This window comes from Arvicola amphibius, chromosome 14, assembly GCF_903992535.2.
Source record: "Arvicola amphibius chromosome 14, mArvAmp1.2, whole genome shotgun sequence".
NCBI classification, from domain to species: domain Eukaryota; kingdom Metazoa; phylum Chordata; class Mammalia; order Rodentia; family Cricetidae; genus Arvicola; species Arvicola amphibius.
Genome location: NC_052060.1, coordinates 30,205,569 through 30,266,516, shown reverse-complemented (window position 1 = coordinate 30,266,516; position 60,948 = coordinate 30,205,569). Strand labels below are relative to the sequence as shown.

General features: G+C 43.2%; 1 protein-coding gene across 6 annotated transcripts; it reads left to right on the top strand.

Annotated features, from left to right (window-relative positions):
* Nucleotides 1–4,145: 4,145 nt before the first annotated feature.
* Nucleotides 4,146–58,868, top strand: LOC119800796 (TLC domain-containing protein 4). 6 transcript variants are annotated; one of them, XM_038311075.1, is made up of 7 exons: nucleotides 4,146–4,272; nucleotides 28,337–28,502; nucleotides 31,344–31,433; nucleotides 33,573–33,631; nucleotides 35,810–35,904; nucleotides 53,128–53,201; nucleotides 53,466–58,868. In XM_038311075.1, exons 2-7 carry the CDS (start codon nucleotides 28,348–28,350, stop codon nucleotides 53,782–53,784), a joined length of 792 nt encoding a protein of 263 aa, XP_038167003.1. In that variant the 5' UTR covers nucleotides 4,146–4,272; nucleotides 28,337–28,347; the 3' UTR covers nucleotides 53,785–58,868. The 6 variants fall into 6 exon arrangements, with proteins under 6 accessions (XP_038167003.1, XP_038167005.1, XP_038167007.1 ...); XM_038311077.1 differs by having other exon boundaries at nucleotides 4,191–4,329; XM_038311079.1 differs by lacking the exon at nucleotides 4,146–4,272 and adding an exon at nucleotides 4,312–4,329 and having other exon boundaries at nucleotides 28,334–28,502.
* The last annotated feature ends 2,080 nt before the right edge of the window (nucleotides 58,869–60,948 follow it).

Below are 60,948 nucleotides of genomic sequence, written 5' to 3'. Positions count from 1 at the left end.
TGTGTGTGTGTGCGTGTGTGTGCTTGCTATCTCTGTGTGTAGGTGTGCTCACCTATGCACATGCAAATGGAATCAGAAGTCAGGTCAAGCTAGGTGTCTTTCCTCTACTGCTCTCTGCCTCACTTTTTTGAGACACGGTCTCTTACTGAAGCAGGAGCTTGTCATTTTGCTAAGATAGATGGCCAGTAGTCCTCTGGGATCCGCCTGCCTCCCCTCACTCCCGAGGTTGCTGGTGTGCCAGCACACCTAGCTTTTTGAGCGCTGGATTCAGAATCAGATGAGAGAGCAATACATTTAGGGAATAAAATAATCATGCAACTCCTACCCAGAATTCACTACTACAACTAAGAACTTCAAGGACATGAAAAATTGTAGGTCAGATGGAAACCCTTAGTGTTCAATGTAATAAATGAGGAAAAAGACCCATTGTAAATTAAATACATTATTGGGACATTTCAGACTTTCAAGCATAATGGGAAAGTCTAGGAAGAAAAAGTCAAAGAGGCATAGGAACTGTGGAGGCACCAGCTGTTTCAACACCCCTGGGAGAACAGGAGAAAGATGGTGTTATTCCAACTGTGTTGTTTCCTGAGTACACCTTCGAAGACGGCACTGAGTCAGTGCCTCAGCAAAATGAGAGTCGAGTCAAACTGACATGATTGGGTGTTGGAAGACATTACCAATGGGTATTTGATGGAAACGTTAAAACATGTGGATAGCATTTAAGTTAGTTACACTTTCTACAAAGCAAAAAAAAAAAAAAAAAGCAAGGCCAGTTATTGGATCCAGAGGGGGAACACTGAAGACAAATGTTAACACGCACGCTTCTTGGCTTAGCAATACCTTCTCTTCACCAGGTCAGGATTACGTAAACCTTAATTACTGTTTATGGATCATGATGAGGCTAATTTAGGAGCAAGGGCAGGGCAGGTGTGGGGGCATGTGGTGGCAATGGTGTTTGTGGGAAGGTGCTAGATCCTCAAATACTGTGACGAGATGTCAGTTGATGATGTCTAGAACTGCAGATCAAGAAGCTGCATGGGAATAGTAATAGAAAATAGGAAACGCACAGCAGGGTTTGGAGAATGGCTGAAGATCGGTGAGAAGTGGGCAGCCATGGTTTTTACTTGAAGCTTTAAAAATTTCATTTATACATGTATATTAATTTTGTTAGAATTAAACTGTAAACAAAAGCAATATACATGTATCCAGGGAGAAAAACACATAATGTAAGCAAAAAGAACCCAAAAGTTATCCAGAATGTCACCCCCAATAGGGATAACATTTCTTAATATCTTCAAATCATTTCTTCCTAAAACACAATTGAAAGCACTTTTTAAAAAAAAAAAGATTTATTTATTATGTATACAGTGTTTTGTCTTCATGTATGCTTGTAGGCCAGAAGAGGACACCAGATCTCATTACAGATGGTTGTGAGCCACCATATGGCTGCTGAGAATTGAACTTAGGACTTCTGGAAGAGCAGGCAGTGCTCTTAACTGCTGAGCCATCTCTCCAGCCCCTGAAAGTACTTTTAAATACTCATAATATCTAGCAAAAAAGTCTTGATATACTAAAAATTCTAAAGCAGTTACTCATTTTTATTACTAACTGTACCCCCACCCCCTCTCATCATTCCCCCTTCCTCCCTCCACCTCCACTGCTGCAGATGAACCCAGGGCCTTGTACATACCAGGCAAGAGCTCTGCCCCTGAGCCATATTCCCAGCTCCAGCCAAAACTTTCTGGTCATTTAGCCTCCATCTCTCTCATAGTCAGAGGAGAACTGAGGCAGATTTTGGATAGCTTTTCCTGAACTACCTTGTTATTCTAAAAGCAGTCATTTCCAGCCTCAATTTACAATCAGCTCTATTTAGAAGTATAAGGACTTTTTTGGAAACTAATTCATCAGGGAAATTTACATCATTTAAGGGAATATATATATTCTTTTTAAGAGTATAATGATAAATATTTTTATTTCTCTTGAGCCATTTTGTTTTTTTTTTTTTTTTTTCCGAGACAGGGTTTCCCAGTTTCTAGAGCCTGTCCTGGAACTAGCTCTTGTAGACCAGGCTGGCCTCTAACTCAGAGATCCGCCTGCCTCTGCCTCCCGAGTGCTGGGATTAAAGGCATGCGCCACCACCGCCCGGCCACTCTTGAGCCATTTTTATGATCAAAAAGTATAAGAAGTGCAACTTAGCCTTGAGGCAACACATTAAAAATGTAGAAGGACTTCCTATAGTAAACAGATTTTTTTTTATTGTTTATATCGAGGTATACATTTTTCTCGGCTCCCCTCCTTTCCTCCCCTCCCCTCCTCCACCCTCTCCCATGACCCCCATGCTCCCAATTTACTCAGATCTTGTCTTTTTCACCTTCCCATGTAGATCCATGTTTGTCTCTCTTAGGGTCCTCTTTGTTAAACACAGAATGTTGAAGTTTCATTAAGAGTAACTAGGATTTAAAGGAGAATAAAGGAAATGAACTGTTTAAAGAAATTAAATTGCATAAAATTTTAGAAAATATACAGTTGATATTCTCTCCTAAAGTCACTGTTTTAATTAATTTAAAAGTTTTAGCATTCAAGCTGGGAGTGTATTTCAGTGGATCTTGTATGAATTAGATGCTAGCCTGGGCTACCTGAGACTCTGTCTCAGGGGAGAGAGGGAGAAAAATAAGTTTTGAGATCCAACTAGTATTTTCTGAACTCTTTTCAGATCTCAGTCTTTGTCCTTAATATAGTCACCTAGTCTGTGTAATCTCAATGCATTCTTACAGTTTGGTGATGCATTTATAGAGGCCTAATATGAAGGAATAGTAGGGCATCAAGTATAGTGTATTCCTGTGGGTTTGCTTGACTTGCTTGGTTATTACTGTTTGAGTCAAAGAATTATAGATGTCAAAGGTAATGATGGTGCATTTATCAGGGCAGAACACGGCAACTGACGACCAGCAGTGATAAACTAGGAGGGGGCCTGTGGATGACGGAGCCCTGAGATAGCACTGTGAAATTTGTCCTATCTGGACCGACCCTACAGATAGCTGCCTGTAACCATCACAAGCCCACGGAGTTATGATATAGCCACATGAATACACGAAGCAGCTATGGAGCAAAGCAAAAACAGTCCAGGGCCACGCAGACTGTGAAGTATCTGTGATGAAACAGGTGTGGGCACAGCGCGGCTGCCCTGGAATGCTCTGAGAGCCTTGGGCAGAAGGTGGCGAATATCTTGCCTGGTCTTTTCCTGGTTGCGTTTCTGACCCTGTAGCCGAGAGAGGTTTCCCTCTGTGGGTCTGCCAAGACTGGGGGCTTTCAGAAATAACTGAATTTCAGTTCCATTTATATAGATGAAGAAATTGAGCTTTGGTGAGGCCAATTAGCTGAAAACAGCCCCACGAAAAAGAATTCTAGGATGTAATAAATAGGATTTCAGTTCTATTACTTTTCTGTTGCATCTAAATACAGATGTGGTGTGAGAATATTGTGCATGTTCTGTCGCTGTGTGAGTACATATTAGGTCAAATGTGTAAGCTTTATTGGTAGGTCTTCCTCACAAACTGCCCTACGTCATTAGTGGTGGACTTTCCAAATGGTTCTATTTATTTAGAACTTACTTCTTTCCAAAAAATAGGACTTGTGACTGTTTTTTTTTTTTTTTTCCAAATTAGGCAGCTTATATGTACTTCTTTGTTATTTTTTTTTCTAGGCAGTTCTGTCTGGTTGATACAGCAGATCAGAAAGCTCAGATTATGAACTTGGCAACTTGGGATACTCAGCCTGTATAAAAAAAGTCCAGTTTTACTTAAACACCCTGACTGCAGAGGGGTCCCGGATGTAAGTGGATTGCTATTGTATCCATTTTTGTTACAAGGAAATCGAATCCAGGGCCTTGGGCTTGCTAGGCAGGCACTATACTCTTTAGACTTCTTGCGGTCCTTCAAGGGTGTTCTCCAGGGGTTTGGAAAGAGGCTGCTCAGAGACAACACGCCTCTTCCACACACGTGCCTCCTACCCGCTTTGGCACTCACCTGCAGTCTCAAACCAGAACGGGGCGGGGCTCGACTTTGGCCGTGTCAGACGTGGCAGAAAAAAAAAAAAAAATCAGCAATTGCCCTTTCATCCCCTTCCCGATAAGCAAACCATGCCGAACATTTGCCCAGTATTTGGGCATATAAAGCAGAATTCATCATTGGAAAAGGGTTTTGGTTACGTGGCGAGCCGAAGCGCTGACCGCCGCGGGGGCGGACTCACATACTTCTCCCCACTTGTGAGGTCTGTGACTTGCTAGGAAAGCCCGCGAAAGGCACACTCACTGCACCCGGGCCGAGGGTGAGCTCTCGGGATCCCATCGCAGCCCACCGCCGCAACTCTCGTTTCCGAGCCCCCGCCACATTTAAGTTCCAGCGCAGAGAGGTGGGCCCCACGCGCGGCCTCCGGGCCCCGCCCACTCTGGCCTGGGGTCGGAGCCGAGGCGAGCGTCTGCAGAGTCCGAGTGGCCGCGGCCCCTTTAAGGAGCCGCTCTGCGGTAACCCGAGCCCGCAGTCCGGGCGGGCGCGGCGGCAGCGGCGGCGCGAGCCTCGGCGACTGCTCCTCCAGGCGTCCCCGGCTCCCGCGAGCATCTCGCGCGTGGCTCCGGCCGGCGCAGTCCTCCGGCCCGGCCGGATGACCAGGCGCCTGTAAGCCCCGCTGCGCTCTCTCGGCTCCGCGCAGCCGCCGCCCGCGCGACTCATCCCGGGACCCGGCACAGGTGACGCCGTTTGGACGGGATCCGGGAGGAGGGCGGCCTCACCCAGCGCTGCTTTCGGGCACGGCGCCGCGTCGCACCGGCCTAGCGCGGCCGAGCTCGGGCGCTCGAGGCGGGTGGGAGCGCGCGGGAGGCTTTCGCAGGTGTGCGGCGGCGCAGCATCCTTCCTGTCACCAGCCCCGCGCCGCTTGGCTTGGAGCAGATGGTGTCCCAGGTCCGCGGCCCCCGCGCCTCCCCGAGACCCACTCGGCTCTGCCGTGCTGCTCGGTCCGGTCCTGGCTTTCCTACTTGGCTAGCGGCGCCTAAGGGGTCTGAGCCCAAAACGGGTGGGTGCAATCGCTGGGCCTGCAGGGGACGCTTTCTTGCCAGAGATCAGCTCACAGTCGGACGCAGCAAGTGGCATCCCCCATTCTCCCCAGCCTCTTTCTAAAACAAGTAGCTTTTATTTACCCCCGCGACTGTCAAGGGAGTGGGGAGGGTCTCATATTTAGCCACCCCCAGTGTTGAAGTCTAGTGGAGGGGAAATTGGTTTCTCCTTCCAGCCATATAACCCCTGGCAAATTGATTAAACTAAGTGCCTTCGTTTACCCTGTTAGGAAATGAAGTCTAATGCCAGTATTTATTTTCCCACCTTTCCAAGGTGTTAGGGAAGCCTGTGTGAAAGTAGTTTTGAGTTGTTTAAGTTCACTTAAGGGTCTCTTGCTGGCCTGTGGATTTTTGTTTGTTCCTTTTTAATTTTATTTGCGAGTCAATGGGAACGGGTATGTAAAATTACAAAATATTAAAAAGTGATCTTTGTGTGGACGAGTTTGGTGGATGGTGAGACACAAGTCTGTCATTTTATTCAGGAAAGCCTTTACATAGTCAAGAAGTTGAAAAAAGAAAGGCTCTTGGATGGGGGTGTTTTGTGAAATGCCTCTGTATGAACATGTGGTGCCGGGTGGAGCATTGCCTTACCTTGTCAGTAGCTCCTAAGTCAATAAATTCAGGAGTACCACTTCCCTATTTTAAGTAATCTATTAGATTCAAGATCTTTTCTCTTGTATTTTCCTTAAATTGTGTGGATAAAACTAAGTTAGAAATGCTTACATACAATGTCAAACTTGAAAGGCTGGCTTGCTGGAGTTTCCCCTCTCCTATGCCCAGAGAATTTATTTTGAAGGGACTTCTTATCCTCCTCCTGAATCCCAGCAACTCCTCTCTTTCACCACGCTGCCTCTGTCCAGTGTTTGGCTCTTTACTGTGTCATCTTGCCTGCGTTTTATCTGTCTGGGCTGAATGCCTTTGACCCAGTTGCTTAGTCATTATTATTAGCTTTGTGTTTCTGTTCCTTCCAAGTAAAAGCCTTCATCACTTGGGGAAAAGAATTATGGATCTCACCACCAAAGTCCTGGATTCGCTTGGAAGGGATGAGGGCTGACAGTTGTCAGAGGGTTGAAACATGGGTCACCAGAGAAGATGGTCCTTTGCTAAGGGTTTTCTGACTAGACCCACAGAGTAAAGAAGCCAGAGTTTCCCTGTCCTGTATCATCTTCTGAAATCTCCACTGGAGAGAGTCCATTGGTTTACCAACAGAGGCCCTGGGAGCCCTGAGTTCTCAGAGGTCCCACTGAGTGCTCAGCTAGGTAAGAGCACTCCCTGCCAAGGAGTGGGAAGGTGGAAGTAGTTCTGTTGGCAGGGATGGCCACCTTCCTGGAGTAACTAACATAACTAATGGGGCAAAAGAGCCTGGATTTCTAAAGGGATGTGGGAGGCTCCGTGGTGCAAAGAGGGAGTGGAGTAGGCTTGAGGTTGCGTTACCATTCTTTGAGGATTTATTGTCCCTCACCATCAAGGGCCGCTGCTTTATAGCCATCAGACTGGTCCACTCCCCTCCCTTGGTGCTCCAAAAGAGACCTTGCGTGTCTGCATGCTTCTCAAAGCCCGACATTTATTAGAGGACACCACACAGTTTAGTTCATAAGAACCCCTTCAGACCTCAAATCACCTGCTTCCAAGTTAATATTCTCTGTCTCACAGATTAAAGAGTCATTTGAGCTTTAGTATGGTGTGGGAGGTTAAGAAGCCTGGGCTGTCTACACTGAGATACGGAAAACTGCCGTTCTCTTGAGGACTGTAGTGGCCCAATTTGAGTAGTGGGCATATGTATAGGGAGGGAAACCTGGTGGGTAAAGTCAGGAGAGTTAAGTTGGATGCTTGTGCCATCGTCCTTAAGCAAGGAAGGTGTCCCACCAAGTGCAGTTTCCTGATGCTTGCCCCATGAGGGGAAATGAGAGAGCAGTGTGGAGGCAGAGTAACCATGTGTTTGTCCTTGGGATGGCAAACAGACTTGAACTGGGTGGTCGGGACAGCTATATTCACCTGACACTGGCCACGGTACTATTTGTGTGAACACATCACGTCAGGAAAGCTAGGTGATTTTTATAAGGAAGCCTGAGGTACTTTGGCAGTGTTTCTCTTTAAAGGACGAAAGGCGGCTGGCTCACTGAGAAACGGAGCCCTGCAGCTCTGAGGCCTGCTGTTCCTTGGAAGGCCTTGGACATTCAGCCAGTGGATCCCAGACCAGAGAAGCTAGGATAAAACAGAAATAGAAAAGGGGATTCTTTGTTCAGATAACACGGGTGTACTGAGGAAAAGGTACACAGGATACGACAACAGCGCTTGAGATACTTCGGCCATGTAATGAAAATCAATGATGGCAGATACCCGAAGATAGCACTGCTTGGAGGAGTGCACGGGAGAAAGTGAACAGCAAGGCCCAAAAAGCGCTGGATAGACAGCATAAAGGAAGACTGTGGAACCTTGGGTTTGACAATAATACAAGCATCTGGGACTGCCCAGGACAGGAACAACTGGAGAACCATAAACGGGCTGCCCGTGCATGCTTAAGCATTGCGGGGGCATAAATGACGAAATGATGGTGAATCCTGTAGATACATAAGGAGTTTGTAAAGCAGTGTGTGAGGCCAGTGTTCTTGAAGATAGGCCCTGGAGAAGATAGCTGCACATCTGATCAGAGCTTGAGTCACGTGGGAGAAAGAAGCTGTTAAACAATGGGACCAATGTCCCAGGCCTGTTTGAAGCAGTGTTCCAAACTTTTGGGGCTAGGACGTCAGGGAGTGCTGTTCAACTTTGAGACCCAGAACATGGCTAGGCAGATGAGTATCTGAAACAAGCTTATTGTCTTATTCTGTTTCCAGTCTGCATTTCAGGGAACCCCTCACCTCCAGTTCTCTATTTGTTTAAACAGTGGAAAGCTGGGTTTATCAGGGGTCAGCGTGGGTTGGGGGTGCAGATGCCGGAGGAGTTGTCTGGATCTGTCAGTGGGGACAGAAGGGAGTGTGGGAACTCATCTGGTCTGTGAGATGTATGAGATTCATATAGATAAAAAGGCAGCTGGATGGGCAGATGCAGACAGGGACTTTCTGCTTGTTCCCTTTCACCATTGCTTTTGAAGGGCTGGGAGGAAGACAAGTGGAAAGGAAGTTGCATTTGGATTTCAAAGCTTTCTCTCTGTAGGGTAAGTGGGGGAACCAATGCCGAGAACAAGTAGCTGATGGATTTAGGTCAGGTCCACTTCTGTGGACCACCTAGCGGGGCACAGGGGCTTGGATGTGGGAAGGATGAGTAGGAGGCTCCTACTTTCTGGCTTTGAGGAGTTCTGAGCAGAGCTCAGGGAGTGTTGTGTTGTTTCTAAGCCTCACTTGCCCACTGAACTCAGTAAGAAGTTGGCTGCTCGCCTCACCAAGAATTGGAACAGTATTCTCATTCTCTTTTGTTACCCAGCCAGGCGACCAAGACTCCCTCAGAGGTCTAGTTCATGATCCATGGTCAAATTCAGGTTTCTGCCCTACCCAGTGTCAGGCAGCTAGTTCTGCTGTGTGCCCTGGAGTTGGCTAAGAGCTGAAACTGTTCTTCGGGTTCTCGATTTTCTTTTTCATAACTGTTAACATCTGACTCCCAACACCTAACCCCTGAACACTTCTACCAGGTGGTAAAACAAAACCTACCGAAATGAAGTACACCGGCATCAGCGTCCACCCTAGCCTGTTGCTTGGTGACCGCTTGCTTTTGTCATTGACTTTCGACCTAGTGGGGCTCTCCCTTTGGGACCATCTGGATTCCTTATGTGCCTTTCTTACCGCGGGTGATGTTTTTAGGTGTTTGACTTCATCCTTTTTTTATCTGCCTGGCATTTGTCCAAGGCTTTCAATTCTGGTTTCACTACTGTTATCTCTCACATCCCCCAGCTTTGGGTATCTGTCCAACAACTCTTGTGAGCCCAATTTTGGATCCTGTATTCTAGAAACAACTGTACGCCAATGAGGTATCTATCTTGGTTCTCATTTAACTTTCAGTTTCGGGGGGAATAAGGAGAAACTATTTGGTCAAGTTCATTTTACTTCATTTTCTCCATTGAATCCATAGAGAGATATATTTGGGGGCTGGGAAGGAACTCAGAAGAGGGAGACGGCCCTGTAAGCCTCTCCATGTAGCCCCCAGCCCTACAAAGGAAAAGAAAAGGAAAGTGCATTTGACAGTATTGAGAATGCCTTCCATATTGGTATCAATTTACTTATTGGAATGGCAGCAAAAAAAGGAATTTTAATTGATGACTTTTTAAATGAAATCTAAAAACGCCCTAGACAGAGTGTTGCATTTAGGGACACAGTTTTTAAAACTAGTCTTGGATTGATTAACATGCTTGTTCTAATACATGTAAAAGTATCGGTACCCATGAATTTAATAAAATTTTATAATCTATTAATGCTTTCTAAAGATTTACTTTGGGTGGTGGTGGCACACGCCTTTAATCCCAGCACTCTAGTAGCAGAGACAGGCAGACCTCTGTGAGTTCAAGGTCAGCCTGGTCTACAGAGTGAGTTTCAGGGCAGGCTTCAAAGCTACAGGGAAACCCTGTCTTGAAAAATACTACTACTACTACTACTACTAATAATAATCATAATTTATTTTATGCGCATTGGTGTGAGGGTATCAGATCCTCTAGAACTGGAGTTATAGTTGTGAGCTACCATGTGGGTGCTGGGAATTGAACCCAGGTCCTCTGGAAGAACAGCCAGTGCTCTTAACTGGAGGGTCATCTCTCCAGCCCCTGTTAATGCTTTTTAAAAGACTCATAAAAATTACAGCTTTGCTCAGATTAAGCAATATTCTTTGCCTTTTTTTATTTGTTGTGTATGTATGTGTAGGGGTGTGTGTGTGTGTATGTGTGTGTGTGTGTGTGTGTGTGTGTAAGCCAGGAATCCACATCCGTGTCTTTCCCAGTCACTCTCTACCTTGTTTGTATAAAACAGGGTCTCACTCTGTAGCCCTGGCTGTCCTGAAACTCATTATGTAGATCAGGATAGCCTCAGATTCATGGAGATCCACCTACCTCTGCAGACTGAGATTTAAAGGTATGCCTCTCCCCACCCCCCCGCCCCGGTTTTAAAGACATTACCCTAAGAAACTGGAGCTCAGTACTGGCCAGTCTAGCTGGCCAGAGAGCCTCCTGTCTCTGCAGGTGGGAGCCACCACACAGTGGGAGGCTGGAGACCCTAACTCACTCTGGTCTTCAGGACTGCACAGCAGGCCCTTTACCAGCTGAGCTGACTCTCCAGGTTTACTCTTCATGTTCTTGAAAGCCCGTGTTACCAGAAAGATTTCTTACATGTTTTGTAGAAAAATGAGGTGCTGTAGGGCAAGATAAAGGTTGGGCTGGGAGGCCAGGAGGGAAGGCGGATCCCTGAAGCAAAGGCAACTCCAAGATTCACATCTCAGAAACAAACCCTGAGACTCTGTGGATTTGGAGGGCTTGATCATGGCCTCTATGGCCTACCATAACCAGTGTTTTCCCAACCGTTTGTGGTGGATTCTTGTTAGGTGCTTAGGAGTCTGAGGCGAGAGGACTCCAAGTTTGAAGCAACTTGGCAACTTAGTAAGACCGGTGTCACAAAATAAAAGCGGGTGAGGAGGAAAGCAGCTGCGACACACGCCCATAATCATAGCACGTGGAAAGCCGCGGCAGGAAGTCAGGATTCAGGAGCAGCCTCTGCTGCAGGAGGGGCTGTAGGTCAGTATGTGCTAAGTGAGACCCTGTCGTAAATAAATAAATAGATTGATTGATAAGCACATAGGTGGATTGGGATGTAGCTCAGTGGTGTAAACTCCCCTAGCATACGTCAGCCCTAGATTCAGTCACAGCATTAGGGCTGGGAGGAGAAGGGATTTGGAACAACTTGAATACACACACATGCACACGCATACACACACACACATACACACTATAGCAACATAAATTGAATTTAGGGGGGAAACAAAACATAAAAGCACTGAAGTGTGAGGAAGGGCCACTTCATATTCTTTGACGTCCTCTTTTTGTCTTGCTGCAAGCTCTGGTTTATAATACTCCAGTAACCAAAAAGGATTGATCTGTAACTCAGTTCAAGATACTGGGCAGGGAGACCAGAGAACCCTGGCTGTTCCTGGTTCTGAGTGATCCAGAGACTTTCTGGCCAGCTAGTCTAGCTAATCACTGAGCTCCAGTTTGAGTGGGCAGTGCTGTCTTTGAAAACAAGGTGGGGAGTGTTTTAGGAAGACACTGGATGTGGAGGTAGACTCCTGGCTTCCGTTCACACAGATGTGATCCCACCTCCCCCTGCACCTACACAAGATGCATTTCTCCTCCGAGTTTTTAATCAAGGCAGCACCACACCTGCAGGGGCTGTGTTCAAACCAACCGTTTGTGCTTCATACAGTAAAACCATGCGGCTTGGATTTCTGAGGCCATTTCAGATCAAGTTCTTCGGTGCTAGCCAGAGCGCTCTGTAAAAGGTCAGTAGGGTGAGGTATAAGTTCATGGGCTTAACCCAGAAATAGCTTTAACAGGACCTAAAGGAACACATGACCAAAATAAACAGCAACATGATAGTCTTCCTGGACAGTTTCTTCACAAGGCAGTACAAGTATGTGATTTGAGTGCATTAGCCTGACCCTAGTTCATACAACTGGGGAAGTGACTCCTCAGAAGTGTGGGGCTCTGAGTTTCTGGAACTGCAGCCACCAAATACTGGTCTCAGTAACAGCTTCCTAGCACAGATCTCTGTAGCCCAGGCAGGGCCTATCTGTGGGCCTCCTCTTCAGCCTCTCAGGTAGCTGGAATTACAGGCCTGCATCATTCAACCAAGCTTTCAGGACAGTCCTTCACGTGGCAGCTGTGGGCAACGCTAACTTCCTTTTGCATAATTCCCTGTGTTTCAGGAATTCAAACTTGAGATTTGTAGTTAAACAAAAACAAACAAAACCACATGGGTGGGTGTGGTGGCACACGCCTTTGCTCTCACAGGCTGATAAATTCAAGATCAGCCTTGTCTATGTCCTGAGTTCCAGGACAGCCAGTTCTACGTCGAGAGATCTCGCCTCTGCAGGAAAGAACTAAAGCCCATCATTTTGCTTGACGACCAGTCTGGTTCCATACTGGAGGCTGAATGAGGTTGGTAAATATCAACTTCATTGGCTAATAGTGCAGCTAGAGCTGGTTTTGGGTGAAGGCAGCCTCAGAGGAAGAGGTGAGAAAAACTGTGCTCAGGACTTTGGGCAGTGTTAAGGGGCCCTCGGGTAGCAGAATGAAAGGTTATGTAAGATGGGTATGATCCTTAGCAGTCTTGTTTCATGTTTTAAGAATTTTATTATTTTTTTTTTTAGATAGTCCTGTTTCTAGAACCAGGGGGATGGAGCAGAGGAAAAGAGATGATACTGGGAGGTGAATGGGAGCCAAGTCCCATGATATGCCTACATGGAGATATCAAAATGAAGCCCACGATGCGGCATGCTAATCAAAATGGGGTTACCATTTATTTATATGTTTATAAGTTGCAGATTCCGTACTCGATAAAATATATAATATTTGTGATATTTGTCACTTTCCCCACTTACCCTCCTCTTTTGTTTCCCTCCAGAAAAGACTTTTCCTGCAAGTAGTCTTCCCCTCCTCCCCTCCTGCTTTTCTGTCATATACATTAAAACAAAACAAACAAACAAAAGCAAACTGGATTTCACACTGGAGAGAAAAGGCTCAAGGTTTGTCTTTCTGCAGCTGGCTTATTTCACATAGCACTGCGTTCTCCCCTCTCCCCCCCTCCCCCCCCCCGTTTCCTGCAAATGGCAGTTTTGTTCTTTTTTGTGGCTTCCTAGAGCTTTACCATTTGTTCTTCATGTTTCATGTGCCCTTGATGGACCACCACCTCAGTTGACTGTTGGGACTGGTGCCGCAGTCCTCCTGGACAAGCAGGTTATCTCCCGCCTGCTGACTTCCCTTGGGCGTGTCCCCTGGAGTGATATGGCTGGATCAGGTGATAGTTCTATTTTGATTCTTTTAGTGGCCTTGCTGATTGACACCCCCGCCCCCAGCAGTGAGTTCCTAACTCCCACTTCACCCCTACCCTCACTACCTTTTGGTGTTTGTTTACTTGATGATAGCTTAATGACTGGGCTGAGCTGGGACTCTCCTGCGAGTTTTGATTTGCATTTCCTTCGTGACCAAACGCGTCTCCTGTGTATTTAATGGCCATCTGTACTTCTTTTGAGAGTTGTCTTATTCACTTGCACATTTATAGATTAGATTTCTTGGTGTTTTATTTTTTTTTTTGAGTTCTTTATATATTCTATTGAATTCCCTGTTAGAATTTAGCTAGCAGAGATGTTCTTCCATTCTACAGGCTGTCTCTTTGTGGTATTCTTTTCTTTGCCGAGAAGTCTTTTTATCCAAACTGTCAAATTCAGATCTGACTGTAAGGTAGACAAGTTTCAGGGCTTTTAGGCCAAGGAGAAAAAGAAGGACTTAGATACTGAAGGATTTAAATACAGAATGCCAGATTGGATGATTTGAGTCTACCAGAGAAGTAGGTGTGACATTAAGGAAAGGATTTCTAGCATAAAGCACTGTTAAATATTTTGGGTTTTTTAAGACGAGGTTTCGCTCTGTAATCCTTGACTGGCCTGGAACAATTGTGTAGATCAGGCTGGCCTCTGCATCCCCATTGCTGGGATTAAAGGCGTGTGACACTAGCTCAACCAAGTTCTATTTTATTTTGTTTTGAAGAGGCTCTCTGATAGCCACTTGTTGGCCTTGGACTGTGTAGCCAAGGATGACCTTGCATTCCTGATCCTCCTGCCTCCACCTTCCAATCTCGCTTGGTTTACAGGCACTTACCACCACACAGGGATCACCATTCTTGGTTGAGAATCTTAAAACAATATTTTCTTATTTCTTGAGAAATGGGGGGGGGGTGGCTAGGCAGTTCTGCGGGGTACAGACTCAGGAAGTGTGTACATTAATTTCAGGGTCACGGGGCTGGAAGATTCCAGATGACCTGCTCATGTGGTTAGTCATTAGTTTTAAGGGTTGGCTGCCAACTGCAACTTCCAGCCTCAGTTTCCTCCTCAGGGCCTCATGGCCAGCACAACAGTCGGAGCCACGCAGGTCCGATGGTTGCTGTGAGAGCTATTTCTGCTCTCTGACCACGTGTTCAACCGTCTGCTGCAGCCGCTGTAGTCTGCGTATCCGTGGGTGGCAAGGCCAGCCCCGTGGGTGAAGGTAGAGGCAGGCTCTGTCTTTGGTTGAGAGTGGTGGTGTCACCTTGCAAAGTCATTGATGGCCATTAAATGGTTTACTACACATAGCTGCCTGTATTGTGTACTCTAATAGGTACAGTTAAGGCATTATCTCACTTAAACTATACAATTGCCTGCAGTGTAGGCATTCTTATGTCTGTTATAGAATTTGTAGCTTAAGAAGATGTCTTCTCCTCTTCCTCTTTAGAGACAAAATTTCTCTAATAGGTAGTTCTGGCTGTCCTGGAACTCACCAGAGATCCACCTGGGATTAAAGGTGTACACCACCATGCCCTGGCCAGGCTATATTGTTTTTAACCAAGGTTAACTAATAAGAACTGGGACTGACTGCCACACGTGCACATCCCGGAAAACACACACAAAAACCCGTGTACACAATAGAGTGTGATACACGCGTTTAAAGGAAGAATTGGGGTTGGGATTTGGTTCTAGTTCTCCAGCTAAATGGAATAAGTCTTCTCAGCCCAAAGAGTGGCTCTTGAGCTTCTCTGACCCCACTGAATACTTTCCTGTGGGGAACAGAATGGAAAAAGAAAGCGGAAGGTAGGAAGCTTGAGTCTTGCCTCAGCCACCCCTGCACGCCAAGGATTTCCCTGTGGCCAGTGGACTGTTGATTTGGAGGTGAGAAGAACCTGCAGCTCTTTAGGTTCTGACTTCCCGGGAAGTCTGGCAGGTGTCCCAGTTCTCCAGTTCTGCTTTCCCCTCCTCCCTCCAGCTTAAAAATAGAACTGTTGCGGGGCGGGGGGGGGGGGGGTAGTGTGCGTTGTCCAGTCTTCCCTTGATTTCACAGTGTTGGCAGAGTGCCAGAAGATGTTCTAAGCCAGGCAGCTCCTGCTGGGATCTCTCTCCAGGAAGGGATGGGCACTGATTTGAAAATAAGCATATCAGAAGCTGGGAAGAAAGACATGAGGAGCCTTCCAGTTGATGCTCTGCCACTTGGTCCCTCAGTGTCAGGATCCTGACAGCGCAGACTCCTAAGACTCGGGTCTAGCATGGAATTGCAAATGTTAATTTTTATTAATGACAAACTCTCAAATGGGACCAGCTTCAAAAACCCATCCTTTTGACTCGCGCCAGCTACCGCAGCAGTTTGTGGTGCGATTTTCCCAACTACTGTGGCCTCCTGGCTCCAGACATTTTGGTTTCTCCTAAATTCAGTGCCTGTAATCGGGAACTCAGAAGTTTAAAGAACAAAAACTTCTTTATAAAAAGTTGTACGTGGGGTGAGATGAGAGGAGGCAACATTTATTACGTAAATCACATGTACGCTGCCTGTCCTCTGCGCGTGTGGGCCCTAGAAACTCAGCTGATTTCCTGTGAGCAGGTAGGACTGAGTGGCAGTTGGGAGTGAGCGGCAGTGGGGTGGAGGGAGAACTGGAAGAGAGTCTTTGTCTATGGGGGCCTCAGGCAGCCACATCGCTTGTTAGGTGTTGTTGCAAGTGTCCGGGGATAAATGGCCAACTGCAAAGAGTAAAAAGTGGGAAAGAAGAAGGTTGATGTACAACACATGAATTATACTAGATTTCATTTATTTTTAAGATAAAAGCTAAAACATGAATCATGGAGACGCATGGAGGATGGGAAGTTCAAGGCCAACCTGGGCAACTTAGTGAGAGCCTTTCTCAAATCAAAAGTCCAAAGAGGGCTGGAGCTGAAGCTCAGTGATGGAGCTGGCCTAGCATGCTGCGAAGAAGGCTCTAGTTCAGTCTGGAGTGCTGAAAACAAGCAAAGCAAAACAGAACAAGACAGCAAACACCCCATCTACATCAACACAATATCCCAAACTAAAGCATACAAAAATTCTCAAGGCAGTTGAGGAAACTATGAATACAGATGGTTAAAATCTGATAAATAATCCTGTAATGTAAAGGAACCTCATCAGAGGGAGCAGGGATTCTCAGGGAGAAACTAAGGAGATGGGGGACCCCACACTTGCTGTGTCAGACCTCTTTGGTGTGGACTAAGGGGCTCCATGAGAAGAATCTTTATCAGAAACCCCTTTCCTTCAGAAATAAACTACAGCAAGGAAGACTTCCAGACAAGTGTTGTGGCTCATCCCTGAAATCTTAACACTTGGGAAGCAGAGGCAGGAGGATTTCAGGGAATTCAGACTTTGCCTGGGGTCGCTCCTGAGCTGCAGAGTCACTGCCGGTCTCTCCCCACAAAAGAACAGCAGTGGCCACAGAAGCTCTGCACCGAGCAGAGAGCAAGAAAGAATCCTTAAAAACAGTAGCAGAGAGACAAGATTATGTCAGATAAGGCGAAACCGCTGATGGTTCATGAGCTTGATGCTCAGAAAAGAAAAAGGAGACATCTGATGAACTTGTAATTCTCCTAACTTTTTCATATGCCCATCAGGTCATAATTTAAAAATAACAAAGTGAGGAGTTAAGAGGAACCCCTTAGCTGTTAAGAGCTTTTCTAAACCCTACTTCCAAGGGCTTGGATATTCTCTTCTGATTCTCTTGGACACCAGGCGTGCACATGATGCACAGACTACTGGCAAAACATCTATTAAACATAAAATAATAACAATCTAGGGCTTGTGGCATACCTCAGTAATCCTAGTTACTTGGGAGACCGAAGCCATAATATATAGAATGAATTTAAAGCCAGCAAGAGCAACTTAACGAGACTCTGTCCTTGTTAGGGATGTCCTCAGTGGTAGAGCAGTTGTTCTGCACATATGAGAATCAATCCCAAATACCCCATAAAAGTTAAAATTTAAAAAAGAATAAACCTGTAGCCACAGTTATCTGAGATGTTTGTGTGCAGTTGCCCAAATGTTTGCCAGTTTCTACAGGCATGAAATGCGGTGTGAATGAAGTGTGGTGTGGCAGCTGCTCTTTGCCCAGACATTGTAAAAACCTGAGAGCAATTGTAGGGATGTTTTGTGTTTTAACAAATAAAGCTTGCTTGAAGGTCAGAGCCCAGAGCTAAGCCACTAGAGGCCAGGGAGTGGTGGCACACACCTTTAGTCCCAGGATTCTGGGAGATAGGCAGAGGGGTCTCTGTTAGTTCAAGGCCACCCTGGGCTACACTAGGTTGAATCTGTCTAAAAGAATTGGAGCTCATACAAAGGTGATCCCAGCACTTGGGATCCCACGCCTTTAATCCCAGCACTAGGGAGGTGGAGACAGGAGTGATGTGGCTGGGCAGAGAGAGGAATATAAGGCAGTTAGGAGACAAGAGCTCAGTGCAGACTGAGGATGCCCCTGCAGTCTGAAGATTGAGAAGACAGTCTGAGACAGGATCGTCCCTTTGGTCAGAGCATTGGTAGAGGTAAAAGGTCTCCCTTGTGGCTGGCTGCACTGCTTCTCTGGTCCTTCAGCTTTCATCCCCTAATATCTGACTCTGGGTTTTATTAAGAACAGCTAGAAATCGTGCTGCCATCAATTACGGACATTTTATCAGCATTAGACAGATCCTACAATGAGCCAGGAACTCTACTACTCAGCTTTAAGTAGGTTTCTAGTTTGTTGGGCTGGGTAAGTAGCTCATCTTTTGCTCATTTACATGTTCATTTACAAATGACTTACAGTTTGCAGATAAGAGATTAAGTCCTACAATGTTAGGCCCTTGAGAATGGTAAATAACTCTATCTACATTATTAGTCAGACAGTTGATAAGACTTTAAAAACATAGTGCAGATTGTTGTATGTATATGTGAAAGTTTTGAATCATACCATATGTTGGATGGAAGAAATTAAAGGTAGAAAATATTATAGCTGTATTAATTCATCTTTATTGGCACTCTGCTTTTAGATACATTTAGAAGTGAGATCTTTTCAAAGTCAACATACATTTACACTGTACCAGCTGGGCTGTCAATTTAGAAAATATATGGTAATTGATGAAGTACTCACAGGACAGAAGTCACTTATCAGAATAGGAATGTCTTCAGCATGAACAAGAGGGGCTCATGAGCCCCCAACCCTTGATGAAGAGCTATTGACAGTTGGTGGCTGCTGGGGAGGGAAGAGTTAGTTTCTTTAGGGGTGTGTGGTTTTTGGAAGGACATTGGTAGGTTGATCAGGATGTGGGCTGCTCAATTGAGCTCTGTGGGTTATTTAAAAAAGGGCATGAAGTTGGGAGAAAGCTGCACACACTCATATGGGGAGATCTAGGAATGGATGGAGGCAGAGAGATGGTGAACATGAGAGAAAAATGTATATGAACATGAAATTCTCAAAGACTAAATAAAATATATTAAACAATGAAAGAATCAAAAAGAGTATGAATGTCTGTGAACATTATTAACAGACATTGAGCACATGCCATCTGCTCCTGGCCTCCCTTATGTTAGATGTAGTGAGGGAAGCATAGCTAGCCTTGCAGCCTTATTGTACACACATTTGTTTGAGTTGCAGCTATAAAGAACTGTTGGTAAAATTCAGAGAAGCCTTCCACGGGGAAGTGAGGGTGGTCCTGTTTGCTGGTGAGCCATAGAGCTAAACTGGGAGTATGGGAGCAGAATTGAGAGTTGGGGAATAGGGTGTGCAAAGGCCTGGAGGGAGGAAGGGAGCCCTACACCTTTAATAACAGCAATGAGGTCATCCGGCTGGAGAAGCGGCCAGTGCCTGATGAGCCTGGGGAAGGCAGAGCCTTCCTTGGAGAGCACTGGGAAATAAGGGTTTTGATGATAGGTTTAGAGGTGATATAATTGGAGATACTCTCACAAGAGATTCCCTTGAGCCCTCTAGCCCTTCATAGTAAGGAGAGCAGGGTGGACGCATGCCAGGAAAGTGATGAAGTAGCTAGAGGGAAAAAAAAATAGATCTTTTTGAAAGTTATTTAAGGAGTAAAATCCATAGGCCTTCATGGTAGATGGGGTTTGCTAGCAGAGTAGAAGATGCTGGAAGCAGTGGACGCTGAGTGACTCTTTGAGCTGGTTTGAGATGGCTTCAAGACCCTGTGCAGTGAGGACGAGAAGCAGTCAGCTCCTTGTACCTCAGGAATCACCTAGCGGGGCAAATCAGAGGGAAGTCCCCTAGGGAGTCCATGTTGACCACCAGCAATGGCTGGTGTCAGGGATGAGGACAGGGATGAGGAGGTGAGGGCTGAAAGTGAGGTGGGAAATGATGGCAAATGGAAGGAAGCCTTTCTAGAACTTTGTAAAGGGGCGGGTGGAGCAAGAGAAAATGCAAGCAGGGCAGTGGAAGCTGGAGCGGAAGCTGAGGAAAGGCGTTTGTACTGGTTATGTCTCACTGCTGTATAAATACCCGGCACAAGCAGCTTCGGGGAATAGAGTTTATTCTGGCCTACAGCCATCCTGATGGGAAAGGCATGGTGGTAGGAGTGTGAAGTACCTCCTTGCATAGCAGCCCTAGTCAGGAAGCCAGAGAAAGGGAAGATGTGTCCTGTGGTATGGAGGGGAGGGGGTTTAAAGTTGCAGGCCAGGCAAGCAAAGATAATGTGTTGTTAGATTGGCCTGATTAAAGAGACACCCTAGAAAAGGTGCCCCAGGGCAAGAGCTGCACCCTAGAGATGAAGCCAGTTCTCAGCTCACTTTCGCCTTTTATTTAGTAAGTGGCGTAGTCCACATTTAAGGTGGTTCTTCCCGCCGGGCGGTGGTGGCGCACGCCTTTAATCCCAGCACTCGGGAGGCAGAGGCAGGCGGATCTCTGTGAGTTCGAGGCCAGCCTGGTCTACAAGAGCTAGTTCCAGGACAGGCTCTAAAAAAGCTGCAGAGAAACCCTGTCTCGAAAAACCAAAAAAAGAAAAAAAAAAAAAAAGAAAAGAAAAAAGAAAAAAAAGGTGGTTCTTCCCGCATTTAAGGTGGTTCTTCCCACCTTTATTAACCCTGTCTACAAATTTTCTCAGATGTGCTTAGAGGTTTTTATCTCCAAGGTGATTCTAGATCCTGTCAAGGTGACAATATTAACGCACAGAATCAAGAAGAGGCATTGGATCTGTTGGTATTTGTTTTTACTGGAGATCTGAACATTTGAAAAAACTAATATGAGGGCCAACTTGACCCCTATAGGCTGATAAAGGTGCCTGCTACCAAGCCTGAGGACCTCCCAGAATCAGTCTAGGACCTGCAGGGGGAAAGAGGGAAGTGATTTCTCTGCAAGGTGTCCTCTGACCTCTGACCTCTACTCATGTGCCGTATGAGTGTGCCTACATATATTTACATATGTGCACACAAAATAAATTAATTAGAATGTAATAAAAAAAAAGCTAAGATAGCCAGTTGAGGGGAAGGAAATAAAGGATAGCGGGTATCAGAGGGTTTCCAAGGAGGCCTGCAAGGATGGCTCCAAAGTACTCTGGTGAAAGAGGCGACTTCAGGCAGGCAGGGCAGCTGACGCAAGCATTCTGTACGGTTGGCAACAGGATACTGAAGATTTCCATAGCTTGGATTCTGTTTTTGATTTTTCTGTAGGAGGCTGGGGTTATCTGCTGTAAGGGGAGTGGATAGTTAGAAGCTTGGAAATTTCACTGTGAAACGTGAGATTAGCGTGCCAAGGTACGTGTGCAAGGCAGTGAATGGGGACTGTTTGGGGCCTTGGATCATTTCGTGCTCAACAATTTCTGTCCCTTCTTGTATATTATTGCTGTATTAGTTGCTTTTCTCTGCAGTGATAAACACCATGACTAAGGCAGCTTATTACAGTAGAGAATTCCGGAGGGTTACAGTCCACTCTGATGGGAGCATAGTGGCAGCAGACGTTGGGCATGGCAGCGGAAGCAGGTGCCAGAGCACACATTTGAACCACAAGCGTGAAGCAGAGTGAACTGCAGAACTCTAGGGACACACTTCCTCCAGCAAGGCCACACCTCCTAGACCTCACTAACAGAGCCACCAACTGGGGATCGAGTGTTCACATGCCTGAGACTGCGGGGTACATTTCTAATTTAAGCCACCACAGTGGCCTTCAACAGTGCTGTCTGTCATTCAGGACTCATTGCTGAGTAGATAACTGGGCGTATCCAGAGTTTGGACTTTGCCAGCTACTGACAACAGAAGAGAGTTGGAGGGTATTAATAAGGTTATTACTGAAATGATGGGCTCCTAGGTGTGTCCATTGTCCAGTGTACAGCCACTAGAAAACCAGAAGCTTATTTAGAGCACTAAGGTGGTGGTGTTTTGTGTGTGTGGTGATTTCTTTTTTGTTTGTAACTCAGTTATGTGGTTCTCAGTTATGAACTTTGTAGATGACAACATCATAATGTGTCAGAACGTCAAAAGTTTGGACACACCCACAGCTGATTAAAGACAGAAGTTAAGAAAGGTTAAAAGGCTGTTGGGGTAAAGGAAAGGTGAGACGTCCGAGGATGTGGAAGTGTAATTTAGAACAATCCTAAAGGAAAGGAAGCCGAGGTGAGCAAAGAAAATACTTAAACACAATTTTGGAGGCATATGGTGATGGTAAAGGATGGTGAAGTCTGGAGTCAGTGCAGGGTTGAGCTGGCACAGAGAAGTGCTATCCCAGGTGAACTTCAGGACTGAGTGATCAAAGGTGCTGGGCTGTCTAGATGGACAGGAAGTCACTCAAGATGACGACAGGCTTAAGGACATCAGTGGGTTGGGGCCAGTGGCTCTGAGTAGCAGGAAGTATTTAGGAGGTGAGAAGGTACAAATGAGAAGCGGGTGGGTGGCATGATTGATTCACTGGTAAAACCAAAAGGAATGTTGGTGTTTTAGAGGGTAGGGGATGGAGAAAAGGCTTGAAGGAGAGAGGGTGAGCAAAGGAGGTTCTTGGACCACGTCTCAGAGTAAAGTGTGAGACTAGACTACACTAAGCGCTGTACGAGAAAAAAGAGGATATCCTCAGGGGCTTGGAAGAGACACCAAGGATGTGGTGCTGGGGTCTGGGTGTGGAGCAGCAGTTCTAGGAAACCCACTGGATAGGCTGGGTCTGGTGGCTGGAAGGAATTGTGGGAGCATGGTGAAGACACTTGCAGTGTGTACCACTGGCATTTCTGGTGATAAGAACAGGGATGAGTTCAGGGCCAGGTGTGGTTGGCAGAGGTATTAGTCTCTCTTTGCTAGAGTGATGCCAGTCCCTTGGATTTCCTTTTCCATAGACTGATGGACAGTGGTGGGAACAGGAGCTACTGAATGGGACCCATTGCTCTTAGCCCCCTAAGGAGCATAATTCTCCCATGAGAGCCATGTAAGATTTGCTGTTAGGCCCAGTATGAGACAAGGAAACTGAGATTTAGTTAAGACAAATTCAGTAGTTGATCGAGGTTACACAGCTACTAACAAATGTGCCAGGATAACAGGCATATATCAGCCACCATGCCTGGCTTAATTTGGTGATCAGTTTAGAAAGCATGGCTTTACTCATGCTAGGCCAGGCCTCTAACCATCTGAGCTACACTCCCAGTTTTTCTCAAGTCCTGTTTGAGAAATCTCCTTCCAAAGCCCATTAACTCTTGACAATGTGGTATATTTCTAAAGACCACTGTTCTATTTACACAACTGTAATAGTTCTTTACTATGTGATTTATTCTGAGTAAAAGGCTGCACATACTTTGACAGAAAGGTTTATCTTTCCTGGCCCGATTATGTCAGAGGTTTTGTTTCCTTGTGCATGACTTATTTATTATACTGTTATCTCACATTGACTTGTGCCACTTGCAATATTAAGGCTCTCTCTCTCTCTCTCCATTCTGCTTTCTAATTGTACCTTACCGCATTTTTCCTTTCTGACTGGGAGTCATCATGTCAGCTGGGAGAGAAATCCAGTTCTCTGTATGACCCAGTGTATACACCGTGTTCATTGCTGCGTGTTCCATGTAGATTAAATGGTTAGCAGATAGTTGTTTGCCAAAATGTACTTACTGAAATGACGTGAAAGCCTTCTACACCAGTAGGAGCTAGCTCTCAAGTCCACTTCTGTTTCTAGATTAGCGTGCAGCTTCTAGGTTTTAGCTAGCTCAGGATTTGCCAAGTTTTGCTAGCCAGTCACATTGTTTTCAAGTTAGCCATAAATCCATCCTGAGAAGGGTTTGGAACCTTGCTGGAATCAAGTTGCCCTTCCTTGTCAACCTCTAGTCCCTTAGAAGTTGCCATTTTGCCACTCGTGGGAGTGACACCGTCAGGCATCAGGGGTGGCTGAGTTGATGGAAGTTGGGAGATGGGGAGTGGGGTGTGTGATGGTGCTGTTCACTGAGCTGCGTAGCTGCCGAGGCAGGGCTGCTTTAGGCTTAGTTTATCTTGGGCCAGATAGGGGCATGGGACCTGTGTGATCCCATATGGAGCCACCCCCACCCCTCCCCGTGCAGTGGGGAGTACTGGAGCTACACAGAAGGAGAGCTGCGTTAGAAGTGAGGAATTCCTAACCAGGCAGACTCCAGTGTGCAGAGAGGCGGTCCAGGGTGGAAGGAGGCAGTGAACAATGTCAAGTTAAGAGAGTCCGTGCTGGGTAGCCTTCACTTTCTTGTGAAATGGGAAGAAATAAGTCTGTTAGGAGACAGGCACAACTGGAGATTTGCTGGCTTCTGTATTTGGAATAAATGTGGGAAACAGGGAAGGGAGCTAGCTAGGGATGGAAAAGGAATGGTAAGCATGAGCGAGACATTGTTCTCTGCTTCCTTCTGCCCTGCTAGTCTTAAAGACAAACACACAGCCCTATCCCATGCCCTTTTAAGGGTGCTTACCACTGAACGTCATGGCGGTGGTTCCTACGGGCATGCCTTCTGGAAACAGCGTTGGTGGTTCAGACATAATCCCCCAGAAGTCCCTGCACTTACAAGGGAATGATGAACTGAGGGAAAGAAGAGTTGGAGGTTCTGCCGCAAAGCATCCAGTTGGTATTTCAATAAAAGAGGAAGTATTTGGCCGGGAGAATGGCTCTCACCTGGTAAAGTGCTTACCAGACAAACACAAGGACCTAAGTTTGGTTCTCAGAACCAATGGTTAAAGAGAAAAAAAAAAGTCAGTTCTGGTAGTCAAGAGACAGGCAGATCCCTGAAGCTCACTGGCTAGCTAGTGTAGCTTACATGGGTTAGCTCCAGGCCAATGAGAGAGCATGCCTCAAAAAACAAAACAAAACAAAACAAAACAAAAACCAAACAAACAAAACCAGAGAAGATGGCTCCTGAGGAATAACACCCAAAAGCTGTCTTCTGGCCTCTGCACACCTACTTGCCCGCACACACGGATACACACAGAATGTCGTCTTTCTTTACTAGCCTCTCTTTTATTCAAGTCTTTGAATACTATTAGCTATCTTTTCACTACGCACTATTTCTGCTAGGTATGATTGCCTAGTGAGCAAGGAGCGTCCCATAGCACCCTGAACTCTGGGATCTTTAATAGATATCCTTGCCTCCCTACTGGCGCACATTTAGCATTCCAAACCCCAACAGCGAGCCTGGTATGTAGCCGACAAGTGACAAGTGTAGGCGGCATGTTGATTATGAAGTGAAGCCTGAGGCCATAACCGGCTCTTTCTGCTGTTTCCCGGGCCATGCATCCCAAACTGAGAGGGAGTGTTCTGCAGGAGGAGGGAGGAGGGCTTTCATAGTGGGGGAGAGGTCTAGGCTTGCTCCTGATCTAAGACACAACTCTTTTTTTTTTTTTTAAGATTTATTTATTTATTATGTATACAGATCTCATTACAGATGGTTGTGAGCCACCATGTGGTTGCTGGGAATTGAACTCAGGACCTTTGGAAGAGCAGGCAATGCTCTTAACCACTGAGCCATCTTTCCAGCACTAAGACAGAACTCTTAAAGGTTGGCTGTCTTGCGGGCAAAGGACCAGCCAAGCATCGTCATACTCAGCAAGATGGTGGAATACTCCATGATTCCTGTGAATCCAGACAGCTAATTATGTGGTAGAATTCACTTCTGAACAATCTTGTTCATTTCTCCTATCTGTTTTCAGTTGCTTTTTCTAGGCCGGCTCCCACTAGGCCGGCTTCCCAGCTTCCTACCAGCTGCCGGCCACATGTAGAGGTGCGTGAGTGAGGCTCAATGCTTCTGCGCTCTGTGCTCGCCTGTGCTTAGCGATTGCCAAGTCCTCGAAGGGCCTTTGTCTAGGCTGATAGTAGGCATCATTTGCTGTCTGTCTTTGCCTCTCTGCTGTCTGATTCAGGCACCCGAAGTGAACAAACAGGTGCAATTGCTTCTACCAAGAGGCCTTAGTTTTCTTGGGGGGACAGGACATTTGTAATCATCTCTAGGTGAGTCCTTGGTTTGGCATGACTGATTAAGCAAGCAGCTGCTTATTAAGAAGCAGAGCCGAGAGTAGAACAATTTAATTAGCTTCTGTTTGCTGAGCCTTTAATAGAAGTCACAGCTTGAATATATGGTGTTCTTTGTTTAGTTACAAATGAAACTTTTTTTGGCAAAGAAATCTCATCATCTAACCCAAGGAAACAGAAAACAAGTCTGAAAATATAAACCATTGGGGGTTGGAGAGATAACTCATCAGCTAAAAACGCTTACAGAGGACCTGGGTTCTAATCTCAGCACCCACATGACAACTCACAACCATCCATAGCTTCAGTTCCAGGAGATCCACTGCCTTCTTCTGGCCTCTGCAGGCACCAGGCATGCACTGGATGTGCATACATGCAGGCAAAATACTAATACACATAAAATTGTAAGCCTTTTAAAAATATATAACATTCATCCACATATATCCAAATATATAACAAATAATCCACAAAATCTAGGACTTGGGGAAATAGTGTATTTTTAAAGATTATATTTATTTTGTGTGTGTGTGTGTGTGTGTGTGTGTGTGTGCCTGTGCGCGTGCACACATACGTTTGCCTCATGGTATGCATGTAGAGGTCAGAGGACAACTTGGGAATCAGTTCTCTCCTTATACCCTGTGGATCCCAGGGTTGGAGCTTGGTTGTCAGGTTTGGTGCAAGTACCTTTACCCACTGAGTCACCTTTCGAGTCCATATTGCATTTTTTCTCTTTCTTCCTTTTTTTCTTTTGAGATGGGGTCCTTTTATATAGACCAGGCTGACCTTGAACTCACAGAAATCTCCTTATCCCCACCTCCCTAGTGCTGAGATTAAAGGCGTGACTACTGGGAGTAAGGGCGTACATTGCCACGCCTGGCCCCATATTGCGTTTCTTAATGGTGATGTAGTGTTTTATTTAGTGTATCAGTTAAGGAACAGTTTGCAGACCTGGTAATGTCTGGTAAGTTTTATGATACCTTTTAGTAAACATTTGAGAAGTGCTCGTGTATACATTGAATTTTAACAAAAGTCTGCCAGCAGCCCATGCTCCAGGGCCAGCATCCCAAGCCTTCAGGCAAATCACCCTCACAACTGAGCTGAGAGCAGTGGTCCTCAACCTTCCTAATGCTGCCACCCTTTAATACAGTCCCTCATGTTGTGGTGACCCTGTTGCTGCTTCCTGTGATTTTCTACTGTTGTGAATTGTAATGTAAACATCGGATATACAGGATCTCTGCTGTGCAGTCCCTGACCTGCAGCTGAGAACCGCTGGCTTAGACTCTCAGTACCTTCTGCTCATTGATTCCATTCTCTTTAATTAGCCATCTACCTGGCTGCCAGCGCTGTGTTTGCTTTACCTTTCGAAAAGCGCTTTTCCTTATGTCCCACATAATCAAGTTATTACACATTCAGTTGATGTACAAAGTTTACTTTTATGTATTATTTGGTTAATAGTAAGCCTAAGCTAAAAGGCCACAAACTAATTTTTTTAATGTTAAGCACACATTGAAATAAAAGAGATATAAAAAGCAAACGAGCAATAAAGTTAATGGAGTCTTGCAGAGAAGAATTGCAATGTCAATAATTTTACCAAGCATATACCCATGGAGAGAGGCAGTGACAGAGGGTGGGGCTGTAATTCATTCCAGACATATGAATTCTGTCAGAAGGGGCCCCGTGGGAGACTGATTCAAATTATGATGTCCTGGCTGGCAGAGGATGAAGTGGGGCTATTGCTAGCGCAGGCAATGACTTGGTATTTCTCTGGTAAATTGACTTTAGTAAGTGTCTTTATTTCTTCAAATTAGGAGCTTGAAAATATATATTGATTCATTTTTCTCTCCTGAGGACCAGCCCCATCAAAGACAAACACTCTGCTGCTGGATATTCACACATGCCCTAGCACTTTTTTGGCCTGGATGTACCTAAGATTACCGCCCCCCCCCACCCCCTCCAGCCAGGACATGGTCTCAGGAAAATACATGGCTATATGTCCCTGGCTGTCCTGAAGCTTACTATATAGACCAGGCTGACTTGGGGATCATTGATATCCACCTGCTTCTGCCTCCTGAATGCTGGGATTAAAGACCAGTGCCACCATGCCTGGCCTTAAGACTTTTGGGGGGGGGGAGGCAAAAATAAAAGTTGAGGCCAGTAGCACAGAAAACATACTTGAGGTGTGTGTGTGTGTGTGTGTGTGTGTGCACATTGCTATTCTTTTCACTAACTGTCCTTACAACCCAAAGCTCTTTTTTTAAAAGTAAAACAAAACAGTTTTTGTAAATGAGATTTTAAAAAAACAAAAACTATGGAAGCTTTTGGTCTAAAGAAAAATGTTAATATTGCCAATGAATTAATATTCACAGTGATGTGATTTTTTTGTTTTCCTTTATTTGATTTTTAGCTAAGCAGTGGTAGCTCACACCTTTAATCCCAGCACTCTGGAGGCAGAGACAGGTGGATCTCTGTGAGTTTGAGGCCAGCCTGATCTACAAGACAGCCAGGGCTACACAGAGAACCCCTGTCTCAAAAAAAAATTTTTTTGTTGTTTTAAATAACAAATGTATGACACTTGACACATAGTAAATGCGAAGAAACTGGAGGCTCACAACTTCTGGTTTGTTTTCCTTAGATTGAAATTTTCTTATATTCTTATATTTCTATTAAAATACTAAAATAAATGTGTATTTGTTACACATTTGTTAAGTTTTTTAAAAATTTGTATTTGTTAAGTTTTTTAAAAATAGTATAGGCTCATCGTGCAGTAACAACTTAGAGCTGTCCTTTCTCCCAGCAGGTTGAAGAGCTATGGATGCCAACGCCAAAGTGGTCATCGGCACGCTTTGTAGCAGCTTTCTCGTCTTCCAGGTTCTTTTCCATTTTGTAAGTTACTGGTTTTCAGCAAAGGTTTCTACAGGTTATAATAGTCTTAGCGACGACAAGAAGATCGAATGGAACTCAAGGTAGGACCCTGAAAAGATGATTAATTGACTTAAAAATAGTTTTATGAAATAATAAAGTCTTTTTTTGTTGGATCTTAGGAGTAGAAGGACAGACAAAATCCCACACAAGAACAGTTTAAGAATTCTTACATCAGAAGATGGTGGGGCTGGGGGTGGCTCAGCGGTTAAGAGCACTGGCTGCTCTTCCAGAGGACCTGAGTTCAGTTCCTGGCACCCACACCACAGTTCACAATCCTTTTGTCACTCCAGCTCCACAGGATCTGATACCCTCACCGGCACTAGGCTTGCATGCAAGCAAAACATCCATACACATAAGCGAAGAATGCTAGGGATGGTTGTTTTTTTTTTTTTTTCCACTTTCTATGTAAGTTTGGGAAAATTTAGTAGACTCCAACTGGCTGTAGGAAGTTCTGTTTTGCACCCCTCTCTGAAAAATTCACAACAAACACGTATCCTTTTGTGGTGGTAACAAAAGAAAACATTTCTGGGATTGTGACTATTAGCCTGTGTGAGTTAGCCACCTGCAGCGTGATTGGATTCTACAGAACAGAGGGCAGTGTATAGTCTATATCTTATCACGAATTTCTAATTATAATTTAGATCCTTCTAGATTTATTCTTTCTAAAAACTTGTATTATTTTATTTTATACAGTATGGGTGGTTTGCTTACATCTATGTCTGCACCGCGGATGCCCGTGGAGGTTGGAAGGGTGTTGGATCCCCTGGAACTGGATGGTTGTGACACCCCACCCCCCCACGTGGGTGCTGGGAATCAAACTCCCATGCTCTGGGAGAGTAGCCAGTGAGCCATTCCTTCAGCCTATATATCATTATTAAAAACAAACAAAGAAACTTTTCTAAGATTTGTAGATAGAAAAACTGGTGGGAAAGATGAGTGGGAGAGACATAGATTTTCTGGGTAAATTTTGAACTTTTTTTCTCGTTTCCCTTTCAAAGTGGTTAGAATATGTGGAAGCTTCTGAATCAAGCCAAAGAATAGGGCGGGTACCAAGAGATGGAAGCAGAGATGAAAATGAAATTGAAAACTATTTTGCGTTATTCAGTATCATCACTATTCTGGGGTGCAGGAAATTATAACGTGTGAAACCAAGTTCTGCTTCGAGGAAAGAATCTGGCCTCATAAGATTCATTTAGCTGTTCGAATAGCATTTTTCTCGTCTCTCGCTTTCCTGCTTCCTGCTCCAGCTTGTATACTTGGAATGTAGGGATAGAGAGTACAAAGGAAAGCTGGGCTGGTTTTGAAGTACACATTTATGTCTTAAAACTCAGCCTCCAGCCTTGACATATGCTCCAAACAGCAGGCGACTCTTCTTTGAAATCTTTCCCTTTGGCATTTCTTTTTAGCTACTAGAGAATCTACATTTTTGCTTTTCCAGGACCATGGTCTCAAAAAGATAAAAATCTCAAGTGTTTACCAACAGCAGCTTCTGCAAGTATAGACTTTTGGGGTGGTTTTTGTTACTTGGCTTTTTTGAGACAGAGTCTCATGTATCCCAGGCTGGCCTGCAGCTCACTATGTAGCTCAGGATAGCCTCCTGATTTTCCTGCCTCCACCTCCCAATGCCTCAGGGGCACTCAGCTGTGTAAATGAAGGTTCTGATCCAGACTGACAGGTCGTTCCTATGCAGAACATGTCTGCTTCTGCATGTCTGTTCAGCATAGTGAGAGCTTTTGACTAAATGTCATTTCCATCTGAGAACTTACCATATTTCGCCTACTGTTTAACACCTCATGAAGACTAACACTTGAAGCCTGCCTGTAAGAAAAGAAATTTAAAACTTAGATTTTATTTTACAAAAGGAAACCTAAAAGTTTTTATGCATTCTGTATCTTTGTATGTTTGTGGGCACAGATGTCACTGCATGTGTATGGATGTCAGGAGAGTCCCTCCCTCCACCACGTGGACCATGGGGACTGAGTTCAGGTCCTCCAGGACTCAGTCAGCAAGCAGGTGCTTTTTACCTGCTGACTCATCCTGGGAGGAAGCTGAGAAGGAAACATTTTTGACATATGGTCACTAATCACTCTGCAGGAGTTCAGGAGAGGTTATTCTTCCCTCGCATAGGTTTTCACATAGCTGTAGGAAGCCGCCTTCTGTGTGGTGGCTTAGAGGCAGCGTTTGCCTGCGGGGGGAGGGGGGGGGAGGGAGTGGGGGTGGGGGGGTGCTAGCACTCTCCCGCAGGCTCAACTGCTGTGGATAGAACGTGGAGGGCACAGAGTCATGACCTTGTCAGCTGTGCCAGTTTAGACAGGACTGTGTTAACAGTGCCATCAAGTGTGTTTCCACTTCAGAAGCTTAACACAGAGAAACAGTTCGCTCGGGATTGTAGAACTTGTTCATTTGAAAATAAAGCTGTGGCCCTATGATTTATAAATGACTACATCATCATCATCATCATCGTCATCATTATTATAATGTTTCTTGAGGCATGGTCCTACCATAAAAATCTGGCTGTTATAGATAACATAGACCAGGCTGGTCTCAAACTCACAGAGATCCACCTGCATCTGCCTTCTGAATGCTGGGATTAAAGGCATATGTTACCACTCTGACCCTTAATTATTAATGATTAATGAACCTAGAGGCTTATACATGGTAGGCAAGTGCTTTGCTACTGAGCCCTGCCCCTGTCGCCTTTAAATGACAGCGTTTAGCCATCCTCAGATATACTCTCCTCGTCCATTGATTTCACTCTTTCGCATTTAGCTTTTAATGCTCCAGGGTGTGCATTTTTTTCAGGATGAAAAATGTCTTAGAGGAACAAGTCATTTGCTGCAAGGAATCTGAGAACTTTGTATGTGTGCCTTATTTCATTTCAGGGTAGTATCTACATGCCACTCTTTGCTGGTTGGGATTTTTGGCTTATACCTCTTCTTCTTTGATGAGCCTACTATAGCTGATCCACTCTGGTAAGCTGTTTCTTTCCCAGTTGTGATTTATGCTTTGCTATGAATTATTAATAGAAGCCTCATTTGCATTGCTTATAAAAACATCGATTATTTTTTTATGTCTGCCTTATTAAAGTGCTTATAGTCAGTCCTACTTCAATTATATTAAAATGACTTTAGATGTGAACACAAACACAAAGAGGGCCATTTTGCTTTCTTATTGCAATTGTTACCTAAAACAAAGATACTATGATGAGTTGAGCAAAAACCAGGTTATTCCAAACACTGTTGCGAGCAAAACAGCGTCATCATTGAGCTAGGACAGTCAGCTGGAATAATCACTAAAGGCTTGCCTTTAAACTTGTGTGTGGCCCATTGTTTGCCACCAAAGAACTGAAATGAGACTTGGAGATGGCCACACGAGAGGGATTAAAATCACACAGGAAGCACTTGTTATTAATGTGATGGATCTAGCGCATGTCATAATCTAAGGTAACCAGGAAGGCAGCTCTTCTGGACGCTTTAAGTATGATTGCAATCGCACAAGTTCTGCACACTGCTGGAGCTACTTAGAAAGGGTTAGGTCCGCTTAATGTAAGGGAGTAGGTGTGTGGGACGTACTGATGGGAGGTGACAGTGTTCCGTGGATACAGGACAATTTAACCAGGTGTTTGGACCACCGCTGTGAGGCAACCCTCCGCCCCCCGTCATAAGTGTAAAATTATCCCTTTAGGATTATACCAGCTGATTCATTTTCATTTCCATTAGGAGGATTTTTTCCCCCAAAATAACTCAATTTAGCATGTTTCATACCTTGACCAGATTATTTATTCTCAATCTAAATAAACTTGCACCTAACCTAAATTTTGCTGTGTTTTTTTTTTTTTTTTTTTTATTCCAGGATTAGTTTTCTTGGATTGCATTTACAGGTCACAGTGCATGACGAAAATGTGACTTTTCTTCTGCATTTCCATTTTAGTTCCATTTACCAGTTTTGTTTTGTGTTAATTTTAAAGTAACACATATTACAAATCACATGCAAGATGGAGTGGAGCAAAAAGTGCCCATCCTAGGCTAGTGAGGTGCTCATTAGGTTACACCCTGCCCTGCCCAAGCCTGGTGACCTGAGGTTAACTCCTGGGACCCACATATGTGGTGGGCTGAAAGGGCAGACTCCCGAAAGTTGTCCTCTGGGGCACACACACCTATACGCACATAGACATCATACTCACATATATTACTACTAATAAACTAAGTAGAAAATTTTTTAAATAAATTCATTATATTGATATGCATCTGTGAACATGGTCACAATATCATGGTCAAATTGTCCTGTTCTGACCATATTATCTGGTAATAGGCAAATCTGTTCCATCCTCAGTAGAGTAATATTGATAGGACCGTATTGCCTCAAAAATCAAAGGTGGGATAGATGATTTCTTTGTTTATTTGAGTCACTGATTCTAAGTAAGGAATTTTAAAAAATCGGCATCTAAAATTCAATTTCAGTCCATATGTGAACAAGTCATATGAAGACACATTTATAAGATTGCTTGTAGGTAGGTTCAGAACAGAGTCCAGAATTGTTAGTCACTCACTCCCCCATAGACCGGTGGGCCCTCAGGCTTCCTCCAGAAGGGCAGTGAGATTGGGTGCTGCCTCTGCATTTAACACAAACACACTGTTATGCCCCTGGATAGGAGCTGCTGGAATAGTTCTGAGCACTCTAGAAAACACATAGGCTGCCCTTGGCCATCCTTAGGAGCTGTGTTCCAGGCACTGCAAACCTCAGTGTGGATTGATGTTAGATGGTTTCTTAAAGATTTCAGCCCAATTTAAATGCCAAGAATCAATGATTGGTTATCAGGAAGATTCTAGAGACAGTTTAGCCTTTGAGTAAACTCTATGGGAAGCATGGACAACAGGTCTTCTGGTTAAAACAGTTGTTACTGTGTTGGGTGTGCTGTTGTATCCTGTGGTCCTAGCAGGGGAAGTAGAAACAGGAATTCTAGTTCAAGGCTGGCCCTAGCAAGTTCAAGGCCAGCCTGGACCATGCTAAGACTTGTCTCAATAAATCAGATAATATGTTCATATGAATCAGTTCATATGTTTAAGAAGATAATGTGGGTTTTTGTTTTGTTTTGTTTTGAATATGTATAGGGGTGATCCAATGCTTGTGAAATTGAATATTGCAACTGCTTCAGGCTACCTCATTTCTGGTATGTGATAGCATTTTTTCATTGCTTATTACGTTTTTTTAAATATTTATTTATTATGTATACAATATTCTGTCTGTGTGTATGTCTGCAGGCCAGAAGAGGGCACCAGATCTCATTACAGATGGTTGTGAGCCACCATGTGGTTGCCGGGAATTGAACTCAGGACCTTTGGAAGAGCAGGCAATGCTCTTAACCACTGAGCCATTTCTCTAGCCCCTGCTTATTACTTTTTAAACTACTCATGGAGTGATGCAAAAATCTATTGTTTATGCTTTTGGCTTATTTGAAAATTAGCTTTGAGGATCTGTACAGGGGAAAAAAAAATAAAACCTTCAATGGTGGCAGGGCTAAAACTTACCCTTTGGCTTTCTAGATCAAGAAAGGACTGAGTTACAGAGGCCTTCACACTTAAAAAGCAGAAGCAAAACAATGGCCTTTCTCTTTCCTGAAGAGCTATTAGTGTAATTACTATAAAGTTAATGATGCCTGTGTCAGGGCTCTTAAAGAATGTTTCAGTAGACATGATTTTTTTGTTTGGGCAGAGTTTGCACATGTAAGCTGTCTAGACATGATCAGTTAAGGTGTGGATTCTGACTCCACATTCTCCTCTGCTCCATTTTTTTCTCATGTTGGGTGGGGTTTGGGTTCGCCTTTTCTACAGCGAGGACAAGGGAAGTAGAGAATATACCATCTAACTGCAGTTACAGACATTTTGGGTTGTGTTGTGGGTAATCAAACAAAGATGTCAGCCACGATTTGGACATTTATATATATAAGAACCCTATTTTATAATTCTACAACTTAGTAAATAACTGAAAGAAAATAAAAGTCAAATTAGAATTTGACACAACAACGATAAAGACAAGGCCTGAATTTCATAGGAAATTTGTGTGCCGTGAAGCTGTGAATTGTAACAAAATAATTAAATTGAAATAAGTAACTCTTTAAGAGGAAAGGGTAAGTTTTAGAGTAATGATAGACTGTTGGATTATTTGGTAACTGAGTTTAAAAAAGGAACTTGTCAAATAATTGAGAAGATTTTTCTCCTTTGACAGAAAGTGTCTTTGATCACACAGTTCATAGTGTGTCACATCCTGGGTCGATGACGCTGTCATTATAGAATAGTAATTCTCAGACAATCTTTTTTGTGTTAGCTTGTTTTCGTTTTTGAAATAGGGTCCCCTGTAGCCCAGGCTGGCCTCAAACTTGCTGTGTAGCCAAGGGTAACCTTGACTTTAGATTCCTCAACTTAAAATTGTTGGTATTACAAGCAGGCACCACCGTGCAGCTCCTGTGGTGCTGGGGACCAGGCCTGTGGCTTTCTGCATGCCAGGCGGGCACTGTACCGAGACATGGCCTCAGCAGCTCTGGATCGTGTACAGAATACAATTATTATTAAGTCTCTCCTAAATAAGATAACAATCTGTAAAGCATTGAGCACACAAAGTAAGGCCATCTCAGTCTCTATAGAATGTGCTACAAAATCATCATAGTTTGTGACCAAGGAGCCAAAACATACAGGGAAGATGGATATATTAAAAAAAATTAATTACTGATATTCTTATTATTTTTCTTAGTTATAGTATTTAGTTTCTCTTTAAAATGTGTAGCTTGAGTCCTCTTTCAAGATGTTTATATCTAGTTTTGTGCTAGTAACTTTTGTTTTTGAAAATGAAATCTACGTTCTAGAAGCTCTAATGCCATGGTCACCGTCAGTTTCCCAGGCTATGTTTGATGTTCAACCATTTGCTAAAAAAAATAGTTGTGTCAATATTTTGAGCAGTTTCTATTTTGTTAAACTGAACTGAGTCAGAATATGTAGACCGAGTCTCTTAATGAGAAAGTAGTGCCTTTTTATTTGTAGGCTTTTTGAACAGTTCTTAGTGGCTTTACTAGTTTTTTTTCTTGTTTTCTTTTCCTGTTAAGGGCATGGTAAGGCAGTGTATGCCCGCAATCTCAGCACTGCATTAAGAGGATCAGGAGTTCCAGGTGAAGCTCAGCTACATAACAAATTGGAAGCTAGTTAAGCTACATGAACTCTCCCAAAAATGAACAAACAGAAACAAATATTAGTATTGTCAGAATGGGCAGCTAAGAGTTACCAGACAATGAGGTTAATACGCTCATAAAACCAAGCAGCTTTTGTCTAATGTGATGTCTCATTTTTCTCTCATGCAGATTTATTGATTATCCTTTTGAATTGGAAAGTGATCGGCGACAAGTTTTTTGTAATTCACCATTGTACGGCACTATTAGCATACTACTTTTTACTGGTGAGTACCAGCATTCTCCGTAGCCTAGCCAGCAGGCAAGGCTGGATGGAGACATTTAAGGCTGAACGCTAAGCCTATAAGTCTTTCTGTTCATTTGTTTTTGAGACAGGTTCTCTCTCTGTATAACTCTGGGTGTCTGGAACTCTCTATGTAGACCAGGCAGACCTTAGACTCAGAGATTAGCCTGAGTGCTGGGGTTAAAGTCGTGTGCCACCATGCCTAGCATTCTATTAAGTCTCAATTCAGATGCATGCAGGGTAACATAGAATAAGTAACCTTATAGTAGTTTATATCTATTTTTCTACTACTGTCTACTACTTTGCTCTAGTTTGTTTAGTTTATTTAGTCTTCTGAGGTGGGGACTCACATGGCATAGGCTTGCTGAACCTAATCTTGGATTTACACACTCCTCCCCTATTCTGCTTGCACCAACTGCACCAAGCATATGTTAAAAGGAAAAACATAGCCGGGCGGTGGTGGCGCACGCCTTTAATCCCAGCACTCGGGAGGCAGAGGCAGGCGGATCTCTGTGAGTTCGAGACCAGCCTGGTCTACAAGAGCTAGTTCCAGGACAGGCTCCAAAGCTACAGAGAAACCCTGTCTCGAAAAACCAAAAAAAAAAAAAAAAAAAAAAAAAAAAAAAAAAAAAAGGAAAAACATTACAGTCTTGTCAAGGTGATTTAGGGGTCATATGCATTTCCTCCTATGCTTATGGGTTCTTCGTCTTTTTGTAACAGTAATGATAAATTCATAGTAGGTAGCAATGAGGCTGGCTATGATGAGAAATATTTTGGTTTTTTGAGAATTTCATATGTGTGTATACTGTATTAGCATCATTTCTATCCCCCCCGCCCCATCCGACTCCTCCCGTGCCCTCTTAACTCTCAACCTTCCTGCCTTCACCTTTGAAGTGGAGGCATGACAGGATGGGCCACAGCTCCTGACTTAGTGTGTCTGTTTGCAGTCCTAAAACAAGTCAGGCAAATGACAATACAAACTTGAGTTTCCTTAGGACCTCGCAGATGGAGCTCCTTGCCTTTCTAGGTGCGTTTATGGTTTAACAGCCTTGGGTATGGATAGATTTCTGTGCGCCGTGGGAAGAATATAAACTGATGAAGCTCAGGTCCCTTACATGCATCCGTAAGCATAGATATTATGAACTGTTGCTCTGTCTTGACCTCTGCTTGATAATCAGCTTGGTAAATGACTGGCTGTGCACAGATTAGCAAGTTGAATGCTTAATTACATGAGATGAACACTAGTTTCCCTTTGGACTTGTATTGCCTGCTTTTAAAAAATCAACTGCATGCTGTTGTTTTAAAGGAGAAATGAATGGTTGTCTTAATTTAGTGAGTTAATAAGTAAGGCCCATTGCAGTCTTGTTTTAATATCTTCCTTAGTTATGTTGATTAATATGAAATAAATATATCTAAAGTGGGCTTGTTCATAGCAAGGCAAAATAAGAGAAAAAGAAATGAAAAGATTTAGTTTTGATTTTTTTTTCTCTCTCTTATTTTGAGTTTTTGGCATCTCTATGTCCTGGTCGCCCTGGACCTTGCTGTGTAGTATAGGTTGGTCTTGAACTCAAAGAGATCTGCCTGCCTCTGCTTCTCCAAAACTTGGATTAAATACCCTGTTATTGAACAATCTGCAGCCAGAGTTTTCGGGCAGGAATATCAGCTCCGACAGCCCCATCAGGTATAAAAGATCAGTGATGATGGAAAACAGAAAGGTGTCATCCGTCCAGAGAGGAATAGATGCCCCGAGTTCATCTTCAAATTGCTGACGCGAGCATCACTTTTTAATAAAGGAAGACAGCGCAGGACGGTGGGTGTGGCTAGGCAGTCCTGGCCAAGGTATGGCCCTTTAGATCACTGTTTCAGATCTGGTCCTACAAGCTGGTCCTGCAGTTGGATTTTTCTTTGGGCCTCCAGCTCACAAATAATGACACACAGAGACTTATCAATTCTGAAAGCTCAGCCTTAGCTTAGGCTTGTCCCACTAGCTCTTATAACTTAAATTAACCCGCTTTTATTAATCTACATTTAACCATGTGACTTTCCCCCTGTGTTTTATTCTGTGTGTTCGGCATCTCGAATCTCCATGGTGTCCCCCATATGCCTGAATTCATCGCCTCTTCCCTGGAAGTCCCGCCTATAGCTCCTGCCTCACTATTGGTCATTCAGCTCTTTATTACACCAATCATAGCAATCCGTCTTCACAGTGTACAAACATCCCTCACGGTTCACTGAGGCATTATCACCGTCACTGCTGAGGGGACTAATCTGGTTCCTCTATGATTTCTCCTGCTCAGGGTGGCCTCACCACCATCATACCTGCCCTCGGTGGGTGGGTGGGTGGCTGACTTAGACTTAGATGGAGAGATGTAGGTTTCTTTGGGGTCCTGATGCTCTGTGAAATGCCTGAGGAGACAGATGAAAAGTGAAGGCAGAGGTGTCAGGTCTCCATTGTGCTTTTCGTTATCTTATGGGCCTGAGGGAGGAGTCAGTGCTTTTTAGCAAAAGCACTTTCTAAGTGTCTGCTATTAATAATCTTATATTCCTTTGAATATATGAAAGTTTTTCCCCTCATGCAGTAAACTTGCAGACCATTTTGCAACCTCCCAAGAAGGCTAGCAAAACAATTATTTTTCTGGAGTAAAATGTCATAAAATTCTTATTATTATTCATAAGAATCATTATTTAGAAACACTTTGACTTGACATGTCTGCAGCTGTCTAAAGATCTTTTTTCTTAAATGATCTTATTGGAACTAAATCAAAACGTAGGAGTAGAAGCAGGTTTCCTTCAGGTTTTAAATATATCCTCTAGTGAAAAAATAGTTTAAATAGCAAGATGTGGATTTATGATATTATTGATTATACTTGGGAATTTTAAACACACACATATATATAGATATATATATTTATGCATATGAATGTCTTAACTGCATGTATATATGTGTATCACATGCATGTCTGGTGCTCAGAGAAGTCAGGAGGTGTCAAATTCCCTGAAACAGGAGTTACAGTTGTGAGCCACCATGTGGGTGCTGGGAATTGAACCTGGATCCTCTGCAAGAACAAGTGTTATTAACCATTGAGTTATCTCTCCAGCCTCCATGCCTAGATTTTGAAATGCCCTTGTGTGTGTGTGTCTGTACCTGTTGTATGTTTGTGTGTGTATATGTGTACATTTATGTGTGTATATATCTGTGGAGGCCAGAGGTGCTAATCCCCTTGGTTTTTGAGACAGTGTCTCTCATTGGTCTGGAACTCACCAAGTAGGTGAAGCTGGCTGGGCATTGAGCTGTTGGGATACACCTGTCTCTTTGTCTCCGAGAGCTGGGATTATATCATGTGCCATCAGGCCTGGCTCTTATATATATATGGATGCTAGGTATTGCTTTAGTGCTTCCTGCTTGCAATATAAGCACTTTACTGACAGAGCTATCTCTCAGCCTTGGGTCATATTATATTTTGAACACTTTTTATACTTCACTTTACCTCATTTACTAGGTTGAATTTTTTTTTCTACCAGAGTAATCTAAATCTTGGGAATGCCACTTCTGTCTGTACAGAGTCAAATATGACAGCTTTTAAAAAGCACCTTTCACCATGATGAAGGATGCTGATCAGCAAAGGAGGAATGACAAATTATCTCTTACTGTGGGGATGTGGACTGATTTATCCTTTAATATGTTTAAAATATATGTTTATATTTATCTTATGTGTGGGGGTGTTTTGTGTCACGTATGTCTGTGTACCATGTATGTGCTTAGAGGCCAGATGAGGCATCAGATTCCCCAGAACTATAGTTACAGATGGTTGTGATTCCCCCATGTGGGTGCTGGGAATCGAACCCGTGTCTGCTGGAAGAACAGCAGTGTTCTTAAACACTGATTCATCTTTCTAGCCCCTTACTGCATTTTTCAAGGACACTTCCCCACACTGTAGCTACTCATTTTGATTTCTTTGGTACGCTCATTTTTCTTTTTTCTCATGATTCACTGTATGGCTCCAGCCAAACCACACCTGGGTATAATTAGCTGCAGTTCCTTCCAAAAACATGCAAACATGAAAACCATACTGTGTCCATCATTCTCAACTCTGCCTTGTTACAGCAGTGTCGAATTATTAAACCAGTCTGCTTCAATTTAGGGAGAAACTTTGGTTTATACTGAGTCTTCATGAATTTATTTGAACGTATTGATTGCAGTGTGGCGTCCTAAGGGTCAGGGTTGCTGTGCAACTCCCTATGTTGGTTTAATGCTTTACCCAGTTTCTGGATTTTAGAAACTTTTATAGCAGTTGTGTCTGAAGTCCTGTTGAGAGTGGAAGACTTGGCTGGGCCACATTCACCAGTGTGGTAGTTTCCATAGACGTTGGGATGACGAAAATATTGGCCTCCTTTTTTATAGCATTGGCAAAATTCTCCAGGGGTCGGAGCGCTGTTGCCTTGTAAGCATGGAGACCCCACTTCAGTTAAGACAGTGGCAGAAGAGCCATGGGGGCTGATTTCCCTCAATCCCATCTGCGCCGTGTGCCTGCGCGCATGCACACTCTCATAAACACACACACATGAAAATGGCAAGGAAAGTAAGTTTAGGCAACTTCCATAATATCTGCCTTTCTCAATTTTAGGACTTTGTCTCAGCATTTACCATTTGGCATAGAATGTTTGATTGTTTGATGTGAGTATTCTCATAACTTGCAGGCATAGCTGAGTTTCTATTTGGCATTTCCCCCATTTTAGCATAGGTTCTGGACTCTGAAGCACAGGGAAAAATAAGCAAAGGACAAGGGAGGCAGGGCCTTTCCTACTGCTTCACAGTCCTCTGAGAGCAAGGGATAGTTTACACAAATGTATAGTGGGAATAGTCTCAGCAAATCCTTCCCCTTTTTATCTTACACCTGCTAGGTTTTCTTAAATCCCATTTTCTTGTCAATGCAGAAATAAATAAGGAGAGAGAACCACTGCTGCATGGTGCTGCCACACAGTCACATACCAGTTCATGTGGAAACCATGGCTAGATAAAAGCTCCTTCTCTTTGTTTCTGGAGTGCCAAGCTTTGGGTTTTGAACCGTGTAGCTCTTACTGTTACAGCCAGGCGTCCATTACCTGGTACCTACTGCTGCTTCAGGTGTGTGGTGCTTCAGGTGCCAGGACCCCAGCGCTTAGCGTTGAGCTCTGGCCTTCTCAGCACCTGGAGATAGTAGCTCTCCCAGTAGCCCCTACCTGCAGTGTCTTCCTCTGCCCACCCTCCATGTTCTCCCCTCTCCCCTCTCTCAGCTCTCAGCAGTTCCACAGTTCCTGATGGTCTCACATTTCCACAATCTCTGCTCTTGGACCCACCTGTCTGCCTTCTTGCCTGTTGCCTTCCCGCTCTTCCTTTTTTTTTTTTTAAAGTCTGGTTCTCTATGTAGCCCTGGCTGGTTATCCTAGACCTCACTATGTATTCGAGGTTGGTCTTAAACTCGGAGATCTGTCTCAAGCCGTTCTTAAACTTTTCTGTCCTATAGAAGCTGCTGGCTGTGCCTAGGGCTGTCAGCCTTGGCAGTTACCCACTCTCTAAGCAACCAGCTTAGCCTTCCCTACCTTACACCGCAAGTAGCCAATTATACCGTTTGGATGATGTCTCATTGGCCTCTCTGCTGCTTTGTAGGGGTTGTGATCAAGGGGAAGAACTGGACTGCCACCTATTGAGAATGCTACTTGGGTAGCTGGGGTGGATGTGGGAGGACCCCCTCCCTACCAGGTTGACATCTGATCCAGTAAGACTAGACTATCCGTGCTTAAGATCATCTAACATGCTGCAGGCATGACCATTTAAGGATCATCTGAAGTTGACTTCGGCAAAGAAAGACTTCTTTGGAGTGGCAGGGCAGGTCAGGTGACTGCCTAGCTCCAGTTTCCATTAGTCTGGAGTCTCATGAAGGTGTTAGTGGCTGGGTGCAAATCTCCTGCAGGCATCTGTGAGAGCCATTGAACCGTTGATTGTCCTGATAAGCGCTGAAAAGGTGCTCACTTGATTGGCAGCTCCCATTGACTCTTCAGAAATGGCAGGTGAAAGTTTACCCTGTCACCTTCTCATACTCTTCAGCCATGTCCTTCACAGTCTTGACTAACTCTGGAACTGAAGGTGGCCACAGTGTCTCCCAATCCAGGCTTCACCTCTTTCCATCCTGATGAAGAAGTTAGTTTGGTTTCCACTCTAGGCTGTTGTTGCTGTGGCTGGACATGAGAGATGGACCTGACAGCTGTCAGTCAAACTGCTGAACTCCCTACCATGATAGCCCCATTTATTTCAAAGGAAAGGTTGTGCACACCAGCAAACTTGAAAAAAAATGTAGTTGTTGGTGGTGGCGCACACCTTTAATCCTGGCACTTGGGAGGGAGAGGCAGGCGGAACTCTGTTCCGAGGCCAGCCTGGTCTACAAGAGTTAAATCCAGGACAGGCTCCAAAGCTACAGAGAAACCCTGTCTCAAAAAACCAAAACTTTAACTTTTAGCCATTACATTCATTACCTTACTCTGGGCCTCCTGAGGTGTCTCAGAGCTTGGCATATAATGATGTTATTTAAAAAAAAAACAAAAAACTGTTAATCAAGAAGATAAACGCCTATCCTGGTCATTATTCAATTGTTAAGTAGATTTTTCTAAAAGCAAGCTTATCATATGATTCTCCTTATATGGGATGCTACGAATAACTAAGTCCCTAGAGAGGAAATAGATTCCAAGTTGCCATGAACTGGGCAGAAGGGATAATGGGGGCTTATTGTTTCATGGGACCAGAGTTTTAGCTAGAGAATTTGAAAAGGTTCTGGGAGTAGTGGTGACAGTTCCATGACAGTATGAATGTCCTCATTGTCACAGACTCTACACTTCTAAAACCATCAAAGTGTGTATATTTTATCGCAAGAAATTAGGAAATCTCATTTATGAAAAGTTAGAGAGAAAGACTATTGTGTTGGATGATGTATTGTAGTTTTTAGATAAAGCTACACACTAAAACAATAGGCCTAAAGAAATAGAGCTTACATTTGCATTTCGATTTAACAACTGGAGAAATGCCTTGGAGGCTGGCAACCAACCACATTTTCCTTCTTTCAATAGCATGTATCACAGCTGAAATGAAAACAGTTTTCAAATTTAGGCATCACCAGGAAAGGCACAGTTTCTAGTTAGAAAATGTTCTAATTTGCCACACCCAATGGTGCCCCTATCTGGAACCCCTAATCTTACATCTGTTCAGGGGAGAAATAGTCAGGAGAGAAGCCCGTTGACTGTACAGGCAAGATTAGGTGCCCATTTCATTGTGGTGGATGAATGAAGGACCCAAAGTTGAGAGAAGATATCCTCTCTTCCTGAGAGATAGGCAGGAGCTGGACTGGCAGGAAATGGGGTTTGTGGGGGCGTAGTCGGGGTGAATATTTGGGTAAGATGTAGCCACCTGAGGTATAGAGTGGAAATTCTAACTAACATGCCTTGTATTTTTACAGTTCATGAACTGGTTGTAGGATCTGTAGTCAGAGAGAGAGAGAGAGAGAGAGAGAGAGAGAGAGAGAGAGAGAGAGAGAGAGAGATTAGAATGAGTGGGGGAGGATATTGGTAGGTTTCATGCAGCTGGCAGGTGCTGAAGGCTCTCTGATGGGACCAGAGGGAGGAACTGTAAAAAGAGCATCAGCATGTGGCTGGTTCCTCTGAGAGGTTCCCGCTTCCTGCACTTGGCAGGTATTTTCTAAAAGAGGCATTCACAGGAGGAGACCTGGGGAGGAAGCAGGGCTTCTCCTGACCCAGCTATGGAGCACACAGAACTCCATCAATCAAGTGATGGCAACAAATGGCAACACAGTTCAAAGAGAAGGAAGCAGCCTTTCAGCCCCTGCTGGGAGGAGCCTGCACGTCTGCAGAAAGCGGAGAGAAGGAATGTTGATGTCCATTTTCAGAGACTCTTGGTTTGCCAGTTTTGGATAACATGCAAGGGAAAGCTTTTAACTTTGTTTCTAATTGGCTTTTCTTCAGAGGGGAGTGAGCTCTTGGCCTCAGAGGTGACGTTCAGCTCAGGAAGAAAGCGGCAACTACTTGCGGTGCTAGGCATTGTGGATTATAGGTGCTTGGCAGGCGCTGGGCACTGTGATAGACAAGCCGAGAGACTGTGGAGAAATCGACCTAACTGGGAGCTGAGGGGCCAGGGGAAAGTTTTCTAGAGGAAATGGAGCAGATTCTTCTGGAAAACCCTGTATGGTATGGTGGAGGTGTGTGTAAACCATGCTTAACCACAGCAAAAGGGAGCTAGTTCCCAAGGTATCACTCAGTTTGCTCTGTGCTGGAATCACCTGTGAGACTGTGAGGAGAGGTGACTGATCCCTAGTTCCGGGTTGCAGAGTCAGTCTGTGTGGGATCCCGCTAAGAATATGCATGTCTAGGCCTGGGGCGATGGCTCAGTGGGCAAAGCACTTGCTGTACTAGCACGAGGACCTGAGTTTGGATCCCCAGCGCCCATGGGAAAGCCTGACTCAGCGATGTGAATCTGTTACGCCAGTGTTGGAGGGAGGGAGATAGTCAGATCCTAGAAGGGAAACTACGTTCAGTGAGAGACCTGTCTCAAACAGTAAGGGGGAAAGCGGCAGTGGAAGGAAGACAGGTGATAGCCCTCTGACCTCCACGCATGCATGCAAAGGTGAGTGAGTGCATCTTCACACGCGTGAGACACATGCGTAGAACACACGCACATGGAAGAAGAAAATAAGAGATGTCTTTTCAGACAGACATAAATGCAGACAAAACGCCAATGCACATGCAATACAATAAATAAATCAAGGTGGGAGATGGTGGTGCATGCTTTTAATCCCAGTACTTGGGAGGCAGAGGCAGGTGGATCTCTGTGAGTTGGAGGCCAGCCTGGTCTACAAGAGCTAATTCAAGGACAGCTAGGGTTGTTACACAGAGAAACCCTCTCTCGAAAAACCAAAACCAAAACCAAGCCAAACCAAACCAAACAACCCCAAAAAGAAATAGAAAAAAATGATAAAAAATAAAGATAAAAAAAAAACCAAACCATTTTTTAAAACCCTGTGCATATCTGACAAGTTCCCAGGGCCTTTGTTCTAGGCACCATACTTAGGAGCTGCTGGGCTCCAAATAAGAGAGGAAATTGTGGGGAGGACAGAGTTTAGAAGGCCTCGGCTTTTTTTTTTTTTTTTTTTTTTTTTTTTTAATATGTAGCGAATTTGCACTTTGGAAGATTATGGTTTAGAGAAGGGCATTTTTTAAGGTACTATTTTTTACCAGTAACTTGATTTTAAAGGCTATCATAAAGTTCTATCGCGTTGGCACTAATTGGATGCCTTGGTTAGAAGAAGTGATCAGCAACTGCTTTCAATGCAGTGTGTTTCCTGACTGTACTTTTAAGCTTACCATTAGCCAGTAAATTAAAATTAAAAATTTAAAAATCAAAAATAATTAAGTTTCATTATTAAGAAAAAGAATTGGGGGCACCTGGAGAAATGGCTCAGTAGTTAAGAGCACCGGCTGATCTAGGACCTGGTTCAGTTCCAGCACCCACATGGCAGCTTATAACTGTAACTCCAGTCCCAAGAGATCTGACACCCTCTTCTATGCTAGTTGGCACCAGGCACACATGCGATGCACATGCTTGCCTGTAGGCAAAACATTCATATACATAGAATACGTAAATCAGTCAATAAATACAAACTTTTAAAAACCCACAAATTTTGGCGGTGGAACTTTAGCCAAGTTTAGTCATTTGTCAAGGGAGTCGGTATGCTTTAGGAACATATTAACTCATATTATTTTGTAGCTATCTGGCTAGTCATGTTCTGTAAACATTGGGCAACATTATGACACACGCCACAGCCTTAAAATACCTGACCCAAGGAAATAGAAATGTGTTAGTGAACCTAGACTGGAAGAAGACCTTCTTTAGCCCAGGGAGAGAGAACACTGACTTTAAAAACCAAGCACTCATGTTTATTGCACACATGAATCCGTGGTATTGAGGAGCGACTCAGTCAGACGTGGTGGCCACACCTGCAGTCCCAGCACTTGCAGGGGGAACCATGAGGATCACGCGGTGAAGGCTAGCCTCAGGTACATAGTGAGACTCTCGTCTCAAAATGAAACAAGACATGGGGTGAGGAAAGACAGAAAAAAAAAAAAACAAAATAGAGGGATTATTGTAACAAAAATATTTTTAACACTTTTGTACCTGCTTCAAGCAAGAATCCTACTAAAGATAACTTTCTCCTTTGCATAATTTTCCCCAACATCTCTCTTTCTTTAATTCAGTACAGAACTTAGAGAAATCCAGTTTCGTATTTTATTTGGATGATGTACACTTAAATGTTCTTCTAATCTTTTTTTTTCTTTAAAAACATACTGTTTTCTTTTGAGATGAGGACTTTATGTAGCCGAGGTTGTCTAGAATTTAGGATCTTCCTTGGTGTTGGGATTAAGAGTTGTGTGCCAGCTTGCTGAGATTTAAGTTAAATACTCCAACTATTTTTTTTTAAATTATCATTTTTATATGTATGTACGTGTATGCCTTAGTACATGCATGGCACATCTTGTAAGTGTCTGGTGCTTGCAGAGACCAGAGAGGATGCCAGGTTTGCCGGAACTAGTGTTGCAGGTGTTTATGAGCTGCCATGTGGGTGCTGGGAGGCAAAGCCTCATCTGCAAGAGTAGCGAGTGCTCTTAACTGCCAAGCCATCCTTCTAACCCCTCAGCAATTCTCCTGGACAAATTCAGCTGTGCTTTAAGAAGCCACCATGATTTTTTATTAAGAATGCACATAAAGTATGCATGAACTTGCAATGTGAGCAGCAATTTGCTTCCTGTTATTTTTAAAGTGCTTCTTCATGGCGTGCAAATTAGAGAGATTGGGCTGTCCTGCTTCCCATTCCTTTGTTACCTAGCCGCAAATGTGACTTCTATTATGTATTAAAATGAATTTGTGTAATAAAACAAAAATGAGTGTGACCTACCCAAGGAAGACACACCTGAAATCCTACATGCCAGGAAACCCTTCCCATGATGGGAGATTATCCATAGCAACTCTGATGTATAGTTTCTGAGAATGGGACATTCTGATGCAACTGAAGTACATTGTAATTGTGAGGAGCCATAGTCCCTCAGACTTTGGGTGTTGGATTGACAGCTGTGATTTGCATGGTTTAATCTCTGAGGTTGAATTTTCTAGAGCGAGTATTTTTTATAAGAGTTTATGTAATGAAAGTGAGATGACTTATGATATTACCAGAATGCCCAGACATCACTGATAGGAGAAGGTCATCCTTGTATATGGAAATATGTATACTATTAATAGTCAGATGGAAAAACCCATAATACTGAATTAAAGAGAAATATAGTCAAAACAAAATAGACTGTGTAATATGCAGAAAAGAATTGGGGATTCCACATTGGTGTGAATTGAATTAAGTTCACTCTAAGCTTTCTGTGTTGAGTCTCTAGCTTCCAGTACCTCTTATCGTGTATTTGGAAATAGGTCCATTTGCATATGTTATTAGTTGAGGAGTTCCTATTGCTGTAGGGTGGACCTTTAATAAACCCTTACTGATGTCCATATTATAAGGGCAGTTTGGGTCCATAAATTCTGTGTGAAGACAGGATTTAGGCCACCAAACTTGAGGGACCATCAAAAGCCTACAGCAAGGGTGGAACAGAATTCCCTTGACCTTCAGAGGCGTGTACCTGTTGGCACCTTCACCTCAGACTTCTGGCTTCTAAAATTGTGACAGTCTCTTGCTGAAACACTGTACCCTCCACCTACCACCTGTTTCTTTGTTGCAACCCTCCCAAATTAATACACTTTCAGTTGAAGAGATATAAAGGCATAGAAGGACAAGTCTGGGATGCAGTGGGCAGCTACATCTAAATCAAGCTGTATCTTCTTCATCTTCCAGGAAGGTGTTGATGCTCAGTTGAAAGTGGCAGGCTTTGAGTTAGTTTGAACAATGCCATATGAACATACATATCGTATTTTCCTCTTGATTGCTACATGAGACTGAGTAAACTTGCATTTCCTAATTCCAAGACTGTAACTCAGATTTCCTTTTGACAAAATGGGTGCAGAGAGGATGATTATGGGGCTGAAAAGATGTTTTAACCTTTTGCAACGTACAGCTGATTCTGTCAGATGGGAACAGTGTGTTCAGGCTCTTCAATAGTCCCATGATAAATTGAGTCAAGGCAACAAAACATGCCCAATCTCCAACCCCTGCTTTTGGGTACTATTTGAAGAACAGAATTAGACCTGGAAAACAAAATAAGAGTTTGTGGTACATTGTTAATGGTGTCGCTCAGCTTGTGTTTGTCTACAGACGGAAGTTTCTGTCCTGCCTGGCCCCACAGCTATTCAGCCCCAACAAAACACACAGAAGTTTATATTATAAACTGGTTGGCCTATTAGCTCAGTCTTATTTTTGACTAACTCTTACAGACTTAAATTAACCCATAATGTCCATGTTAACCACATGGATTGGTATCTTTTTATCAGTGAGACATTCTCATCTTGCTTCCTCTGTATCTGGCTGGTAACTGCAAACTGAGCCTTTCCTCTTTCTAGAATTCTTCTGGTCTGGTTGCCCTACCTATACTTCCTGCCTGGATAGTGGCCGTTGTTTCATTAAGCCAATACAAGTGACGAATCTTTACAAGAGCATTATTCCACAGCACTTCCCCTTTTTAATCTTTTCTTTTCTTTTCTTTCTTTCTTTCTTTCTTTTTTTTTTTTTTTTTTTTTTTTTTTTTTCAAGACAGGGTTTGCCTGTAGTTTCTAGAGCCTGTCCTGGAACTAGTTCAGGCTGGCCTCGAACTCTCTTTTTATCTTTTCAAAACAAGAACTATGAATCTAATCTCCTTTGTTTAGTTTTTTTCCTGACTGTCATCCTTAACAACTTGTAACCAACACTCTAAACAAAGACAAACGTCCATAATCCAATTTTGGGGAATGTGGGTGTAGTTTTCTTGGCTACTTCTTGCTGATTGAGGTGCTGATTAATCTTATGGGGGAACCTAAAGAAAATTTAAGATTATGGCCCAGTCTTGGCTGGAGTATTCTTTGAGACTGGATCATCTCAGCCAGCAGTCTTCAGGCTGTTCTGGATGTAGAACTCAGAGGAACCTCCAACAGATGTGCTTTGAAACATTGGATCATCTGAGCTATTCGCTCCTATGGGAGATTTTTCAGGGAGTCTTCCTCAATCAAACATGGTTTTTCTTAACCCAGAATGAATCCACAGCCTCTCATTTTCTGTAGAAACAAACGCAAAACCTCTTATCCAAAGTAGCATATCTTTTGACATAAACTTTGAAGTCAAGTTATTTTCAAAATATATAGGTTGGATTAACCCAGCAACATTTATAATCAAATGTCTTTTAACAGCTGTTGCTCCTTCCTCAACAGTCAATTTTTTTTCCGAGACAGGTTTCTCTGTAGCTTTGGCGCCTGACCTAGAACTAGCTTTTGTAGACCAGGTTGGCCTTGAACTCACAGTGAACTGCCTGCCTCTGCTTCCCGAGTGCTGGGATTAAAGGCATGTTTTCCATCTTTACATGGCTTTAAAAAAAAAAAACAAACAAAAAAAAAAACAACTCTTACTTTTGTTTTTAATTGTTTTTTTTTTTTTTTTTTTCTTTTTTTTTTTTTTGACAGGGTTTCTCTGTGTCCTGGATCTCACTCTGTAGACCAGGCTGGTCTTGAATTCACAGAGATCCACCTGCCTCTGCTTCTTGTGTGCTGGGATTAAAGGCATGTGCCACCACTGCCTGGCCTTTTTCTTTTTACAAGAACCTTGAATCTAATTTCTTTTGTTTAGCTTTTTTCCTGATCATTATACCAATAGTAACTTAAACCAACCCCCCTAAACAATGACAAATGCCCATAATCCATTGAATGACCAAAACCCACCAACCCTACCTCTTGGAAACATGGGCATAGTTTTTATAGCATAACATAACATAAGTTCCTTCCTGAATATGAAAGACATGCACACATGTTGGTCAATTTTAACATCTTGCCAAAGTGGGGAAATGTATTACCTGCTAAGTTCCTTGAACCTGTACAACTTCTGACATTGAGGATTTTTTTTTTTTTTTGGTTTTTCGAGACAGGGTTTCCCTGTAGTTTCTAGAGCCTGTCCTGGAACTAGTTCAGGCTGGCCTCAAACTCAGAGATCTGCCTGCCTCTGCCTCCCGAGTGCTGGGATTAAAGGCGTGTACCACCACTGCCCGGCTTGACATTGAAGATTTTATGTTCAATCACTCATAAATTTCACCAAAACCTTCAGAACAACTTAATTAAAAAATAACTTTGTGTGAGGATAGACTGAAGATAACGCACACCTACAAGGCAGCCATGATTTTTTTTGGCCACAATGATGCTGAAAAGCCAGCTGCTACAAACTCAGAGTTTCTGAGTTGGGACAAAAAAAAAATGGCTTGCTTTGATTTTTAAATAAGTTAAGGATGAAAATGTAGAAGAATAAGAACATTAAAGCAAATGTTTATGGGCAGTCTCTCAGCGCTCTTTGATTGTTGAGGAGGCCACAGGAGGAAACCATCTATATTTGAGTTGTTTGAGTGAAATCATACAGTTACTCAGTTTTTGGAAGCAAGGTAACTTCAAAACTTAAATATAAATTAGGGCATAGACTTGTAGCTCGGTAGTTAAGTGCTCACCTGGTGTGCAGAGAGCTCTGGGTTTTGCCCACAGCAGCACTTAGTGTCAGGCATGGTGGAGGCAGGAAGATTAGGAGTGCAGAGTCCTCTTTGGTTCCCTAGTGAGTTCAAAGTCAGCATGAGCCGTACATGGCACTGTTTTGAAACAACAACAAAATTTACCAGATAATGGTGCCATAACAAACAGGATTCTGTCATAGCTTATCAGGGAGTCCAGGGTACTTTAAGTAGGAAAACACATGACTATTCAGAGATATGGAGCTGAGCTGATGACCTTCTACCTATAAAGGAACTGGACTGACAGAGCTGCTCCACTCAAGCAAGATTTTAGAAATGGTGACTAGATGTTCCCGGGGAAGAGGAATCTTAATTTTTATAATTCTAAAAGCCTGCCATTGCAATAAAGACACATTCTAAGTCGGGTGGTGCACACCTTTAATCCCAGTACTTAGGAGGCAGAGGCAGGCGGATCCCAGCCTGGTCTACAGAGCTAGCTAGTTCCAGGACAGCTAGGGCTGTTACACAGAGACACCCTGACTCCAAAATCCAAAATAAATAAATAAACAAAAAAAAAAAACATACCAACATGCATTCTAGATCCTAGCATCTTTGCTGGGAGATCATGTAACTTGGGCTTATTATCAGAATGGATTGACAATACAAACCGACACATGGTTGGCTGAGGGGCTGGAATGCGAGTCAGAGGAACCGCATGCTTCACTGTGGTAGGTTTACACAGTGCATTAAAACATTTTCCCCTTGGGCTGCAGGTAGTCTCCGAAAAGGAAGAAGTGTTACTGAAAAAGGAAACAGAAAAGAAATATCCTGTTCATGGACAGGGGAAAAAATGTTATTTTTAAATGCATTCTGGTTGTAATTTGTTTTATATTATTATTTGTTTATATCATTATTAAAATTTGTTATGTATTGTAGAAGCATACCGTATAGCCCATTTAGCTGTTCAGCAGAGGGCAGTAAGAATGGTTGTAAAAGTACTGTCATTAAAAAAAAAATTTTTTTGTTGAGTTAGTGTTATTACTACTAATGGGCACTGTTGACATCACCATGTCTGTGTGAAATCAGTGAACCCACACATGTCCTGTCATCTGACACACTGCTGTTTAGGTGGCAGTGTCCTGGGTCCCTGGTTTGGTCATTAGCCATCCCTCCTCCCTTCTTGCTCCCACATTCCAGTGTCACGAAAGACAGTGAACTTGAAAATAGCTCCAGGAAAGCTAATTCCATGGCCAAACCCCCAAAATAGTGCTTCATGTTATTTTAATTGATCATGGAATACCTGATCAGAAAATAGTTTACCAAGTTTTGTGTGCATCTGTGGGTTGGGAATGGGCAGACATTTCTATGATTTATCACAGCTCTGCTAGGATTAGACATGCTGAAGTGACCCCATCTGCCTTGTGGCAATTGTAAAATCTCCTGTGTGTGTGTGTGTGTGTGTGTGTGTGTGTGTCGGGGGTGGGGACTCATGCATGGGAGTCACAGGACAATTTTCCTTCCACCATGTGTGATCGAGGCATCAAACTGAGCCATCTCACCCATACACTTCATAGCAATATTTAAAGTACATTAAATACAATTCAAAGAATTTTATTTCTAATGTTTGTTGTACTCTGCTGTATTTTTCATTTTATTACATTGGCAGAATGTGCTAAGTATTATGTTTCAATTTTGAAAGATCCCAGGTTTGTGTGTGTGTGTGTGTGTGTGTTTTAGCTGTAGGATCTTCTAGTTAACAGGTATATATTTCTAGGTCTAGCATTGTTGTGTTTAGCAAACATACACTTGCTTACAGACGAATTATCACAGTATGGGATAATTACACTTTTGAGATGTTTAAGCACTTCTAATTCATAATGGATATTAAAGGAATGCCCATAGTGTTTACTATAAAACTCTTTAACTTTCAAAATTCACCCTTCCACGTGATCGTTTTCCTGAAGTAGTCTGAGGACGCTGTCGCGGTGGGTGGTAGAGAGCAGCAGTTCACTGAGCCAGTCGCTTGATTTGTGCTTTGCTGGGTGAACAGCAAGTGCTGAGCGGGCTTAAGTGTGTGATGGACCATCTTTTATGACCTGTAGAGTTCCAAGCACATTTCTAAAGTCTGAAGAAGAAAATCAGGAGGCTGGATTTCTTAACTGGTTTAGCAGCTAAGAGCACTTGCTGCATTTCCAGAGGACCTGGGTTTGGTTCCCAGCACCCATACAATGGCTCACAACTGTCTGTCACTGTCTAGGGAACCTTCTTCTGATCTCCAGACTCCCAGGCATGCATACGGTGCCCACATAAACAGCCAGGCCCACATTCACACACCTAAAAACCTAAAAACTAGTTTTTTTTTTTTTTTAAATTAATTTAATGATAAAAGGTGGACACCTGGTCTGTTTTTGTAGTGATGGATTGTACACCAGAGTGACTGGCTCTTTCTAGAACATTTGTATATTTTGATGAGTCCCTGACACCGTTTCTGTCTCTTATCCAGAAAGATGGAATGCTAGCGTACATTGCCAACTTCCGCCTGCTTGCCGAGCTTTCCAGCCCCTTCGTGAACCAGAGGTAGGTTACCAATATTATCACTTTGAAGCTGTGTGGCTTCATTTTAATCTGTGGAATCCTTTTTTTTTCCAAGATGCAAAACTCAAGTCCCCACAATTGCACCGAAAACGCTGTATCCACAGAGCCATCTCCCCAGCCCCTCTCTGAAGCTGTTAGATGCTCCTTGAATTCTTTTATAACCTGAAATATAAGAGTGAGTTGGTAGATTTCCCAAGCCACAGAATAAGTGTGATGTTTCTTTCACTCTTTTTTTTTTCTTTCCAGGTGGTTCTTTGAAGCCCTAAAGTACCCCAAGTTTTCCAAAGCCAACGTCATCAATGGAGTCCTCATGACAGTGGTCTTTTTCGTAGTGCGGATCCTCGCGATACCTCCTTTGTATTTCTTCATGTACTCCGTGTACGGAACAGAAGCCTACGTGAGGCTTGGACTTAAGATCCAGTGTATCTGGGCCACTTCCTGTCTTGTTTTGGATGTGTTGAATATCATGTGGATGATCAAAATTACAAAAGGATGCATCAAGGTCATCTCTCTCATCAGACAAGAGAATGCCAAGAGTAGCCTTCAGAACGGAAAACTTGATTAAAGGCGTGCTTCATCAAATACCCGTGTTTCCAAAGCCATCTTCATTCCTCCCTGCGTCACGTCTACTGATAGATGAGTTCCTGGCATGCTCTTGCTGCTCTGTTTGTTATGACTGTTATTCAGGGTTTCTGTGTCTTCTCTCATCTTTAGAAAAGGAAAATAAAATTTAGTTTTCACTCCCAAGATATCTTCTTTTCTTCTGCATTTTAAGCATGGCTAGACATGGACAGGTTTCAGTAAAAGTTGTAAGTGGAGTGGAGCACCTTTTCTGAACTCGCAGTGTGCGTGGGGATCGTTCTCTGCAGAGAAATGACTGCTGGGGTGACCCGCTTTGCTGAAGGAGCGAGAACTGCTTTTAAGACTGTAAGCAGCTCCGTTTGTTGTGCTGTGTTCTTTTCTAATGCCAATGCTGCATAGGGTCTGATTTCTAAGCTGCTAATGTGTCCTTTTTCCAGGCCATTAGAAATGACACGATTTCATTTGGGTAAGCGGTCATCTATTATGGAGTATTTCACTCTTTGACGATATCATGTTTGAAAATACTTCCTGCATTTTAAGATTTCAGATGCCGCTTTATTTCTGTCTTTAATGTTTCATCCAACAGTTTTAAAAACTGTATGTCAGGCAAGGCTTAAGACCCATTGTGTGGATCTTGGGGACAAATGTCTTCTAAAAGTGCATGCTGGGAACATGGCTTCCGTACTACTGCCTTCCCCTCTGTTTCCTTGTAATTTTTCCATGAAAAAAGATACTCTTCTTGCAAAATCTTCCCTGAGTTTAAAGCCTGACGCCAGAATACCAGTCTTTCCCAGAATGCATTTGTCATACCCCAGAAATCGGCCTTGTATTGATTGGTTAGACTGTACTCCAAACAGGTCAGTGTTTGGGTTTATCTGTAGACTTCCTCCGGCTTGCTTAGTCCATCTTCGCTTTGCATTTTTCTTGAGCGGGAAGGAAGAAGGTGACTTAACCCAAGTATTCTGATGATCAAAACCGTCATTCTATGTGAAGAAAGTGTGTATATGTGTTTACTTCCACTTTGGTTCTTGCAATCCAAATAGAGAATTATATATTTAGCTATTATTGCCTTTATTTATTTCTTTTTCTGAAGTACTTGACTTTAATGATTGTTCTTAAGAAAAAAGAGACTTAATTCAATTAGTGGTGAATACTTGAATTTAACCGAACCTAAACCAAAAGATCTAATCCATCTAGAGTCTCAGATTGAAGGGGAACATTCAGCTCGTTTTCATTATTCATCTTATGACAGTGAAAGGAGAGTGGTGTAATATAATCAAGATAGTAATGCAGTTACATCTAGTTGTCTGGTACAGGTAGTTTGGCAAGGTCTAGTATGTTTAAAGATGGGAATTAAAAATTTAGCCAATCAAATGTTAAAATCAGGTCTGTTTACTTTTGAAAGATAAAGTAATGTAAAAGATAGGACTTCTTTAAAGCAGCTAATGTTACATTGGTAATGGCTTGGTTATTGCTTCTGCATCATAAGCACTCAAGAGTATTGGTTGTCTAAAGAATGAAGGTATAGGAACGCAAATGATTTTATATTGTTCTCGGCTCTTTTACAAGAAAAATGGGCTTTTTTTTTTTTAAGGAAAGAAGACATTTATATTATAAAACTATTTTAGAAATTCACCAAAAAGGAATAAATCTTGAGATAAGTGTTTTTGACACTTTGGATATTGTTGCAGTTCTGAAGACAGATTGCAAACTCACCATCAAAACGATGACAGCATATCGTTAAGAATCTCCATGTAAGCAATAATTGTTTACTGCTTAAAAGGTCATCGCTGTTACTTTTAATTGATTGTTGTAGCCAGTCAACAAATAAGTATGTTCGGAATATCAAATGTTAAACTAAGATTTGCCGTTCCCTTTGTCAGCAGCCCTTATTAGCTGCAGCACCCAAAAGTCAATTCTCCACGCCCTCTCATGGAAGAAGTGCAATGGGAATGCCCCGTGAACTACAGTACAATGCAAGCCAGCCCCCGGATGGGGCTGTATTTTTGCTGTGATTATATTTATCAACCGAAAGTCCAGATAAAGACAAAACATAGTATTTACTAAAACAATGAAATTTTCATTTATCAAATGACAAATTTTTGCTAGATATTTTAGATATTAAGTATTTTTGTCTACATGGATTGATTTAAATGAATCCATTAGGCATTCTGATATTTAAACAACTCTTAAAAATCTTTATAGAAAATAAAAGCAAATTGGTATACATTTTTAAGCAATTCTATTTTTCTAGACAAGATTAGTGACAATCTGAATGTGTAGTACTCTAGAAAATAAAAGTTCTCATGAAGCTTAAAAAAAAAGAGCAAAAATAGCAAATAGCATGCAAGATCGTGGATCCTGCATTCAATATTTTGTGTGTGAGACTAAAATTTTTAAGCTTGGGTTTATAGAATTTGCACTCTTGTGTCTAAAATCACTGTTTGCATTTACTTAAAATTAAAAGTGAGTTACATATGCATGCAAGGAAATTAACTCAAATTACTCCATGGTAGGTTGACCTTTTAAATTTGAACTGCTTTTTGTTATCTCATGGGCCAGTTATGTATCAAGAGGAATAATGGTAGACCGTTATCATCTCTGAGAGCCAGTTTGCTGTATTATGGATAAACTGGGTCCATAGGGGGTCTGGTTGGAAAATCACTTAGTTTATAGGTATTTTGAATGAAGTTCTTTCATTAATTTTAATAATTTGTTTAACTCAGCTTTTGTTCAAGTGTCAGATTTTTTTAACTGCTTCCTGAGACCTTGGGCATTTGGAGACAAGTTCTTCTTGAGGATTCATTGACTGCTGGCGACATTTCTTAGGCATCTGGACATATCATTTTTCATGGAGGCACAGGGAAAAGTACCATCAAAATGCATGTTTCTTTCCTTTCAGTTTTAAGAAAAATCAACATGTCCCACAAGCCTCTATTAACACTCCTAGACAAGTTTGTTCCTGCATTGCTGCACGTATGTAAATAGGCATCTCAAGGACTGGTTTGTTTGCATTGCCTGACTTTAAGGTACTTCAGTGGCTCGGGCAGCTAAAAAGCCCACATAGTTATGGGCATCATTCATGTTTTCATAGAAGCTTATGCATTTTTGTGCTTGCGATTTCCTCAAAAGCAAACATTTTACTTTTGTCAGAAAAATGGCACCGTGCTTTCCAGCAGGTGTGAGCCACCACACGGGTGAGAATCTTCCTGAATGCACACACACACACCTCCTGGCCTTAACTATAGCTCACTGACAATAAAGCTACTGAAAGCCAGCCGTGTTGCAAAATCTCTCAATGTACGCAGAAATGAGGAAAACCCACAGGACCTGGTGTGGGAGGAGACAGCAAGACTGTTCTTCCTCTCAAAGGACGGTATTTCCTTCCTCTACCGAGAGTTTTCTGTCCAAGCTCACCTGGTTGCCCATCTCCTTTCTAGTGCCCCACAGACTTCAGTATCCCCCTCCATGTGCTGGGACCTCTCTGTGTCAACTTCTGAGACATGCCCGGTCATCTGTGTGTTTCTTAATCTCCATGGCAAGTTTCAGAGTTTACAAATAGGTTCTCTCATGAAAACAAGCATTGTAGGACATTTAAATAAAGATCTGACAAACCACAATTTATTAATAGGCTGCAGGAAGCCAGTAAGCATGTAATAATACCTGTTTACAACATAGAACAAAGGTAATTATGGTTTTGTTAGGAAACTTCTGTAAGCTCTCTCTTAAACTGGTTTAGCAATAGAGTTTTATAAAGCGTTTCAGCTGGGGATTTATTGTAGGCATGTTAATGACCTATTAAATGTTCTTTATAGACTCCATGGCAGTATTGTGGGTGTAAAATGGAGCTGTTTTGAAGAGGGCAGGGTCTGGCTTTGTGGCAAATTGCTTTAGTCTTGCTCTTCAATAGAAAAGACTTCTGTGGTCTTGTTTACTTAAAAGGAAGCTACCAGCTGTTGAGTTAGTGTGTCTTGGAGTTCAACCCCAGGACTCAAGTTTCTGGGACCTGTGTGGCCCAGACTTCAGCTTCTACCTACTTGATGGCATGTCGTACTTGGTGTGTCTTTTGTCGTAGTGGGCAGCTTCACGAGATGAGCTGTGTGCACCAGAAACACTTACATTTACCCACTTTGCACAGCAGCCTTAGTGTCAGGGCCTACACACAAGACCGAGCGCAATGAAAATGATTTCTAAATCTCAGATGTCTTAGCTCTGTACCTCTGCCTGGAAACTTGTTAGACACCATCTCAAATTTTTCTCTTTGCATTTTTTATGTAATTCTGTAATTAATGTGTGTTACAATCATTCACTCTTTTGGCTAACCGAACCTAAAGACATAGCTGTAGATAAGGTGTGTTCTGTATTTTGTTTCCTGTTTGGTTTCTGTAGGATTGTCTGCTTTTACTTAAGGAATTTTTGTGTAGATGATATTCCTAAAAGTAGGATAAATTATGAAAATTTTCAATTATTGAATTTGTAATATCATTTCAACATAGATCTTATTTGCAAAGACCACTTTACAACTGGGGTGCCTGCATTAACTATAGTGATATGTACAATTTTCTCCGATACTATAATATATAATATTGTCATAAAGTTTTGGAAACCTCTCAATATGCTTAATAACTTATTTCCATAAGATTGAAGAGTTTTATTTATAAAACATAAGACCAGATAATTTATAAATCACTATTACTAAGACACATCATTAAGTAAAATACAGTTGGCGTTCTTTGATTTTGGTTTCTGGCCGTGCTTTGTTTGAAGGAATAGAAAGTATCTTTTCAGAACTTTCATTAAAATTTTGAAATGTTTGTATTCTTTGTATGTGTGCCACTTTACAGTTTATGCAAGTTCTAAGCAATAACCTGCATGTTCTACCTGGTTGGCATCCGTTGTCATGACAGTTTCCTTTACTATTCCGAATGACACCAATCAACATGGTAGAGCCCTCCCCTCTCCCAGCTAACACCTTGGGATTTTCTCATGTTAAAACACTACTATAACGTGGTGCAAAACTTTGTATTTTGTGAAAGAGAAATAAAGCCACAATTATTTAGTGTGAAAGTCTGTCTGGTTGGTGTGTGCTTAATTAGTACGAGCGAGCGGACTGATGAGCTTGCCGTCTTCCACCCCCAGGGTCACTTCTAGCAACTGCATCTTGAAAGTGGTTTTTATTCCTCAAATTCCCTCCTCTCCTGGAGGAAATTCCAGCCTCAGAGAAAACCAGAAGTTGCAAACATTTTAGTCTGTGCTTATTGGCGGGAGGATTGGGGCTAGCCAATCAATAGGCCCTTGTAGATTAAGGGACGCTTGGCAGTTAGATTTTAGATCTGTCTTTGTCTGCCCCGCCCCCTGCATCCCGTTCCTGAACTGTACTTTTTGCCAAGTGTCTTGCTGAAATTCCCTGCTTCTCAGATTGCGGGCAGTCTAAATTTTGCATCTGGATCTGGAGCCTCAGTAGATCCGGAAGCTGAGCACTAATTGAATAAATGATGGAAGCGGTTTTGTCTTTGGAGAGTGTCATGAGTCATGCTTCTCCACATGCCTGAAATGTTGCATCAAGACTGCCATAGGAGCCGCTGAGTTTCAACATGAGAACAGAAGTCCCAGCTGTTGGTGGTGAGCGGGCCCAGGTGGGAGTACCCAGATTGAAACCACTTGAAAGCAAATAGAAAGGGGTCTCCCACAGCTTCGGTTGTCTCCAATGCATGTAATTCACTATTCTAATAGTGCCCAGTCTTTACCACCCCCCATTCCTCTGGATGGTCCCTAAGTGTGCCCACAACAAGTATGATGTGGCAAATTTGTCATTTTCCCCTCTGCAAGTAACTGACAATCTGCCACATAGCAAGGCTCTTTGTGGAAGGCCTGTACATGCGTGAGTGGCCGTGTCCTTTAACGGACTCCGTGCCATGGCAGGTAGTCCCTTCAATTTTATCTTCTTGTTTATTCTTTTCTTCTTCCCTTGTTCCCTCCTTGTCGTCGTTCCCCCCCCCCCCGTCTTCCCTTCTTCCCTCCTTTCTTTTTTGCTTGTTTATTTCATCTTGTTTTTTGAGACAAGGTTTCCCTGTGTAGCCCTAGCTGTTGTGGAACTCACTCTGTAGATCAGGCTCCTTTGAATTCAAAAGAGATTTGCCTCCTCTGCCTTCCACATTCTGGCATGCACCACCACCATCCGGGCCACCACTTCCATTTTCATCTACCTCCGGCTCCATCCCATGGCCAAATCTCCTAGTCATCTTACCATGCCCCTGATTGTGCCAGCAGCAATCATCTGACCTGTCAACACCCGTCAAAGGGGCTCCTAGAGAGTAGTGAAAGGAAACAGAGACAGTGGGCATGTCTACTGAGGATAAAGGCTAAGTGGAAATCTGGAAGAAAAAAACACAAAAGGAAAAATGAAATGGCTTCAGAGAATAGGAAAATTTGAATGTAATGCATATATTACTATTTAATTAGCAAAATAGGGTGAATAGAATTCTTATGGTATTATAGTATAAGAAAATTTGTAATTTCACTATTAAAATGCAATAAGCATGCCTATATCCTGTCTATGTAGGGCATGGTCTTACCAGAGGTTTCAAAATCCTTTATTCTAAGAGCAAGTGTTTTCGGTATTCAAATACCCAATGGTTATTAAATTTCCTGGAAAGGTCTGTGTTGCAGGCCAGCTTCCCTTGGGAGATTTTCGAAGATGGAACGTGCGGAGTTTATGCTGTGGTTTGGACAGAAAGGCTTTATGAATGGACGCGGCCCATTAGGAAAGGACCGACCTGTAAATTGGAGACAGGAATTTGGGAAGTGTGAGGTGCCTGAGCTGTGGCAACCATGACTCAGGATCCTGGTTTTACCATCCGGAGAGTCACGTTTGAAGCGTCTCTCTCTGGCTGTCCGCTCCAGCTCTGCCGGGCTACTGGGAAGAGCTTTCAGTTGCCATAAGGCAATTAGGAAAGAACAAGCGTAGCTTTGAAAGCGCCTGAGTAAGGCTGACCTGAATGGCATCTGAAGCTGTATTCTCGGTGCCAGCTGAGTGAAGAACTGACTAGGTTCAGTGACAGAAAAGCGGGCAGAGAATTGTTCAATAGTTACGCCTGGGCGGGAGGGGAAGAGTGGTGGGGAGGGCACTTAAGTTCGTTCACGAAAT

Excerpts from the sequence above, each read along its gene's own strand:
- LOC119800796 (XM_038311075.1), top strand. The coding sequence starts at position 28,348 with ATGGATGCCAACGCCAAAGTGGTCATCGGCACGCTTTGTAGCAGCTTT. Across the intron at positions 28,503-31,343 it reads AAGATCGAATGGAACTCAAG|GGTAGTATCTACATGCCACT; the intron begins GTAGGACCCTGA and ends ATTTCATTTCAG. Across the intron at positions 31,434-33,572 it reads ACTATAGCTGATCCACTCTG|GGGTGATCCAATGCTTGTGA; the intron begins GTAAGCTGTTTC and ends GAATATGTATAG.